Genomic DNA, 71,039 nt, shown 5'->3' with positions numbered 1-71,039 from the left:
ATCCCTGCACTCCAACATCCCTGCACTCCAGCATCCCTGTACTTCAGCATCCCTGCACTCCATCATCCCTGCACTCCATCATCCCTGTACTCCAGCATCCCTGCACTCCATAATCCCTGCACTCCATCATCCCTGTACTCCAGCATCCCTGCACTTCAGCATTTCTGTACTCCATCATCCCTGCACTCCATCATCCCTGCACTCCAGCATCCCTGTACTTCAGCATCCCTGCACTCCAGCATCCCTGCACTCCAACATCCCTGAACTCCAGTATCCTTGTACTTAAGCATCCCTGCACTCCAGCATCTCTGTACTTCAGCATTCCTGCACTTCAGCATTCCTGTACTCCAGCATCCCTGCACTCCATCATCCCTGCACTCCAGCATCCCTGTACTTCAGCATCCCTGCACTCCAGCATCCCTGCACTCCAACATCCCTGAACTCCAGTATCCTTGTACTTCAGCATCCCTGCACTCCATAATCCCTGCACTCTAGCATCCCTGCACTCCAGCATCCCTGTACTCCAGCATCCCTGTACTCAGCATCCCTGCACTCCAGCATCCCTGTACTCCAGTATCCCTGCACTCCAGCATCCCTGCACTACAGCATCTCACCTGCTACTGCCTATATAGTTCCATGAAGGAAGTACCCTAGCTGAGCCCTGTCATGTCCTGTGCTGTTCCTGATACCAACACAGAAGTTTAGCAGCTTTTCAATCTTGTATTCATCAATTGTCCTGGCTGTGTCCAGAGGCCCACAGCAAATGAAAAAAAATGTCACTATGAAGAACAAGAAGGGAATATGCAGAAGGACTTCTGAGGACCAGGCTGCTCCCACTGGTTAAATGATCAAATCTTCATGAAGACAGAGGACAGGGGGCTCAGAGCCTGGAATTAGGAGGATGTACTGGGCAGGGTGTAATATAGCCACAGAAAGCCCTGGTCCCTTCACTTAAGGGAGTTGAACCTGGTCAGCCATTCTAAAGCAGATACCTAGGGGACAAGACAGCCACTCAGGCCCAAGCTTGGATGGTTCAAGTTAATAGTAAGGTGGGTGTTGGACTGGTTTTGGATAAATAGGGTTTTCTGTAATAACGAAATCAAAAGGTGTGAACCAACAAGGATTTTTACTGTTCAGAGCTGCTGACAATGAAGCTGGAGCAAGCCACCATGGGGGCTATAATGGCACACATCACTGTGCTGGTTCTGACTTACTTTAGATCTTTAAAACCATTAATTTTTATGATTTCTGTGTACATGGTGTGTGCATGTGTGTGTGTATGTATGTATCTGTGTATGTATGTATGTATGTATGTATGTATGTATGTATGGTGTGTGTGTTCACATTAATACAGTGCTCACAGAGAAGAGGGTGCCATATCCTCTGAGGCTGGAGTTACAGGTGATGATGTTACAGCCTGATGTGGCTTCTGGGATGAGAATCCAGGTCCCTTGCAAGAGCAGCAATTGCTCTTGACCATAGAGCAGTCTCTCTGGCCCACTTTAGCTTTTTATTTTGAATTTCATGTTAACTGAAAAGTTACAAAACCAGGAGTGCCATCATCCAGTGCTCCAGATTCATGTCTGTTGCTGCGTGCGTGCTCGGGGTGGTGGTGGTGGTGGTGGTGGGTGGCACACACACACACACACACACACACACACACACACACACACACACATACACACACAGACACACACACTCACAAAGGCACACACACAGACACACACAGACACACACACACAGACACACACACTCACAAAGGCACACACACAGACACACACATACAGATATATATATACACAGACATGTACACACAGACACACACACAGGCACACACACAGACACACACACAGGCACACACACACAGACACACACACACTCACAAAGGCACACACACACACACAGACACACACTCACAAAGGCACACACACACACAGACACACACACAGGCACACACACACAGACACAGACACACACACACTCACAAAGGCACACACACACACAGACACACACTCACAAAGGCACACACACACACAGACACACACATACAGATATATATACACAGACATGTACACACAGACACACACACAGGCACACACACACACACATATATATATATATACATATATATATATATATACAGACATGTACACACACAAACACACACACACAGACACACAGACACAGACACAGACACACACACACACACACACACACACACACACACACACACTCTAGGAGACAAATGGCTTATTTCAGACCACAGTTCCACAGCAGCAGGAGTGTGAAGCAGCTGGTCATATGGCATCCATAGTTAAGAACAGAGAGAAACATATATACACAGCATCACCTTGATTTCTTATCATACAGTTCAGGACCCCCTGCCAAGGGAATGGCACCACCCATAGTGGAATGTGTTTTTGCATATCAGTTACTTAAGATAACCCCCTCTCCCCAACACACAACAAGACATACCTACAGGCCAACCTAATATAGACTATGCCTCATGGAGACCCTCTTCCCTGGTTGTTCTAAATTGAGCTGATAGTTAAAGCCAATCATCAGATCCCACATTTTGTCAGCTTGACATACATACAACACAACACTTTTAAACCATAATCTTTTTTTAATTTTTATTTTTTTGCTTTAAGATACAGCTTTAATCTCACAATGAGCATTCTCTTTTAAAAATATCTGTTAATCACCAGAAGCTACTTTGAAAACAGGTGACAACACGACTGTTGTATTTTATGTATTTTATTGTAGCTTCTGCAAAACTGTTGAATTGATGACAGGTGCTTAGATTCTGCACTCCCCTTCTGAAGGTCACAGGTTGGAGGCCTTCTTAAGGAAAAACAAAGTTAGGCAGTAGAATTAAAAATTAAAATAGCTAAAATTGAGTTAAGAACTACCACTACTCTTTAAGGATACCAATTCTCTTGAAGAAAAATAAGGCCGGAGGGGTTGTGTCTGAAGAGGAACTGTTAGGCACTTTCTGGTAGTGGCTATGCAAATACTGGAAGAGCAGGCTAAGGAGCCACTGCTAGGTAAACACACTGTGAGGAAAACCAATAGCCACTGGCCCCTCAGCACACGGCACAAGCACAGACTCATCAAATCAACGAAAACCACCAAGAACAACTCTAACAGAATCTTGCAAGTATCTTATCTGTGACTGAATGCCCAAAGAGTATCCTAGCCTACCGGTTTTGAAGTTCAAGTCAAGTCACTTAAGAAAGTCTGTGTGTCTTCAGTGGTGGTGAATAAAATGGATAGGGTTAAAGATGACAAGGTACAGCCGGGCAGTGGTAGCACACGCCTTTAATCCCGGCACTTGGGAGGCAGAGGCAGGTGGATTTCTGAGTTCGAAGCCAGCCTGGTCTTCAGAGTGAGTTCCAGGACAGCCAGGGCTACACAGAGAAACCCTGTCTCGAAAAAAAACAAAACAAAACAAAAATGACAAGGTGTCATGGACATTCTTTGGGAAAAGAACCTTGATCAGGCATGACAGTGATGCCTATTACCCCAGCAACTCAGGAGGCTGAGGCAGGAGGATGCGTTGAGCCCAGGAATTTGGGCCAGCCTGGGCAACAAAGCAAGACTTCATTCATGTCTTAAAACAACAAAACAAAACAAAACAAAACAACAACAACAAAAAACAAACAAAAAAGCCAAAACCCCACTTCAATTAGCTTATTAGCTTATTTTGATCAAATGATAAATTCACATTTCTTGAAATATATTAAATAATCAGAGGTCAAGCTAGTTATTCATAACATGTCACATTCTCAGTGGTCACCTACTTTTGACAGTGGGTGGAACCAAAGCTGTTGCTTTGAACTCTACTTCAGTTCTTCTTTCTGTTACATGCCACCAGTTTGTTATCAACCAACCCAAGCCAGCTTTGCTTTACTGCCAGGGTCCTAAGCTTTCAGTATGGTGTGTACAGTGCTGGCTGCTCCCTTGAACTCAAGCAGCATTCTCCACCTTTGCTAGGAAACGGCCATGATACATACAGTTTTTCGAAGGAAGGATGCAGACTCCAAGGCATTGCTGGCTTAGGTGACGGTGTGTGTGTGTGTAAAACTTCTTAAGTTGCCACAAAAGAAGAAAAGCCAAGGATCTTGTCTTGGCTGAGAATGATGGGTGCCCACAAGGGTCTTTAATTTCTGGAGCTTCAATTAGAGGAAAGGGCTGTGGTGGTTTTCGCACTCTCAGGCCTCCTATGTTGCTTCCATTTGAGGAATGAAGAAACCATGACACTGTCCATTCCTTTTGAGGAGTCTATAAGATGCAGGGGATGACATCACAGTGAAAGGGTGTATGCTATAGAGTAGCTGAAATCCATAAAAAAGAGACTTCCACTATGCAGGACATCTGCCCAGTGCCCAGGGTGAAGGCTTCAAAGGGGATCATTTCCTTCCCTGCTGCTCTATAGACCCCAGCAACTGTTGCACTTGTCAAGATTCCAGAAGTAATTGGTCCCACGATGCCCATCAACAGGATGCTTACAGACATGAGCCTACTGTATTTGTGATGTCTGAGGGTGTGTGGATGTTTGCCTGAAAGCATGTCTGTGTATGACATGAATGCCTCCAGTGCCTGCCGAAGCCACGAGAGGGAATTGTATTATCTGGAACAGGAGTTACAGACATTTGTGTGTTATCACAGGAGCAGCAGCCACCATGGTACCAGAATGGCTCATTTCCCCTTCCATTTTAGATCTGTTTTGTCAACCAATAGACCTGACAGAAACACACAGAGGTTAAATGCAGAAAGACACATAGTAAGGACAACCAGAGGTAGCCACCACCCAGATTTAAATGATGTCTCTTGTGAATCCTAGATGCTGGAACTAGGGCTGGGTCCAGACTTTCATAAGTGCCCTATGCCGCAGGTGTCAGAAACAGACTCACCTCCAGAGAGGACAGATCCAGGTGACTTTCTGTAGCTTCCTGTTTAGGGTGGAGGCATCTGGAGCAGAAGTGGGAGAGGTTCCTGGGGTTCTGGAATGTCTCGGGGTGCATACTCCCTAGGAAATGCCAGTTCTTTGTGCAATCAGCCCAGGGGAACTGAGGCCCTAGTGTCCCTGGGAATCTTGCTGGGGTCTCCAGAATGTCATGAGGCAACTCCTTTAAAGAGCACAGACCCCTAAAGCCAACAGGAAGTCCTCATTTGCCAGCTGGAAGATTACAAAGGGAACTTGCTCAAAATAGGTAGCCCCAAGTCTCCCTATTAATTTCTGTTTATGCACAAAACCCACATCCTGGTTGACACACTTTGGTTAGGAAGAAGCAAAATTACAGGAGCCAAAAAGCAAGGTTGATACATTTAGGGGCTTTCCCAGATCCTGGCTAGGTCTTTGTTCCCATTTTGTCAGGTGTTGGAGCCTACATGCTAGATTCTAAGGTCAGACTGGTGTCTCTAATATGGCATCAGTTGTATGAAGGTCTTGGGATCTACAAAAGTCTTGGGTCCTGTTAAACAATTAGATACAAATAAACTCAAAACCCAGCAGGGCACATTCCAGATCTTGTGGGTCCAAAGTCTGGTATCTGAAGCTCCTAATGGAGTTTTGCTCCAAAGGACTTAGGAGGCCCCATCCATCCAGCTCTGGCCCCACCCATTCATCTCTGACACCTGCAACACATGCAGCTTCTCTTTGTAGGGTAGCTCAGCTCTATACCAGCAGGTTTACATGACCTTAGCATCTTCTGAGCTCCTCTCCATGATGCCCTAAATCTTGTTATCTTTTATGCTTTCATAACTGGTACCATGTGGATGACCCTTATATCTCCAAGATCTGCTGCCAGCTTGAGATGTGGCCTGTCCCTCTTAGATCACACACACACACACACACACACACACACACACACACACACACACACCGGGATCTGTGTGCTGACCCTAAGGAAATACTTTTCTTTGCTCCATTGAAGCTAAGAACTTCATTCCAGTGGTGTTGATTTCTATGATCGTCATAGCTGCCTTTTCAGTCCCAATTTGACCAGCACATACACAGTCTTAGCCACACAGAATGACTGCATCCCGTTCCTGATAGAGTCTTAGATATTCTCTAAAACCCATGATCTGGATCTCAACTTTGTATGTTTCTTACAGAATTTTTATCTTCCAAGTTGTCACTAAAATGTCCTGTTGCTCTGCTTCCAGTATCCAGTGGCTTTTCTAGCCCAATGTGCCAAATGCCCTCATTTTTTTTCTATAACAGTCCAAAGCATAAAAGCTATATAGTCAAATCTACTACAGCAACAAAGTCACTTCCTCAGGATAGATTTTTGCTCAAGTTTAATTTCTGTTTCTGTGATAAAATACTCTGACAAAAGGAACAATTTAGGGAATAAAGGATTTGTTTTTAGATCACAGTTCCAAGTTATGGTCCATCACTGAAGGGCAGGAGCTTCAGACAGCTGGTCTACCACATCTACAATCGAGAGCAGAGAGAAATGTATGCATACACCTTACTTTATTGCTTGCTTGTACTCAGCTCAATTTCTCCACTCTCGGCTCAAGACTCCCTTCCTAGGATGGTGGGTTGGGTCTCCCCATCAGTTGACTCAATCAAGACAATCTCTCTTAGACATATCCACAGACCAACCCAATATAGATGACCTCTTATTGACACCCTCTTTCCATGTGAGTCTGGGTTGTGTTAAGTTGACAATTAAAGTTAGCCATCATGCTAGGTTCTCTTTAGGTCTGCATCTCACATCACCTCAATACAGCACTGAAGAGGAAATGAGCATTGGAACGGTATCATTGGCCAATGTTGGGGGTTCAGGAATCACCACACAAACACCATAGGAACACCAATCTCAGTTAAGCAAGGATAGTTTATTGAACACACATATACCATGACTGATTAATCAGGACCACAAAAAAGGACAAGGGAACCTAATTGTGGTACTAGTCTGTTCTTAGGGCAGGCTTTTTATAGGAAAACCCAAGTTCAGAAGTTCAGAAGGCAAGGGTGGAGGCTAACATTTTGGCTAACTAGACAAAGTATTATCAGCTGACTTTTAAGCTGATTGGCCCTAAGTGAGGTAAGAGGGGTGGTAGATGAGTGATGAACAAGGGAGTTTCAGAGCACTGAGATAACAGAGCCTAAGTAATACAACCATAGTGTTGTTATGACCTTTTAGGAGACTGTTTCAGTGTCAGCTATGGATAATTACTTCTGGGAAGAGGAGTCTGAGAACCTGAACTTAATTTCATCTTATGAACCAAACAGAGACTAAATATAAAATGGATATAGTTATGCTAAAAGGAGCAGGCCTCACCAGCCAGCCCATTTCATTTGTAATTTTATCAGGTTTCTCTAATGTTTGCTTTCAGGTCTTCTTTCTAGTTCTCTACAATGAATCTTGTGTTTCTCTTCCATTCAATGATAGTTTTGGGATCTTTCAAGACCTTGATAATTAAGAATGTTACCTGTCAACTGTTTTCTAAAAGGTCTCTCAGTTTGAGCCTGTCTCTGAACTTTCTTATAGAAGTCATGCTTTTTTTTTTTTTTTTTTTTTTTTTTGGCAATGCTGTGGGTTTAAGGAGGCATTTGATACCAGTGGGTTGTGTTTGCTTATCCTTGGCCAGTCAGTGAAGGTGCTACCTACCAGATGGTCTTGGTTGGGTAGTTTTTCTGACCAGTTAGTTCTTCTCTGAGAGTAAAGAGGCCAAGATCTTTCTATACCACCATCCCCTGTGACTTTTAAAATACTCAATAAATATTATGCATGTCGTTCTCTGGTGTGTGTGTGTGTGAGAGAGAGAGAGAGAGAGAGAAAGAGAGAGAGAGAGAGAGAGAGAGAGAGAGAGAGAGAGAGAGAGAGAGAGAAGAGGGGGAGGGGGAGAGGGAGAGGGAAAGGGAAAGGGAAAGGGGGAGAGAGAGAGGGAGGGGGAGGGGGAGGGGGAGGGAGAAAGAATCTAAGGGTCAGTGCAGCATGCCTGATCCTGAGGAGACAGAGTTGGCAGTAACATCCACAATTTGTGTTTATTTCTCACTGGCCAGATCCCAGACACACAGCCTGTGGGGGTTTACCCAGGTGCATCTCTTCCAGCTATATACATCAGAAGCATTCTTGCTCAGTGGTCAGGGACTGGACCTTTAAAATCTGAAAGTATGGTTCTCAATTTCAACCTTGGTTCTTACCTCTCATGTCTTAGCTTTGCAACCTGTGCCACGGGAACAATGGAACACACAATGCCTGCTCTATGGGGTCAGGAGAGGTATAGATGGTTCTTGAGATGTGTTGTGTACATCGTGTTAGTGGTAGGTAGAGGACTGCAGTTTGGAAGCTGGTCCTCTCAGGGGTTTTCTTAGCATTGATGATTATCAAATCCAAATATCAGTTCTGAAAAATGTTGAAGATGATCTGTGCCCCTCAATACCAAATACTCTGCCAAAATTTTACTCTTTTTGTGAAGCTTCTCAGGCAAATCCACCTTAGCATGCAGATCTGCCTTCCTTATTAAGAAGCAGCACACAGTGCTTGGTGTTTGACAGCACAGGGGGATCTTTGCTGTTATTAAGAGGGAGCTCTGTGTGTGTCTATCTGACAGCATGGGTGATGTGTCATCTGTTCCGGATCTTTATGCTCGAGTTAAATCTGCCAGATTTTTACTTCAGTTTTGGGGATTTCTAAGTATCATCTGCAGGTCTTTATGGGAGAAAGATGTCTCATTTTTTTATGCTAATCTTGAATTAAACATGAAAATCTGCTGTAAGCTTTGCAGTTTGTATGATTTGCTGTCTCACCGCTGAAATCTCTCTCAAATTCTCATGTAATTATTTTGATCCTTTGTTACCTAAACACAGGCATTCGGTGCCTCTTTAGACTAGGCAGATGGAGACTTTCAATCCTGTATAAGCAACATCTGTATTCCTCTCAAGCCTGAAGGAGCCTCAGGGGGCTGGAGAGATGGCTCAGCAGTTAGGAACACTTGCAGCTCTGGTAGATGCCTGGTGGAGGATTCTGGCACACACGTACAGGGGTTCACAAGTGCCTATGACCCCAGGGCCAGGAGATCTGGTTCCTTCTTCTGGACTCTGTGAGTACAAACATAAATGGCACACACACACACACATCTCAAAAAAAAAAATAAAAACAAACAAAAATCAAACAGAAACCTCAGGACAAGGAGTTTCAACTATCATCAGCCCTTAAGATGAAGAGAAGGAGAAACTGAGACAGGATAGAAAACCAGGGAAAACAAAAGAGGCTTTCATGAACAACGTGTAGGCCATGCGCATGAAAGCACTCACCACTGCCTTGTGACCTACCTACAGGAACAATGCTGTTGTTGAGTTGTGTTTTTATATCACCAGCCTATAAATATGTAGAAGGCAGCCCATAAACCTTAGAGCTCACTTACTAAGAACAGGGTTCCAACAGGCTTTAACAGTCTAAGTCCTATAAACGGTGTATAAGGAAGTAATGCTATCCTATGTGTATAACTATTGTTAAGGTGAGTCACCATGGCTCTCTTAGATGCCCACATGTATTGTGAAGCACCAGCCACTGTCCTTATATGTCTCTGTCTGTGTATTGATGACCTCAAATCCATATCAAAACACTTTCTCAAACTCTTTGCTTCAAAAAGCAAAGTAAGTGAGAGGGGGTGGTGAGACCGATTCTTGGTCTGTTGGAGGTGCCAAGGATGAGCAGCTCCTTTCTCCCTTCTTCTCCCCTTCTTCCCTCTTCCCTTTCTTCCTCCCCTCCCTTTTCCTCCTCCCTGCTTTCCCTCCTCTTTCTCTTTCCCTTCTTCTCTTCTTTCTTCCTCTGCCTCATGCCTTCTTTCTGGATTAAATGGTTTTCAACACACACACACACACACACACACACACACACACACACACACACACACACACACACACACACACCCCTAGTACTTCTTTAGCCTTTCTTAGACATCGAATCCTTCTGTCTGATTACACTGACAGAGACATCTAATAGGAGTCCATCAGATATACCCGGACTCTGACCACTTTTCAATTTAGGGCTGACTTGGTCTTGCTTGGCAGTGGCTTCGACTCAATCTCAGTCTCCTTTGCAATCCCCTCCTCCCCCAAGCTTTGCCTGTCGCAAAGCAGCCTGTCAGGGTGGAGTGGGGCAGGGACAAGGCAATAGGAGAATTTTTTTTTTCTTGAGATGTGATGGTTTTCTATCTCAGTTTACAGTTCTCTGAAGCCCTGGCTCCATCTGCCTGTAAGTTAAGCTGCTGTCACCACCCTGTAGATGCAGTTTGTCCCTGTACTTATATTTGTGTGGAAGAATCCTTGGGAGTCACGCCGCTAGGGGGAGCTGTTGAACTGTGTGCAGCGGTTCAGTTTGTTTCCCTTTTGCTATGACCTTCAGGCGGTTTCAGAAAGACCACACCAGGCCAAACAGTTTCACGTGAGGTTTATTGGGGGGGGGGGGGCAAGGTGACTGTGGAAAGAGAAGCGGGGATGAGAGAGAGATATGGGGGGGGGGCTTTCTTTATATATGGATGGTGATATAGTCGCAGGTAAAGGTGGGAGGTGAGCCAAGTGGATTCTGGGAATATGGTGGCTGTTGCCTTGGCAACAGGTGTGCGGGTCACCTATGTGATGTCACAGGTTTCGGAGGTCCTGATACCAACACCTTTCCTCCTATTTTTTGCCTTCAGGTGAATCTGAGGGAGGTATTTTTTTCAATTGAGGTTCTTATTTCTCAGGTGATTCCAGCTTGTGGATATTACTTCCTTCAGAATAAAGTGCCAATGTGCTCATATAAAATAGAATATGCAGATCATGACAGGAGTCATGACAACATGGTGCTTTCTAAGAGCTCACACATATACCCCAAGATGTACTTCTTGGAAAACACCGGGAGGAGCCACTGGGGATGTGTTACCTGAAGAGATTTGAACAAGTGTCTGTTCACCTAGAAAGTGTGCTGGTGCAGACCAAAGAAACAGTCCCACCCAAGTCTACCTGAGTGAAGCCATGAGTGTGTTGCTCCTCAATTTAGGACCAAGGGTGGCTCCTAGGCATTGTTAAAGAGTTCACTGTAGAGGTAGTCACGGAACAAGAACAAAGCAGAGGGTCCTCACTGAACACGCCTGCTGTGGCTTCAGACGGTGACAGAGATGCCTACAAGCATTTGTGTGAGAGCCTTTAATCCAGTGTGTGTGTGAGAGAGAGAGCGGGGGGAGGGAGGGAGGGAAGGAGGGAGGGAGGGAGGGAAGGAGGGAGAGAGAGAGAGAGAGAGAGAGAGAGAGAGAGAGAGAGAGAGAGAGAGAGAGAGAGGAGAATGCGGGCACACGTGTGCCACACATGTCCAGCCTTATGTGGTTCAAAGGCTTCAGATCTCCATCCTTGTGCAGCAAGTGCTTTTACCCCAAGACGTCTCCTCAACCCCAGATCCACTCATCTTAACCATAGGCAAAATGCCTCCCGTTCAATATAGATTTTAATCTGTTCAACAAAGGCTTAATCACTTTGCTGCAAGCTAATGATTAAAAGTATCATTGATTTTGCCCGACATATACTCACACCAAACACTCACAGTCACTATCCTGCTCACAGAAAGAGTAAGAAGTATCTCACGTCACAATATGAAAATGAGATTCTGTTTGAATTCATTTTTTTCCCCTTACTGCAGATCCTATTGCTAAATTCTGATGAAAGCCTTTAGCATGGATTGTCTCTTCAACAGATTTTCAGGGGTACCTGTGGGGTTATCAGTAATAGGCGCTGTGCTGTATATTAGATGTGTTTATCTTGCAAAAGAATTAAAATCAGGCTCTCAGAGAGAAGTCTTCATTCCTGGGTTCAGCCAGGGCTGTTCGCAACAGTCAAGTGTTGTCTGGCTTTTCCTGGGGAAACATGAGCAATTCATGTCTAGGGAGTCCACTCACCCTAGAGAGAAACCAACAGCGCGAGAAGAAGTGATTCTGCACAAATCAGCTTTGGTGAAACAGTGAGTTTCCTGGGGTTGCTTTCAGCACCTGAGTGAGGATTCCTTACACCAGTGGTTCCCACCCTTCCCAGTACTGTGACCCTTTCATACAGTTCCTCATGCTGCGCTAACCCCCATCCATAAAGTTATTTAGTTGCTACCTTATAGAATTTTGCTACTGTTATGAGTCATAATGTAACTATCTGATAGGTAGCTTCCAAAGGGGTTGAGAGGCCCACTAGCTTATACCAATATGGCTGAGCTGAAGGCAGCTACATGGCTGAAAAGTCCATCCTTGTATAGGAGGGCAGAACTGATACCCCGAAGAGCTCTAGATTACTGAATACAATCTATAGACTCAATGGAATCCCCATCAAAATCTCAACAACACTTTTCTCAGAACTTAAAACTTATACCCAACATTGGTATAGAGGCATAAAGGACCCCGAACAGCCACAGCATCCGGAGCAAAAGAGCAGTATTGGATAACAGGATATCCAGTCGCCATAATAACAAAATCAACATGGTATTTTCACAGAACACATGTTGACCAATGGGATGGATGGAATAGAGGTCCCCAGAGTAAATTCAAACAGTTGAAACCACATACTTTTTTTTTTCAATGCAGTTGTCAAAAGCGGACTAAGCAAGCAGTTGAAGACAAGACTCTTTAACAAACGCTTGTAGACACTGTTAACACTTAAAGAGACTGTTTAAAGACAGACTCTTTGACAAACGCTTCTAGGGAACATGGGTATCCATGCTGTCCTAGTCAATTCAGAGATTTAGTCCATTATCATCATGGAAAAAAACATGGAGGCACACAGGCAGACATGGTGCTTAGAGGTCTACATCTGGATCTACAGGCAGCAGAAAAAAAAAAAAAAAAAAAAAAAGAGAGAGAGAAAGCTCCTGGGCCTGGCTTGGGCTTCTGAAACCGCAAACTCCTCTCCCAGTGACACACTTCCTTTAGTAAGGCCACACCCATTTCACTAAAGCTATATCTAATAGTGCCACTCCCTGGGGACCAAGCATTCAAATCTGTGAGCCTATGGGGGGCGGGGCATTTTCATTTAAACTACCACATACATTAGATGAATGAAACTAGATCCATATCTCTCACTTCTGACTTTACACCTCCCCCCCCCAAACAAACAAACAAGCAAACAAATAAAACAAAATAAAACAAAAATTCAAAATGTGTAAAAAACCTTAAGGTAAAAACCATGAAACTTTGAAACTTCTAGAGAAAAACAGAAAAACTTTCAAGATAGCGACATAGGCAGAGTTTCTGGACCCCCCCCCCATAAACAAACAAACAAAAAGCCCTAACAACACAGAAAAGGACTCCAAGACTTAGAAATTGGGGTGACATAACACAGCATAGCACTCAGTCATCATAGTGAAGGGGCAGCTGCAGGATTGGATGAGCTTTGCCAGCTGTGTGTCAGATAGCGGTCATCAATGGGAGGAGGGGCCCTTGGTCCTGTGAAGGTTCTATGCCCCAGTATAGGGGAATGCCAGGGCCAGGAAGGGGAGTGGGTGGGTTGGGGAGCTGGGGAGGGGGGAGGCGATAGGGGATTTTCGGAGGGGAAACTAGGAAAGGGGATAACATTTGAAATGTAAATAAAGAAAATATCTAATAAAAATAATTATGTAAAAAAAATAAAAAATAAAGTGTTTAAAGTTAAAAAAAGAAAATGTAAAAATCCCACAAAAACCAGACACCCATCCAATCAAAAGCTGAGCTAGCAATACAATAGTTCTAGAATAAGAAATGGCCAATAAATACTTGTAAAAGGCCGCAACATCCTTAGCCATCAGGAAAATGAAAAATCAAGCTACTTTGAGGTGCCGTCCCTTACCCCAGTCAGAAGGGCCATCCCAGAGACAACAGATGCTGGTGAGGATGCAACCACACTCACTCTCTGTTGATTGACAGGATGCACAGAAAGAACCACACCCACTCTCTGTTGATAGGAATGGAAACTAACCTAGACGTTAGGGAAATCAACACGGATGTCCTCCGAGAACTGAAAATGGTGTCGTGATGTGAGCCAGCTCTACCAAGCCTGGATACCGACCGTAAGGACACCAAGCCCATTTACTGCAGAGACACCTGTATGCCTGTGTTTATCCACGTCCTAGTCACAACAGCCATGAGATGGAAACTGCTCATATAACCCTAAACAGGTGAGCAGCGAATGGGAAGGAGGCACCTACGCTCAGTGGAATTTTTATTCAGCCATTAGGCAAGACCATTTGCAGGAACATAGTTACAGCTGGAAGATTTTTTTTCTGTGTCAAACACGAATTTAACATCGTGCCCGTATGCATGAGCATGTTTTTATATATGTGTGAGTGTGTTGGTCATTAGAAGAGGGACCGAGAGAGGGAAGAAAGAGATTGTAGAAAGTGGTACCTAGACATGGCAATGAGATACGTCGTGTCATAGGAAATCAGATGAGGAGACTAACTGGGAAGAAAGTAACTGAGGGAGGGGGGCAGAGTGAAAGGTCACCGAGGGGGCACTGGGAGAGGGAAATGAAGGAGAGCAGAGTATAATGGTGTATAAGGGTAAAGGTGACACGATGGAGCCCATCACCTAGTACGCTGACCTAAAAACAAGTTTTAAAAAGTCTGTACAAATAAAAGAATATGCCTTCAATTCAGTTAAATTTATTTATGTAATAATGTAGGAGACAGTTTGCTACCTATAGTGGCGGCTTTAGGCCAAGTGTAAATGAATATAACACCTGCTTGTTTGCCTGTGCCTTGCAATGGAATTACTCTGTGCTCTCAGGAGAAGTGTGGGGTGAGATGCCCTCAGTGTGTAGTGGTGCCCGGAGAACACAGTGAGGAACCAGGATGTGAAAGTTGACTTCGAATGACCCGGAAACAACCAGAAAAGAGAGTTTAAGTTTCAGTAAAGGGTCAAGGATAATCACCTGATTAGATCATTTATAATAGTTATCTTCTTTGTCAACTTTTCTAAACTTGCTTTTACGTCTTAAAAGAAACTTTCAGCTCCACTCTGAAGGTGGTGTGGTTGGTCCATCTCTGCCCTCATTACACATGCCATTTTCTCTTTTCAGAATCTGCTGATCGAAGTCTTGTTTTTATGGGCCTGGGCTCACATCCAATCACTGGCAATGAGCCTTCTGGACAGATACGAACCTGGACTGTCAGGAGTAATTTGAAAGTGCACTGAGCTGGTGAATGGGTGTCCTTACTGTTCAGTCTAAGGATTGCTAGTGTCCTTTCCAGGCAGAAGCTAGAACAAAGTAGCTATCCTATTTCAGTGTAGGCATGGGCATGGATGCCCCCTCCACTGGATTAAAGGCTCCAACACAAACGCTTGTGGGCATCTCTGTCATCCTCTGAGCCCACAGCGGGCGTTTTTGGAGGACATGCTCTGCTCTCTTGTGTTGGTTTAGCTCTTCCTGTAACATTTTGATGTTATGTTTTAAAATATTCTATTGATGTGTGTGTGTGTGTGTGTGTGTGTGTGTGTGTGTGTGTGTGTGTGTGTGTTTTGAGATGTGAATCCTCCATGTAGCCCTGGCTGGCTTCTTAAAACTCACTGTGTGTCCCAGGATGGCCTCACAGTGCATGGTTGTGATGAATCATTCAGAGATTCACTATGACCATAAGGAGGATTCTTATTGAGGTCCTCATACCGGGGACCAGGCACCAAGTCTGCACCTGAGAGTGCGCCCAAGATACAGCACCTAGCCATAGTAGCCCCAGGGCTTATAAAGGCAAACTGCATAAAGTTATAATTTTGGATCTTGCAATTATCTTTTTGAGCAGAGTGAGCAAGTCTGATTACAAAAGCAGAAGTATCAGCTAGTCTTATGATCTAATATTATCTTTCAAGAACAGCAAATTTTATAAGATCAGCCAATTTAAGAATAATCTTCAATTTCTGGGAAAAAAGGAATGTGGGCTGCCAAGGTATAGCCTGTACAAGTTAGGGAATTACATGTTAAAGGCATATATATATATATATATATATATATATATATATATATATACACACACACACACACACACACTCAAACACACACAAACACACACACACCCCACTTAAGCATAGTAATTAAAACCTAATGTAATGTTAACCTATCACATTCCTCCTCTTGAGTTGTTTTCTGAGTCAAACCTTTGACTCTTGGTGGATGGCTTGTTCATATTTCTAAAGCCATATAATAACATTCTGGTAGAGGGGAACTAGTTTCCTTTGGACCTAACATTCCAGCCTTTTGTTGAGGATAAGAGATGAGGCAGTCTCTTCTGTAACTGTTTCTCAGCTTCTCAGGTGTTGTTTTCAAGCGTCAGGAAAGATGGAATATTGGTCAAAAGCCAGGAGGGGATTTAAGTAACGGGTGGTCGGGGCTAGGTGGGGCTTCATCAGAAACATCTGCTTTGTTGACCCACATGGAGAGACAGGAATCAATCACATAGATAGGACTGGCTTTTATCAGCTTTCAGAAAGTTTAGGGCTTTCTGATTTTGGAGCAGTTTGTAGTCTGCAGCTGATTCCCGACGGTCTCTGTCCGTTGAGTGGAAATCTGCTGGGACAGATAAAGACTAGGGACAGAAGTTAAAGTGTAGGAGCTGGAGGGAGAATTTTACATTTGGAACTTCCCACTCCGGTATAAGCAGTATGTGGGGACGCTTAGGCTGTTGATTGACAGGAGTATTTATCTTGAGTCCATTGGACCTGTGACAGGTGGATCCAAGTTGTGATTTCCTAAAGCTTACATGAATTTTTAGAAAGTTTACAAAAAGAGATAAAAGTTTTATACACACACACACACACACACACACACACAATATTATCTATGTTTGTGGTTTGTACTAAAACCTATATTGTAGAAAAATCAGTAGACTCCTGCCTTTGAGACACAGTCAAAGCTTGAGGATCCAAAAGGTGATTCTGAGTTTAAAAGGACTGGATGTGTGTGTGTGTGTGTGTGTGTGTGTAGACTGAACAGAGATTTTTATTTTAGCATAAAAGAAGCATCTTTAAGTTTGTATTTAGAAGACATTCAAAGAAAATTCAAAATTCTATGTTTGTGACTATGAAGATGGTCATCAATTTTTTTTATCAAGTCTAGATTAATTACTTATTAGAAAGTTTTGATTAATATGTTAAAACTTTGAACTTTTGAAAGTTTAGCATTGTGTATCCATTTTAAGCTTTAGTTTCTATAACCTCTAATAAATTTATTCTTCAATCAAATTAACATAAGTGAGGTTTTATTTACTATGATTAATCACTATTTTCTCCTTTGGAAAAAGGACTAAATAAACAGGTCTTCTGAATGTCAACTTTATCTCAAATGTCATGAGATATAATCTGGCCAGTGTTTTGGAGAGACTAAAATGGCTGAGATCTTTGTTATGTTGGGTAATGGATAATAAAGGCTTGAAGATCACACATGCATATATACCCGAAGGGTTAGGGCCACAGCTATAAGAACCAGAAACCTGAGATATTTTTTTTTCTGGTGAAGCACATAGGCCCAACTGAAGACTCACTATGCCTAGGCAAGCATCTGCCTCCATACCATGGATTGCTTTCTATTTGTTATTTTTTCTTGAAAAAAAAGAAGGAAAAGAGAAGTGGGTTGCTAATGTTCAGCCTGTATAAATTAGGGGTTTATATGTCAGAGGCATTTAAAAAATATTTGTACATTTTATCATCTTATACATTGTAATTAGTAAATGTAATGTTGACCACCACTGTACTCTTCTTGCTTCAGTGTACTGAGAGCTTGTATAATAGGCACATATTTTCAAGTCTGAGCATCACTGTTGTCATCGTTGTTGTTGTCATCATCGTCATCACCTCCTCCTCCTCCCCTCCTCCTCCGCCTCCCTCTTCTTCTCCTTCTTCTTCGTTTTTGAGATAGGGTTTCTCTGTATAGCTCTGGCTTTCCTGGAACTCACTCCGTAGACCAGGCAGGCCTCGAACTCAGAAATCCACCTGCTTCTGCCTCCCAAGTGCTGGGATTAAAGGCATGCGCCACCACTGCCCAGCTAAACCATAGCTTCTTAAGCTGCCAATCACGACCCCAATGTGAGGGTTGTAAAACCAACCAACCAACCAACCAACCAACCAACCAACCAACCAACCAAATAACCAACCAAATAACCAACTAACACATTGGCAACAGTAAAGACTCCACATTATACAATGGAAAAAACTAATTCAAAATCTAAAATGCCCTGAGCCTAGCTGTGTGTAGGAGCACTTATCCATGTGGTTTCCCACATCTTCACTGTCACCTTGGTTCTGAACACATATGTGCTCTGCTCCTGCTGCCATGTCACATGATGCTAACAAACTCTGCCTGAAACACATCAGCTCGAATTGAGACTACTGTATGCTATGAATGTGGTGTTTTTCTTTCTTTCTTTTTTTAAAGATTTATTTATTATACATAAGTACACTGTAGCTGTCTCCAGAAGAGGGCGTCAGATCTCATTATGGGTGGTTGTGAGCCACCATGTGGTTGCTGGGATTTGAATTCAGGACCTTCAGAAGAGCAGTCAGTGCTTTTAGCGGCTGAGCCATCTCACCAGTCCTTTGTCTTTTGTGTGTGTTTTCATTATAGTCATCAAGTTTCCCACTCCTTTAGAAATGTAAGTAATTACACCAATGAGACTTTAAATATTTCCTGGCATCATTCATAAGAGTGGAATGATCAAGCTGGTCAATTGTTGACTAAACTCTATTGGAATGCTTGAATTAAAAAAGTCACTGTTTGAGTTGGTGACCTGTTTCATAGAAAAAAAATCCAATCTGTGTTCATGTGAGCGTGTGTGCCATGATGCTTGTATAGAGTTCTATGATGGTTTCAGTAAGAATGGCTTCCATAGGCTCATATATTTGAATGCTTAGTCACCAGAGAGTGGCACTATTTGAGAAGGATTAGGAGATGTGGCCTTCTTGCAGGATATGTGTCACTGGAGCTGGGCTTTGAGGTTTCAAAAGCCCAAGCCAGGTCTAGTGTCTCTTTCCTCCTGCTGCTTGTGGATTTAAATACAGAATTCTAAACGACTTCTCCAACATCCTGTCTGCCTGCCTACAACCATCTTTCTAGCCATAGTCATTATGGACTGAAAACTGTAAGCAAGCCCCAATTAAATGCTTTCTTTACAAAATTTGTCTTGGTTGTGGTGTCTGTTTATAAGGTGAGGTCAGAGGGAAATTTTGAAGGTTGGTTCTCCCTTTCTACCGTGTTGAGTCAGGCTCTTCCTTGTTTTTGATGCAATGCAGATATGCTGAGTACTTCTTTAGCTGGCTATGAGTTTCTGGGCAACTCTCCTGTCTCCCATCTTGCCATTGAATGAAATTGTTAATGTACATCACCATATCTGGCTTTTTCATATGGGTTCTGGGGATCAAACTCAAGTTGTCAGTCTTGGGTGACAGGCACTTTTATCTCATGAATCATCTTTCCAGACCTATTTTTTTTTTAATATAAAAAGAAGCAACTTTATTGTTAGAACCCAGACTCTCCAGCTGCCGCCTCTATTTCTTCTCAGAGGGCCAATATGCTCCCTAGTCCCATTTGCCCTTCCAGATGGCAAAACCTTAAGTGGAGAAATGTTCCAAGAAACACAAGTGACCACTGTCACCTTTCATACTAACTCTACCCTTTATTCTTCGAGATGCCTCTGTCCAGGAATGTCTTTGGGACTTTTTGAACATTGACATTAATCAGAACTACAAGAAAACATAACATCTCCTTATCTAGTGGATGATGTCATCTGACTTTGGACCTATTTCCTTATGACAGACACCATCTTTCTCCTGGCTCTCTTTACACAGTCACGAAGTTCCTTGTGCCTGTTGATTCCAGCAATTTAAACGATGGGACTTTGCCTTTTCTTCACATTCAGAAACTCACTTAAGTCTTTCCATATAGAGACCTGCCAACTCAGTCAGAGGTCTCCACTAGATGTGCATAAAATTGCTTTAGTACATAACAGAAGATGATACTGGTCCCACCAAAGCTAAGTGCCCTCCATAAAACAGGTTCAGTGAGGCAATATGCAAAGAATCTCAAAAGCCTCAAAATTAATCTTCAGTTCCTACAGGGTAATCAAGAACGTGTCCGGAAACCCCTGAGGCTGTTGTAGTCATGTGTTATGTGACAAGTGACAATGTGCTTGCTAACTTTTGGCTCCTCAGGAGAATCAGCTGACTGGAATTTTTTTTGCTCTGCACAATCTTACGAACCCTCTGCAGTTGCATGTGTAATTCCAATGATGTCTATGGTGGACAAAAAAAGAAATAGAGAAATGGAGGCAGGACCCGAATGTGCAAGAGTATTGGTGACAACTTCCAGGTGTTAGCTCCCAGAAAATGACTTCAGGTGGAGCTATAGGTATCAGAAATTCATGTTCTCCAGGCCTTCAGATGTCTTGGGATAAAGGTTCATCTCTCTAATACATGTAGTTCAGAACCAAAGCCCCGAATTCACTTTGACAGTCAAACTCCCAGGCTCAAGGTTACTATCATAGCTTTAGATCTAAATGCTTACTTAGGGTGACCTGCTATGCGTTTATATGAAATGCTCTAGATGTTTTCTCTCTGCCTCTTTAAGGGATTATGGGGAAGCTGGATCTCTATTCTGGACATCTGTAGAGTGACAGGGATAGCTAGCATCTCAGTTTAACTTCATTTATTGCAGTGAGCCTGTCTACCTTCTCAACCTTCTCCACGGTTTCCTTATCCTACATCTAACCTAGCAGTCAGCACCCAACATCTTGCCCACATCCACCTGTCCATCACCTCAAGACCTGGACCAGAGTCACCACTTCATCCATCTGGGAGCTCACAGTCCATTAACCAATGTTCAGTAGCATCAAACCAACCGGCAAACTGACCAATCAGCCCAACTGGTCAAGTTGAAAACAAACGAAGGAGCAATTCTTTCAAATGGCATCTGGATTTAAAATCTCCAGCATTTCCTCTTTAACCAGATTATTATAGAGTGCAGCCTGCTGTGGACACAGCTACTGGTCCTCAAATAGCATTGAGGTGAAGCTCTGTGCTATTGATGCTGCAGAATAAGTCACCACTAGGACTCTAAATCCTAGTTTCCAGCATCATGAGGATGTAAGCTCTGCTCTTCCTGCCCTCCCTCTGCCATGGTGTCCACTTACATGTCACATTTTAATTCTAACAACAGATTTGAATAACTGGATCTCTCTCTCTCTCTCTCTCTCTCTCTCTCTCTCTCTCTCTCTCTTAATGGGTTACATAAGGCCATTTCCATGCAAGGGTATACTGTACTTTCAGCCTGCCCTCCATACCACACTACCCCTTTCTCTCTAGTCCCTTGTTCCCCTACAGACTTCCTCTCCTGCTTTCATGTCAGCTGCAGATATATGTGCACACACACACACACACACACACACACACACACACACACACCCTTATATTTTAATATGCTTTAAACAGCTCAGTGGCTGGGTCACTCCCCGCCGATATTCCTGAGTTATTACTTACTAAAACCTATATTCCATCTTGGCTGCCCTAGACCCAACCTGCAGCCCTCTTGGGCTGAGTTCCTCAGCACCTACATCATGGCTATGTTCTCTGTCTGGCACCTCTCAGGCATGGCCTCTATTCCTTTCCTGTCATGGCAGCTATCTCTCTTCCTGCTCCTTCCTCAGTCCCTTGCCTAGGAATTCTAAAGTCCTGCCTCTGTCTCCTTGCCCCGTCATTGGCCGCTGACACTTTCATTCACCAGTCAAAACCAACTGGGGCCAGGGTCCCTCAGCATCTTATGTGAGGATGTGCAGATTCTTGTGCAATTTTAGGGAACAAAATCAAAGTAATATAAGCAGCATTAGACCAAATCCATGACATATATGGTTTTATGTGTCTATTAAACCTATGACCCACAATGGAAGAAGGCATTTAATACTTGTCTCTATGAAGCTGAAATTTCACAGAGTGATCATCTCCAGTAATATCTACTTTCTTGTTGACGACTTCGCTCTTCTAGAAGGCTGAGAAATCCAACCAAGTTTTCTTTATTTTTTATTTTTTTCTGTTTTGGGAAATCTATGTTGTTTATGTGACTTAGTCATTCGGAGCAGTGCTGCAATGAACACTGATGTGGAGATACCTCTGTGACACCTTAACTCAGAGTCCCAAAGGAGTGCCATAGCCGGGCCATATGATAGGTATATTTTTAGTTTTTTTTTTGATGACTATCTGCATTGATTTCCATAGTAGCTGTGCTAGTTTATAATCCACCCAGGACTCTGGGATTCCTTTTGACCCATATACTAACCGTCATTTGATATTATTTGTTTTCTTGATTCTTTGACTAGGATGTGGTGGCATCAAGTTTCCTTGAAGGATCTGCCAAGTCAGCCATGTTTCTCCTAGGTCCCACTGAAATCACGCTGAAGCAGTGTAGCTCTGAGCGCTGATGCTGCTCCTTGAGAGCCGTTTGTCTTTTCTTTCAGCCAGGCAACCTCACGCTCCTAGCTCACTTTCCTAAACCTTGCAAGTGTTTCTAGAAAACATGTGAAATTTTATGGCTCAAAATGCCCTCACCATTTCCAGAGCTCTCTGTGCTTGCTTATGGGGGGGGGGCAGAGTAGTTTTCAGAGCTACTGGAAGCTCTGAAAGTTGATAAACTTTCAGAATCTGGAAGTTGATAAACTTCCCAGAGTTCTGCTGTTTAGATGGTGAGATCTTGTGACACAGACTTGCAGACTCACACCCACCATTGGGATGAGAATGGGATTCTCAGACCTGAAAGAATCCAGTTTGTCCGAAAAGGCCTTTACTGCCAGCTTCTCTAAGGCTATTATGTTTAAGCATTGCTGTTCGTGACAGAGAATAGTTTATCAGGACCTTGTGGGCTAGCCTGCGGTTCTTGATCCCACATTATAATTTACCCAGAATTCCCTTTAAAGAAGACAATGTTTCTTTAAAGCTCTTCTGTTCATCTCCTAGTCTACCTAAGCATGAGCTTGAAAGCGCTGCCGTGATAGCAAACCACAGTGGGACGACACACACCACACCATCTGTTCCCACGATCCTGGAGGCTGGAAGTGTGACATCCAGGATCAGCAGTTCTGGTTTTTCTGAGGCTCTGTCTTTGGACAGTGGTGAGCATCTTCCCCTGTATCTACATGGCCTGTACTCAGCATATGTTGAATCCTGACCTCTTGTTGGATAAAGAAAGATCCTGCCTTTACCCATGTCTGGGAAGACAGTACTTTTAAATAAAGTTTTATTCTGGGGTGCAGGGATTCTGCCTTCTGTATGTCTTTTAGTGTCTGTCTTCTAATTTTGGAGACTCTTTTGTTGCTAACAACAAGTAGATCTCAGTCTCCCTCTTATATTAGTCCATTCCACATGTTTGAACATTTGGCCCACGGGCTGGTGAACATGCTCTGTCCTCAGATAAGGGAGGGTCAGAAAGGTTGAAAGTTCAAGACTGGGGACACCACCCTTGTGTAATTGAGGAAGGGCTGGAGAGCTCTTGCCTGTTTCTTGACACAAAGGTGATGGCACTAAGTAGAGGAACGCTCATAAAACACTCAGATATTTCTGTTAAAAATGTGCCAGCACTTGTGGAGATGAAGAGCGTGGGCTAATTCTGTACTCTTTGCTCATTTTCTCAGTGGATTTAGCTAAAACCAGAACTTGAATTGGCTGTAGAGCATTTCCTCATTAATGTTTGGGACCTGGTAGCTGTATAGATAGTGGGCTGAATTCTGTGAAGTTCTCGAGGTTGCACAAAGAGTGTGTATGTGTTGAGATAGAAAGCCCAGGGAACACAAGTAGAAATAATTATTCCTTTATGGAAGTTTGCATTCTCTCTCCCTTTCTCTCCCTCTCCCTCTCTTCCTTCTCCTTCTTCAGGCCCTCTTTCTCTCCCCTCCCCCCCTTTATTATGAATCCTTGAATGGCCTAGAAGTCTTTTTGTAAACCAGGCTTGTCTGGAACTCACACGGATCTGCCGATCTCTTCCTTCTGAGTGCTGGGATTAAAGGCATGTGTCATACCATTAAGTCATACTCATTTTTTCCCCATAACGTTCTGCTGAAGAATGTTTTGCTGGCTAATGCTCAGAAAGCCTGAGCTTCCAGATGGGTGACGTGATGCTTATACAACCCAGCCACATGCAGACAAACAGTTTAGATGAGAAAATGCTGGTATTGCTGATGCCTCCTTGATGGTTGAGTTGGATGTAGGAAGAGGAGTCTGTTGACTAGGTTAGGGAGGTAGACAGGCTCCTTGGGGTGGTACCAGTCAACCCAAAGCTGGCTACAGGGAAGTGCATAGACAGGCAGCTTGCCTCTGTGCTTTCTCACAGAAGTTCCCCTCCCCCCTGCTCCATCCCGCAGCAGCAAGCACCAAGCACGAGGCTTCCTCCCCCTCCCTGTCCACTCAGAGAGGACCCTGTCTGGTGCTGAAATATCGCTATCCCCATTTTCATAGAGGCCCCCCCTAACGAGCCCCCCTGCCCTCCGGAGAACAACAGATGATGGTTTGAGAATAGACAATCTCGCTCACCTCCATGTCACTGAGGCTGGCACTCTCACTGATAGAACGGCTAAACACTTCCCAGGCGCAGCTGGCACTTGTCCTTGGGAAGGAAGCAAAGACCAAACATCCTTGGGAGAGATTAGGGCCCTGAGTTTGGATCATGAAAGGAGGATAATCAGGGGTCACGGGCAGCTAAAAACACTCTAGTTCCTGACAGCACCATAAAGCCACTCCGCAGGGCAGAAGAGTCCCTTCCCCCCAGTCGAGTGATTCTGCCTTGTGGCCTGAACAAATAATATTGTGTTTGAAAGATGTTTTTCCTTGTTGCCTCCCCCATCACCCTAAAATCCTAAGAATCCCTGACTATGCTGTATAAAAACGCCAAGACTTCTAGGCGCCTGGTCACACTCCTTTTCTGCATAGTGAGGTTTGCGATCTGAGTTGAGTCTGACTTAATTAATTAATTAATTAATTAATGACTCTTTTGTTTCACTGCATCAGGCCTAGCGGTTCTTAGAACTCTCCTGGGGTGTCCTGTGGAATCCTAGACACAACAGTTGTGTGCAACAGAGGTCAAATCTCCCCACAGCTGGAGGGAGAGTATCTATGTGTGATCATGTAAGATCATGCCAGCCAGCCAGCCAGGGCTTTTAGAGTTCAGGTTATTTGGGTAATTTTAATCTGGGAAGGGTAAGGATTGCGAGACTGCCTGAGCAAATGCCTAGTTGTAGTGCTTAAGGATATTTTGGATAGTGTTTTAGTCAGGGTTTCTATTCCTGGACAAAACATTATGACCAAGAACCAAGTTGGGGAGGAAAGGGTTTATTCAGCTTACACTTTCACATTGTTGTTTATCACTAAAGGAAGTCGGGACAGGAACTAAAGCAGGTCAGGAAGCAGGAGCTGATGCAGAGGCCGTGAAGGGATGTTCTTTACTGGCCTGCTTCCCCTGGCTTGCTCAGCTCGCTTTCTTATAGAACCCAAGACTATCAGCCCAGGGATGGCACCACCCACAATGGGCCCTACCCTCTTGATCACTAATTGAGAAAATGCCCCACAGCTGGATCTCCTGGAGGCATTTCCTCAACTGAAGCTCCTTTCTCTGTGATAACTCCAGCCTGTGTCAAGTTGACACACAAAACCAGCCAGTACAGACAGGTAGGTTGTCATCCCAGGCATCTGAAAGCCTGGAGAACCTCTGTTCACCCTGGTGCTTGGTGGAGACACTTGTTAGGTCTGGGTACTGACGGACGCTTTGCCAGTGTCCCCATTGCTCTAGCAGACTTGTGTTATGCCTCCATCTCTGTTTATTTCTTGGACATGGTGGACAACCATCTTGACCATCAAGGACGAAACTCAACTTTCTTCTTCCCTGGGGTTCCATGTCAAGGCTTGGTTGATCTTTGTATCTGTCAAAATGTCCCCTTTCATATTTCCACACTCCAGCCTCCCCTGTCAAAATATCTCCTGTCATACCTCCACACTCCAGCCTCAGGGATCTGGGTAGTTGTTCTGTCCCTCTCCTGCAGCCCCAGCATTCATCAACGTGGGTTCCTAGGTGGATTCTCTTTCATCTCCATGCCTGCCGCACAGTCCTAGATTTTGAGGAAAGGTAATTAAGATCTGGACAACTGCAGAAGGGCAGAGGAATTGTGACTCTCTCTTGTTTATCTCTTCATTATAGACATAGGCTGGTATAGAGTTAGCAGGAGTTTTGGCATAAAAGCAGGAAGAATGACAAAGAATATATTGTAGGGACACATACCAAGTTCCTTCCCAGCCGGGAGTCACGTGGGTCCTGGGGTCTGGTTCTGGGTGGGAAGAATGGAGTCCATGAGAGGAAATGCTGGGAATTTACACAGAGGAAACGTGTGTTGGGGGGGTGGTGGTAGCCACATGCCACAGGTCATGATTCTATACTCTGCAACTTGTGATTGCCTAAAGTATCTCCTATAGCTCAATGGAGGTCCTGGACCATCCTAACCTCTTCCCCATCCTCAGCAGCCAGAGGTCATGAAGCACTGTTCTGATAGTATCAATCTCTCTCTAGAAGACCAGGAAGTGTAGGACACTTTTGGCTTTATGCCAAGATACTCCTTACAGTGCTTTAATTGCCAGGCAATGGTCCTCTGGGCTATAAAAGTAACAGCAAGGCAGAGAAAGTCTTCCTTTCGCCTTTTCTCTAGGTGAGACTGCTTCCTCTCCAGCTCAAGGCAGTCCTTTCAGAAGAGCAGGAATCCTTTTTGGTGAGAATTTCCTGTGTGTGCCATGACACCTGGAGATGAAGGCCAGCTATTGATTGTGGGGGGGGCGGGGGGCGGGGGGAGTGACTTAGGAAGTAAGTGGTGAACTCATGTCCCTAGCTAAGGGTCTGATTGTTCTTCAACATAATTGCCTAGAATTTTCTAGTTCATAGAGAGTCTCTCTACCTGCCTCCCCTGCCTCCAGAGGAGTAATTTCTTGGCTGATTCAGCCAGTTCATTTGTGGAAGGAGCTCTACCATCTTTCAGACCCACCCAAGTGAGGAAGACGTTTCCTTTGATGCTTCTATAACTGATGTGGCAACTTTTATTGTGGTTTCTTTTTTGCCCCCTCAAAGAGCCATATGTAGCATAAAGCAAGGGATTTAAAATTCTGGTTTACAGGATAATTAATTAAATGAGCCACTGAATGAATGAACTAATGGACCACACAGCCCAGTGTGTGGGTCACTGAGTTCCATGGCTGAGCCCTGCAGCTCTTACCCTTTCATCTTCTTCTGGGCCTCCTGCAGTGTTCTTGGGAGTCGTCATGTTCTGGTCCTCAGTCTCGAAGAGCCTCCTTGCTGTCTGTGTTGTCACGGAGTTTGCTGTGATCTTTGTGGGTAAGAGTCAAAAAGAGGGGCCGGAGAGATGGCTCATAGCTTAGGAGCACTTGCTGACGTTGCAGAGGACCTGGGTTTAGTTCCCAGCATCCATAGGACTCACAACTATTTATAACTCTAGTTCTGGTAGATCCAATACACTCTCCTGGTCTTACGCATATGTGATGCGCTTAAACGCATGCATGCAAACTACTAATACACATACAGTGAAAACAGATAAGTCAAATCTTAAGAAAAGAGAAAGAAAGCAAGAGATCTCTTTCTCCCAAAGATGGGAAGAGGAGGTGGGTAGATCGTGGGCTGCATGGGCTGCTTGAGTGGAGAGCTTCATGGCTCCTCCATTCCCAGGACTCTTGGCATGTTGGAACCAGCGGCTGCAGTGCCCTTTGACGGTGTTTTGCTCATGTTTATTTCTTCCTTCAGAGAGTTTCTCGTGTGAAAACTCTATGTGCACAAAGGGACTCTGTCAGCCCACGGGTACATGCAATACCTCTAAAAGCTGCTTCAGCCAAACACAGGAATTTAAAATGCCAGGTGAGTCGCCCCTCATTCCATTATGCCTCTTTCAACTTATTCTCCCTTGCTCTCAGGTTGGGGTTAGGAGTGTAGCTTCCTCAGGGTGGTGGGAATGAAGCACAGGGGTCAAAGTGAAGGTGTCAGAGACACTGGTTCCTGCACCACTCTCATTCACCCAGTTTGGAGTGGTCACTCCCACCCTCCCCTACTTTTCCTTGCAGTGCTGTGGATCAAACTCACAGTATCTTGCATACTAAGCTCTACCTCAGAACACCCCGTTTGTAACAAATCACCCCCCTGTAGCTTTGTTCTCTGAAACAGAGGGTCCCTTCGGAGAGGTAAGAGTATCAAGTGATGGAACAGAATTTATTCCCACACTGGAGGCTTCATTCTCTCTGGGGCTCAGAAGGAACATTTTTATGAGGGATTTTGGTTGTCTACAGAGCTGCCCACAAGCCTAAGTGTCCAGCAGAAAGGCTGTTCTCTAGATGAATGTACTGGACTGGCATTCTCGGCGACACTGGGGGACCAACGGACATTTAGATATGACCAGCGATGCTGTACTACTGATAAGTGCAACCAACTGGACACGAAACGTGAGTGAAGTTCATCTCTGCCCCCTTGATATCTGCTCATGCCCCCTCGGTACCTGTGCCATGGCTCCTCTGGCTTCCTCCCTGCACTGGGATGCGGAAATGCTGCTTGCTTGTCTTTCTTTTGTCCAAGGCCACTGTCCTTTGGAAATGCAAGGGTAGACACAAGCCTTGTGCCTGGGTGGGAAAATGAATGACCGTTAAAAGCCATGGATTGGAACTCATTCTTTTGAGTCTATTGATTTAAATGTGCTTTCCCCCTCCCTCCAGCTGAGAGATTTTTTCACCTATTTAATTCCTCATTTTTGTTTTTGTTGTGGACATGGAATCTTGCTGTGTTTCCCAGGCTTGTCTTGAATTCCTAAATTTAAGTAATCCTCCTGCCTCAGCCTCCTAAGTAGGAGTGTGTGTGTGCATGCACATGCCTGTATGTGTCTGTCTCTCTGTCTGTCTGTCTGTCTCTGTGTTTGTCTCTCTGTGTGTCTCTGTCTGTCTTTCTCTCTGTGTGTGTTTCTCTCTCTCTCTCTCTCTCTCTCTCTCTGTTTCTCTCTCTCTGTGTTTCTCTCTCTGTGTGTGTTTCTCTCTCTCTGTGTTTCTCTCTCTCTCTCTGTTTCTCTCTCTCTCTCTCTGTGTTTCTCTCTCTCTCTCTCTCTGTTTCTCTCTCTCTGTGTTTCTCTCTCTCTCTGTGTTTCTCTCTCTGTGTTTCTCTCTCTGTGTTTCTCTCTCTCTCTCTCTCTCTCTCTCTCTCTCTCTCTCTCTCTCTCTCTTTGTTGTACCTGGCTAATTACTCACCCTTTGATCAGCATTTTTTTATATTGAAGATTATCTTCTTTTCTGATATCTAGGAATTTTTCTCCTGCCACAGTAGAGAGGCAAGTGACTGAAGAAATGTGAAGATATTTGGGTGTGCATCCATAACCAAAGGATCTTGGGAACTTGCCTCTACCTGCTCTTCTTATGTCGTATTAGTTGTATGTTTGTTTTGTTTGGAACAATTATGAAAGAACAATGATATTGGATCTGGTGAGGGAGTGGTGCTCTCAGCTATTGTTTCCTGCCTATTCCTCAAGATTAATACTTTTTTTTTAATCTCCCCACTCAGCATCTCAGGTGCCTGCAAAAGCCAATGGTGTTCAGTGTCTTGCCTGCTATATGGAGGCAGGCAGGGTGTGTATTCCAACTCCCCTGAAGTGCACGGGGAGCGAGACAAAGTGTGTTGCAGTTATAGGCACAGGTATGATTATCTCTTCAAGCATCATGCTGTTCACACTGTTAAGGGTTCAGTGTTTCAGCCATTTATCACCATACAGCCAATTATGCTACAATCTAACGGGAGAAATGGAAAATATTTATCACCACTCGGCATCCGCAAGTCTATAGGCAGGAAACAGCATTGCCGTGTGGCTGTCTCATCAAGCTGAGTTCTGTTGTCAGTGTAAGCTGTGGTCTGTCAGATGCCCACAGAGTGTCTCACAGTCAGGTGGAGGATCTGTTGCCCAGCTCCTTCTGGGCTTTGGAGGTTCTCTCTTTCTCTTCCTGTGGCCTCTCCACAGGCTGCAGCTGTTCTCCTAGCCTATCCTCTTGCTTCCCTCTCAGAGCAACCTGCAAGAAACCAGAAGTAGGACCCAGCAGTGGAGCTGAGATTTTTTTAAGTCCTCTTCTCAGAAGTGACTTATCATTTCAGCTTCTGCCCTGTTGGGCACATAGATTGACCTTGATGTGACATACATGGATTTGACAGATTCAACACTTGAGCACCTCTGTCAGGAGAGAGGCCAGTTGTGGGCAGGGTACCCTAGAGGCTGTTTTCCCCACAGAGTGAGGGCAACAAGGGGTTAAGTGTTTGGTTGTCTCTCTAAACCTCAGGAGGAGACATTTGTCCCAAGAAAAGTGTTGACAGAAAAAGAGTTGAGGTAGGAGCTGGGGATTGAGAGGAGCAGAGAAAAATTAAGTTCTTGCTATAAAGAAGTCAGGTTTGGGCACGTGTGTTGCTGGGGTATTCTGGAACGGAACCTTGATCAGAAGTGCACAGTGACAACACTTGAGTTCCAGGCGCCATCTTCACTGATGTGATGGCTCAAGACCCCATCCATAAGAGCTCAAGTTTTGCTTAAAGCCACTGGTTTTAAAATACTTACAGTTTCCTATGTAGGAGACATGTATGTATTCGTTGTGAGAGACTCAGACATGTTTCAGGGATTAACCGCAACAATAACCATAGAGTTTTTCTTCTGGATATGTTGTTGGGATGAGCTAGCAACTCCTGATGAAAACATGTGAGGTTGTGTTGAATGGTGGTGTTTTAGGAGCTGACTGAGCAGCCGACTGAGAGCTTCCTGTGACTGGAGGCAAGCTACGCTTTTATTTGGAACACATTTTGACAGAGGTTATGGGATGTGCAAGGGAAAGGCTCTTTGTCCAGATGAGTTGAATGAATGACAGAAATAGGGTGTCACAGAATGCAGAGGAGGGTTGAAGCCATCCTCAGTTTACCTTGGGAAACAGAGACGTCCAGTGGGTCCCATATTCTCATAGGGAACTCAAAGCCCTCAGAAGAAAGGATGTCAGTTTGTGGGGAATCCACAATATTTTCCTTAGTGGAGCCTGGGTAGACAGGTACCTTAGAAGGGTTTTAGCCAACATCGAAGTCCTACATCTAGCCTTCTTCCCCGTGTGCCTCAAGATCATCTTTCCTAGTGAGTGGGCATCCAGAGGACCCAGTGTTAAGATTGTGTCCGAGATTCGAGAAAGGTGAGTTTCTTCTAAACTGGGGGAAACAATAGGATCAGAGGATACCAAAGCTGAGTCTCTGCATGCGTGGGATGGTGCTGGACACACACATCTCAGGCAAGAGGCAGAAGTTGTGGATTCTGGACCATCCTAAAAGCAGGTTCCTTTCCTAATGGATGTGGGTGAGAAGGGCAGAAGAAAGGGAAAACTAACTCCTGGGTCTTTTTCTCAGCTGCTGGAAGCAGTAGTCCCCTTTCGGTAGTGATGGTTGGATCCGGCTGTGCGACAGAAAGCGCCTGCAACCTGAATATGACCGTTTTGGACTTTGTAAATATCCGCACCTTCTGCTCCAGTGGGTTCCCTGTACTTCCAACCCCGTCAGTTCCGGACAGCATGGGCCTTCGACCTGCACCCATCTCAACAGTGCCAGTTCTGATTAGTCTCCTCTTGCTGAAAGTCTTGGTTTGATCTTCCAGGCTCAGGCCATCCCACAGTCCTACACACACACTTGGAGGGCTCCCTTCAGTGAGAATCAAAAGTCAGTGTGACTTCTTGATGGTTTTGTATTTCAGCATTAAAAACTCCAATCCATTTTCAGTTTTACTTAATTTTAAAAATTGTGTGCGCACGTGTTCGTGTGTGTGCGTGTGTGTGTGTTCGTGTGTGTATGTGTGTGCGTGTGCTGCTGGTGGAATCCAGGTGAGTTCAGAAGGGAGTATCAGATCTCTTTTGGCTGGAGTTACAGGTTATGTGAAATGCTTGATGTGCGTGTAAGAACATGATTTTAATTGCTGAGCCATCCCTGCAGGTCCCTATGAACCATTCTGTAACAACCTCTTCTTCTTTATTTGTAGCATGTCCAAGACATCTGAGACGATCTTCATGAGATTCCTTTTACCCTTATTGTTTCCACCTATCCCTTGAACCATATATCCTGGAACATACCTTTTCTGATTGTTAATCTCTACTCATAATCTCTAAATGGTTCTTATTAAGAAAAATGAGTTTGAATGGATAATTTAGGCCCCAGGAGGATCATTTCTCACAGTTTATAATAGCATAGCTCTAGTATAGCTAGATATGGTGGGACACAAGTTCAACTCTCTGGATGCTGGGCAGGAGGATTACTGCATGTCTGAAGTCATCATGTGTTTCACAGTGAGTTTCGGGATAGCCAGGAAATGCATAACAAGACCTTGTTCCAAAAAAATAGAATAAGATAAAACCAGGTACAAATAAAAGAGGAAGTGTCAGACACTCCTGAAGTTCTCTCACCTCAGAACCACGAGCAGGGAATCACTGCTATCCACTCTGCCCTTCTGTAGCTCAGGATGGATGGGCACCAGGCAGAGGCTGTCTGTCAACGAAGTTGTAAATACTCATTGGAATTTATGAAGATAGTACTTCCAAAGATCCCTAAAAGCTGCCTCCTCAGGGCATACCTTGCGGTGGCAGCTCCTGCCCATGATAAAACCCCAATAAAAACACAAAACCAGATTTAAAAAAAAAGCTGCCTCCTCTCATAGTAGGGTTTGGACCATTGTTAGCTCCTATCCTTCCTCCTGTGATGCCAGTGAGGCAAGGGGACTCTAGGAGAGAAACAGCTCTGCACTAGGGAACTCACTGAGAGCTGTGGCTGTCTTTGGGAGAGGATGCAGCTGACACAAAGCATGTTAGATTACCAGGAGAGCAGTCCTTTGACAGAGTTATTGCAGGAGTTTTTCTCCAAGGAGTTCTGGAAATAACACACAGTGTTCGATATGCTGTTTGGCAAAAATAAGGAAACCCTTTCCATTGCCTCCCCGTAAAACAGAGCAACAGGGTGTGGCATGTCATAGACCAAAATGTCAGGAAGATGGCGAGACACAGTCGGCTTTGTGAGCTTAAGGACCAGGGAAGGAGTTTCTCTGCCTGTAGTTGTTTGTGGTAGTTGTTATTCCTTCCTGTCCGCACAGAGGGACACAGTGGTGGCAACTTTCCTGTTACTCCTCCTGGCTCCTCCTTGGATGTGTTTCTACAAAGAGGCCTTGGCACTCTCTAAGCCCAGTCCTGCCCTTCTTGTCTGTCAAACAATACATGAAGATTGCAGTCAGACCCTCCCTCTGTGCCTATATTGCCCCACTTGAGCAAACCCACACCCGACACCAGAAACCTTTACCCATTCTCTGTGGTACCTCTTCGGAACCCCCTCTGACCTACTAGTCTTTGGGTCTGTGAGTGGCAACATGTCACCTGCTTTTCTATCTGCCCTCTCTCTGCTGACTGCATGCTCACATGTGTTGCTGTGGTCCCTTTTGTGGCACTTCAGCTCCTTAGCCTTCCTCTCCTTTCCTGATCCCAGGACTCCTCAGGTCTGGCTGTGTGTGCATCACACAGCCTGCCTAGTACACATCATCTGCCTGGTACCTGGAAAGCAATCTCTTATTTGCATTGGGCTGGCTCCCAGTGCTCTGTCTAGCTGTCTGTAGGTTTTCATTCTACAGGAGGCTTAAAGTACTTAAATCAATTCAGGAGTCCTATAAAATCATTATCAGGAATTATGAAGTCATCAATTTGTCCAAACAGCACTATTACATGAAAGTAATCTTTGTATTGATCTGTAGAAAAGTTGTCCAGTAGGGTGGGCTGATGCTTAGGAATCATTAGGCTCTGTATTGGTGGCAGGAAAGGCATATCAGTAGTGAGAAGTAGTCCTGGGTGGAGTCTCTGGGGTCCATGCCTCTCAGAGTGCACCCACCACAGCCATGCAAACTGGTGGACCATTTCCAGAGAACTCGTTTGCTTGCCATAGGCTTTTCTGCATAGATACTGTCACTCATCCAACATTATAGCAGAAGTCAAGGTCTGGAACTAGCCTGATGATTCGTTGAAATGAACATTTGCAAATAGAGCTGTTTGGGCAAAGGGATATACTATGTGACTGCAACTTCCAGTACCGCTACAACCAAGGAGTATGTAATGGAGATGGGAAAAGATGGAGGAGCTGAGTGGTACAGAAACCCTGAGGTTGATGGAGAATTATTTCTTTTCTATTTTTTTTTTAAAATTTATTTACTTTTGGGAGGAGGCTGCAAGGGTAGAGAACAGGTATGGAAGGACTGGGAAATGTGGGGTTTGGGGGTGCATAATGTGAAATTCCCAAAGAGTTAATAAAAATTATGTTAAAATATTTTCTATGTCTTCAGAATAACATTTTTTTCCCTTTTCTACCTATGGCTTTTAGATTTGGTCTTTTCATAGTGTTCTGTCTATTTTGAAAATACCTATAATAGCTCATCTGGAATGGTGGCTGGCAGACTCCACCCAAGGAAGAAGGTATCTTCCCTCCAACTGTGGCAACAGTAGCAGAACTTATGGGGAAAACCCCACTTTATTGAACGTTTCCCTCTTTTCCAGGTGAATTATACAGTGTGTGGATTAAATTAATAAAAAATGTTTCAAAAACTGTTTATTGCACTGTGCATGTAGAAATATACAATGATAGTAAAGAAATATAGATCTTGCCTAGATCATGTTTCAAAGGCCTTTCATGTTCCTGAAGTGTGGGCTCATTTCTTTGCACACCAAACAGAGAGCATAGTTGAAGTCTGCTTTCTAACGAATGGAAAAAAACTAGTTCATTTATGGGAGCTCAGGTTTGCTTGCAGTAATTTTCTTTTTAAAGTTCTGCTGAAATGTTCTGAATGCTGCTATATTGGTTTGTGGTCAGAAGGCTGCATATTTCCAGAAGGATGAGCTAGTAGCCATGGACTGGACTGTGAGCTAATGAGCAGATTGATGTAAGAGGAATCCTGGATGCTGATCTGCCTCTGATTGGTTGAGTTTGATGTTAGGTGAAAGGTCCATGGACCAGGCTGTGAAGGAACACGGGATCTCTAATAATGTGCGCGGGGTTAAACTGAGGTGCCATTCTGAATGTAACTGCCCATGCATGTGCAGAAAAGAGATCAAACTTCCCTGTAGCTCCTTATACTGGTGGAGAGGGAGAGAGAGAGATGAAGAAAGAAGGAGAGGGAAAAAGAAGGGGAGGGAGAGGGGGAGGAAGAAAGAGAGAATTTGTGGGAAAGTGTGAGAGTGTTTCTGTCAGCAAGGTATTTTGGTTGAAGTTTCTGTAACAGGTTTGAGCATGGAAGTTTGCTGAGAAGAGCTAGCAGTCCAAGGCGCAGTGCTGAATCGGATGACCCAGTGATCCCAGACATGTGAATGCCTGGAGAACATGACCTCCTGTTACCTGTGTCTTCTGCTGATGCCATTGGGAGCTACCTTATGGTTGTCTCCATTGTTCATGTACGTTTGGGTCCTGCGTCTGTATCTGTATTTTTTTTTCTCTTCTCTGTGCTGGATGACACTATGGAACTGCATATCCAGCTGGAGAGGGTTCGTGTGATTGTGTAGGCCAGAAATTCCAGAATGATCCGACACGGGACTCTTTCCCAGGAACACACCAGATGTTCTCCCAAGGAGCAAAGGGCAGGCAGGGATTCTCTCCTCTCCCACACATGTTCCTTATTACAACAACCTTGGGGGCCTCGGGATATATTCTGTATAACCTGAAATACTTGGCTTTTCAAACTGCTCAGATATTGTTTGATTATTTTAACACCAAGCCTTGGTGAAAACATCTCTCATTCAAAGTAAAAAACCTCCTTTCCACTCTGCCTTTCTTAAGACTTTGTTCTATGCAATCCAACATGGTCTAAAACGTGCTGTGTATCTGAGGATGACTTTAGCCTTGTGCTCTCCCTGAGTGCTGGGATTATGGGTGTTTGTCACCATGCTCAGGTTTATGAAGTGCTGAGAATCAAGCAAAGTGCACTCTACACAGGCGCTCTGCCAACTTACCTCCACCACAGCACACTCCCCTTTCTTTGGTCATTTTGTTGATGGGGTGACTGCTAAAGATCAAAAGTTCATCTGGACGCAGTGTGCAACCTTGGATGCCTTTGTCATCCCCTCTGCCCTCATACCCTTCATTACTGTTTTCCCTATACATATATATACATCACACACACAAATGTACACTGTGTATGTTTTGACAAAGAAAAATTACTTATATTTGTGAAGTAAGATGTCGATTTTTCAACACAGGTATACATTGTTTTACACTTACATCTTGATATAATATCTATCTCCTCAAATACTGGTCAACTCTTTGTGGTAAGAGTATTAGATGTCTCCCAATGTTTTTAGCATCTCACTTCCCATTCACGATTTCATCACTTCAAGAACAATCTCATCAGTTTTCTTCCATTCCAAAAAGTCTGCTGCCCACATCCTTCTTTCTTTTTCATGTTCTGGCTCTGGGCATTAGTGAGTGACGGTTTGCATGCTGCAGCTGTCTCTGCTCTCATACCCTTTGTTACTGTTTCAGACCTATTTATGTTTGCCCGTTTGCAATCCAGACGAGACCCGACTTTGTTATTATGCGAAGTGGTGTGTGTCTCTCTCTCTCTCTCTCTGTGTTGTGTGATCTTCCTGTTCAGAGGAGAAGGCTGTGGGAGAGAACTATGCTATTTGCTCTTGTGTGAATCTATCACTGGCTCTAGTTTACCTGCTTGTCCTGCCTTGTCAGAAGCCCCACCTTTCTGTTGTGTTGCTCACGCCTCCCTCAGCCCTTCCCCTGGGCCACAGGGGAACCAAAGAGGGGGTTTTACATCTTTGCTGCTTCTTCTGACTGTATCTCCACCACCCTGCTCTTTCTCCTGTTGTCTCCCCTCATCCTCTGGGGATCTATTGTCCATTAGGAACAGATTATGTCTTGGTTGAGTGAGGCACCAACCTACACACACACACACACACCAGGGTAACTGGCCTGCTGGGCAGGAAGGTGGACATTCTAGGGAGATACTTGGGTTCCCCACTTCCACCAAGGAAGTGAAAGTCTCTGAGGAATCTGATGCTGACAGAAGAAAAAGACCTTAGCCAGAGGTAGATCTGCCTCCGAGAAATATTTCACAGTTTTAATAATTTGCTAAATTGCCTTACAGGAGAGACTGGAGCCTAGAGAGTAATGGGGGGAGGGGTAGGGGGAGTTCCTGCTTAGGCCAGGACTACTTATATAGGCACATAACTGGTTCTATACTTAAGAACCAACTTCATGATGCTCCTAAAGATAGACTTGGGAGGTAGGTCACCAACCTCTTTGTCCCTCTTCCCAGTGTGGCCACATTGAGAACATCTCTTTTTTTAATGTTCTTTATTTTTACTTGTTTAGTTGGCTTTATTAACAGGCATCAGACCTGGCTGATTAAAGCTGTCAGGCCTAAGCTCTGATTTTCAATAACTCTAATTACATCTTGAAGTCTGCAATTCATACATTGCCTCTCAGCAGGCTTGGCTCTGGTGTCCTGGAAGTCAGATATCTCCCAAGATGAAGCCCAGCCCTCTTCTCTTACAGACACTAGGGCCAGGTATCAGATTCCTCTAATGAGAGGAGACCCATGGAGAGGAGAGGGACTTCTTAAGACACCCGTTGGATAAAGGCTCACCTGCAACTCAGGGTTGTCAGATCACAGGATGATACCACGGCCTGAGAAAGAATGTCTGTCATCTCTGGGTATCTGGGTCTCTGCAGATGCCCTGTTGCCTGCCACAGTCTGAAGTATGACATTTCTGGTCCCAAGAATGAGCATAGGATGGAAAGTCCTTGAGGGGGTCTGTGGGACTATCCTGAAGCCAAATGTGCATGGGATAGGAAACAAAGATGGTGAATCCTCCAGGTCTTCAGAAAGCACTCACGCTCATGCAACTGCATCTGCCACCTTCCCCACAGTGATCACAGGTTAGCACATACCTGATTGGTTATCACCCTGGAGATTTCGCTATGCCTTGGCCTGGGAGTAGGAAGTTGTCACACAACTGGGTAGTTCCTGGCCAGTGGGGGGTGGTGTGCTTTGTTCTTCACTAATAAATGACAGTGGCTTTAGGTTGCTGTTCAGAGTGACAAGCAAGTGTATTCCTGACTGGCCTGCTGTGTAGACTTGAGGCCACTGGCAGTAGGTGACAGCCCAGCTGAGGTTAATCGAAGTCTCATCCAAGGGGCTCTGCTGGAAGTCTGACCTCTTAGCCTCACATCTTTGCAGAAACCTTCCCTATCTCAGCTTCCTCAGCTGGTCAGGGAGATATGATCCAGAGCTAGAAGCCTTCATAATCTGAGCAGGTAAGAGAGGAATGAAATGTACAGCCTTGGGCATTGACTAAGTGTCCTGCAGAAGATGCCAAGGTAAGTGGCTTGGAGCTGGGTTATCAGGAAACTCATGATTTTCTACAAGGCAGGGAGCTGAGATTCTTTTCTAGGCTGGCAAAATTCAAGGGGGCCCTGGTGATATAATCCTAGAAGGACCATCAGGATTAGCCCAGCTAACCTTGATCATCATCATCTTAGAGGCCTTGAAAGTAGGTTGCTCTCTAACTGGTACTCCTTGTAATGGACAATGGATTCCTGATCAGGCCTTGTGGTCATCTTCACCTGCCACACCCAGGGTGTGGCAAACCTCCAAGAACATGCTTCTGTGTCTGTCGAAGTTCTTGTCAACTTGGTGTGGGCAACAGGACCCTTTCCCTTGCCCAGAATCCCAGTTTCCCTCCTCCTATACCTCTACACACCGACTTCTGAGGCATCTGGAAGTCCCTGACATGCTTTTCCTGCAGCCCCCGCCTTCTTCCACACTCAGCACATCAGCTTCCCAGGAAGGTCCTCTCTGCCCTCACACACAACACACAGGCCTGGACTTGGAGAGGATGTGATCAAAGTCTGGATGATGGCAGGAAGGTGGAGGATGCGTGAGTTCCCCTGATTGTTTCTCCCCATGGCAAAAAAAATGTAGTGCATCTGTCCTAACAAGAGTTTGGCATAAAAATAGGCAGAAAGAGGAAGAAAGTGTAGAGAAACACAGTCCCTCACCCGCAGAAATGGGTATGTGTCCAGGATAAAGGAAGGGATGGGACTTTACTGAAGTGATGCTGGGGTTTCTCCTGAGAAAATGCTAGCCACATACACGATGGCCAAGCTCCGTTTCATAACTTTTGAACACAGAAGACTCCTGCATAGCTCACAAGAGGCTCTGAGGCCTTGATATGCCCTCCCTTCCTTCCTTTGCTAACCAGAGGCACAGGAAGAACTGTCCTCATGGTCTCTGTCTCTGAGAGTTCAGTTGCACTTTAGTACACTCGGCTGCATGCAAAGATTCTCTTAATTTACAATATTTTAACCTTCAAGAGAATGGCCACTAGGTATAGAAGTCAGCAGCAGCGAGGACAGAGAGAGCCTGTCCTTGACACTCATCCTACATGGTCCCTTCCTTCTGTCTCTAGCTGAGAACACTAAATTTTTCTCTGTTTCTCAGGAAGTCAGGAATAATTCTTGGTGAACATTTCTAGTGTGTGGTTGTGACAAATGGTGGTGGGGGCCAGCTCTTTATGAAATGGTGGCTCTGGAAGTGGTGAATGTGTGTCCTTAGCTAAAGGGCTGATGAGCACAATGACCCAGAACTTTCTAGCCATAGAGAGCCTCTACCTGCTCCCCAGAGGGGTAATTTCTTGACCAACTCAGCCTCTTCAGCAGTGGAAGGAGATCTAATACCTTCCAGAGCCATGCAAGAAGAATGCTTCCTGAGCAAAATTTCTTCCCAGGGAAGGATGGTACTTGCTTTGCTACCTTGGTGATGGATGTAGCATCTTTTCCAGTTTTGCATCTTTCTAAATGGCCACATCTGGCATAAAGTCAGTGTTTGATAACATTTAGCTTGTAGAATGAATGGTAAATGAGTGAATGAATGAATGAATGAACAAATGAAACACTAACAGACAATATTGCCTGACATTTGGGTTGCTGGGTTGCAAAAGCTGAGCCCCTTAGCCCTGATTACGTTGTCCTTTCTTGTCCCTTGTGCAGTGTTCATGGAGGTCACCATGTCCTGGTTCTTGGTCCTGAAGAGCCTCCTTGCCGTCTGCATCATCTCTCACTTATCTGTCAGCTCTGTGGGTAAGAGGAACAAGGGAATTTTTGTTTCAAGGGTGGGAAAAGTGGGAGTTGGGCAATAAGATGCTTTAGGGGAACTTCATGGACCACTCAAGCCTCCAGGAGTCCCTTTGACATTCATGGTTCCTTGACCCCTGGGAAAGGTTGTTGGTAACTGCAGAGATCTGGGATGGCTTTCTGAACATGTTTATTTTCACTTTGCAGAGAGTTATGCTTGTATACAAGAAGAACCACCCTTTAATAAAGAATGCTATCCTAATTCAAGCACGTGTGAATCCTCTAAAGGTTGTTTCTCCCAATGGCTGGAATTGGGAGGTAAGCCAGTTCTCAGTCTTATAGTCTTCTAGTTTACCTTTGGCTCCTTCAAGGATGGAGCTGGGAATGTGGGCTTCTGGGAGATAGTGGGGATGATGATACTGGATGTAGTCTCTAGGGTTAGAGCTGAGGTGAGACCCTGGTTCTGTTTCTTAAATCAACCTCACAGGGCTACTGGAGAACGAGGAGTGAGACCACCCTTTTTTTCCATGCTAGGGATCAAATTCATGGCGCCATGCATGCTAAGTGAACAACCTACCACTGGGCCCCATACCCATTGCACCAAACTGTCCCTCTGTTGATTTGTTCTCTTAAACAATCACAGACGGACTCTTGGAGTAAAGACACGTAAAGACAGAGAGAATGAAGGGACAGACTCATTACCTCTGGATGCTTGCTTCATCCTCTGTGTCTCAGAAGAGAACACTTCTTGGTGATGGTGGTGGGGTTTGCTTCACAGCATATCAAACATACATGCAGAAAGGCTGTTCTGAAGACAGTTGTACTGGACTAGCATTCTCGGTAACAGTGAAGAGGCATTTGACATTGAGCTATGACCATCGCTGCTGCTACACTGAACACTGTAACAAAGAGCCCATTAAGGGTGAGTATAGCTGTCTCTGAACATCTACTCTCTGCCCCGTGTCTCCTTTGCTTTTCCGAGGGCTCATCTCACTGTGCTGGGGCACAGCACTGATTCTTGTCTTTCCTTTGTATACAGCATTCCGCTCCTTGGAAATGGATTGAGTTACACACAGGCCCTTCTCCTGTGAGGTAGACTGAGTGGGGGTTAGATGGCAGGAATTGGTCTTGGGGATTTTCTCTAATGTGCACCTCATGGCTTAACTGCTTTGCTCTGCCCCTCTGGCCATCACCTACTTAATACCCCAGGTTTACGATTTGTTTTATTGAGAAGTAATCTTGCTGTGTTTTGAAAGCTTGTCCTCAACTTCTAAGTTCAAGCAGTTCTCCTGCCTCAGCCTCCAAAGTTGGAGTAGCTGGGAGCACAGGTGTGTGTGGCTCACACCTGGGCCATCCCTGGGTTATCTTTTTCTTTGAACAGCAGGTGTGTCAGGTTGTCTGCGTGACCTCTGTCTGTCTGTACTGCTGGTTTGTCTGTGCTGCGGATCTTGCTGTTGAGAGAGTCAACACCGCTGTGAAGGGAACTGCCTTAGGACTGCATTAGCGCAAAAGTAGTTTGCGGGTGGAATGAACACATGGGACTGCACAGAAATACTTTAATATTTTTTTTTTTTTTTTTTTTTGGTTTTTCGAGACAGGGTTTCTCTGTGTAGCCCTGGCTGTCCTGGAACTCACTCTGTAGACCAGGCTGGCCTTGAACTCAGAAATCCACCTGCCTCTGCCTCCCAAGTGCTGGGATTAAAGGTGTGCACCATTTTAAATTGAATGTTTTGTATATAATATTCATCAGTGAATATTTTCAGGATCATTTTCACCAAGACACCTTTTTTTTTTCCCAAAATAGGTGTGGTGTACATACATACATACATACATACACATACACACATATATTTTTAGTATAACGTTGCCTGGGTTTGATTATAAAGTATTGTGGCCTGCTTTCTTTATCGGCATATAACAGGGACTGGCAGTCCTAAAGTCAATATGTGCATCTTGATGCATTACAATAAGGAGAGTTTTTTGTCTCTGAGCACTAAACGTGTTTCTATCATACAATGTTTTTGTAATTCTGTAACCCTCAGTCCAGATTAGGGAGGAGGATAGGAAAAAGGTGTGCTTTGGCATTTTAAGTCACCATCAGAGTTACACTTACCATTACAAAAATACTGCTCTGTTGGCTTTTTAAGTACATTGTATCATGCTGAAAATACCTGAATATTTATATTTCTCTGGGTTATTTTTTTTCTTTACATACATTTTCATATGTTGAACCACTGAGACTGTAGCATTCATTTGTGGTAGGAGTCAGAGTGTTGTCCTTGTCTCCTTTGTCTTCGCATTGTCTATTATGGGAATAATAAAATTCTGCTAGTTGCTTTGAAAAAAAGAAAGAAAAAAAAAGAAGGAGAGAAAGAAAGAAAGAAAACAGATTCTCTCCTCTCCCATTATCTAGGACTTTCCCTCCAAGATAGAGAACAGAATAACTGATGAAAGCGAGGACGGCTCTGAACTCCCATGAGGTTCTACCTGGCACTCACACCCCAGTGCCTTCTCCTGAGCCTCCTCCCAGCTCATCCTCACTGCAATGATTTTTGGTAGAATTGTGGAAAACAACCTGTATTAGATGAGCAGAGAGGATAGACATGTTCTCAGCTGTTTCTTCTTTCTATTTCCCAAGATGAAAACTTTTCTCTCTCCATTCAGTGCCTGCATTATCTTCAGAACCCAATGGCGTTGAATGTCCTGCCTGCTACAGTGAATGTGGCACATGTAGACCTGTTTTACTAAAGTGCACGGGGGAGGAGACGATGTGCGTTAAGGCTACTAGCAGAGGTATGATTAGTCCCTCGGATGTTTTGTTAAAGGCACTGAAGGTCACTCATTATTATGTATTGAATTATGCCAAATGTAGCAACTGAAAACAGTGGACCATTTGTTACATCTCAGTATGTGTGGGTCTATAACTGGAGAATGGCCAGGTGCAATGGGCCTGGCCCAGGGTGTTTAGAGGTTGCTGTGTTCATTTGTCAGTTTCTGTTTCCCAGGTCACTTGTGGTTTCTGGTGAGTTTCAATTCTTTTACTTATGATCTTTTTCTAGTCTACTGCAATGTTCTCATGGTTAACTGATGGCTTTCCTCAGAGCAGATGTAAAGTAGACACACACACACACACACACACACACACACACACACACACACAGAGAGAGAGAGAGAGAGAGAGAGAGAGAGAGAGAGAGAGAGAGAGAGAGAGAGAGAGAGAGACGGGGAGCTCTATCTCAGAAGTGACACATCATTTCCTCTTGTAGACTGTTGGTAGTTTAGAGCAACCCTGATTGGACACGGATGGGAGCTGCCAAGAGACTGTGTGGGGCATCTTTGAAACCTGTCTCCACACAGAGAAAGTGCTCATATGGGGCCACGTGCTTCTAAGGTTTGGAAGGAGTCATTTGTTGGAAGGCAAGCGTTAAGGGTGGCAGGGAAGAGATGGGGGTGAAGGAATGTAACTGCTCCCAACAGAAGAGTTAGATTTGCGCACCTGTGTTGCTGTGATGTCCTGGAGGTGTAGGGTGATGGCACTTCAGAACCAGATGTCTTTACCACTGCGGCCAATGTGGCAACCAAAGCCTATGCACAAGAGCTCAAGTTTTACCTGGTGTCACTCTAAATTTAGAAAAGCAATGTTTTTTTTTTTTTTTAATATTTTTTATTGCATATTTTCCTCAATTACATTTCCAATGCTATCCCAAAAGTCCCCCATACCACCCCCCACTTCCCTACCCACCCATTCCCATTCTTTTGGCCCTGGCATGGGGCATATAAAGTATGCAAGTCCAATGGGCCTCTCTTTCCAGTGATGGCCGACTAGGCCATCTTTCGATACATATGCAGCTAGAGACAAGAGCTCCGGGGTATTGGTTAGTTCATCATGTTGTTCCAACTATAGGGTTGCAGATCCCTTTAGCTCCTTGGGTACTTTCTCTAGCTTCTCCATTGGGAGCCCTGTGATACATCCAATAGCTGATTGTGAGCATCCACTCTTGTGTTTGCTAGGCCCCGGCATCGTCTCACAAGAGACAGCTATATTTGGGTCCTTTCAGCAAAATCTTGCTAGTGTATGCAATGGTGTCAGCGTTTGGAAACTGATTATGGGATGGATCCCTGGATATGGCAGTCTCTAGATGGTCCATCCTTTCATCACAGCTCCAAACTTTGTCTCTGTAACTCCTTCCCTGGGTGTTTTGTTCCCAATTCTAAGAAGGGGCATATTGTCCACACTTTGGTCTTCATTCTTCTTGAGTTTCATGCGTTTAGCAAATTGTATCTTATATCTTGGGTATCCTAAGTTTTGGGCTAATATCCACTTATCAGTGAATACATATTGTGTGAGTTCCTTTGTGATTGTGTTACCTCACTCAAGATGATGCCCTCCAGGTCCATCCATTTGGCTAGGAATTTCATAAATTCATTCTTTTTAATAGCTGAGTAGTACTCCATTGTGTAAATGTACCATAATTTCTGTATCCATTCCTCTGTTGAGGGGCATCTGGGTTCTTTCCAGCTTCTGGCTATTATAAATAGGGCTGCTATGAACATAGTGGAGCATGTGTCCTTCTTACCGGTTGGGACATCTTCTGGATATATGCCCAGGAGAGGTATTGCTGGATCCTCCGGTAGTACTATGTCCAATTTTCTGAGGAACCGCCAGACTGATTTCCAGAGTGGTTGTACAAGCTTGCAATCCCACCAACAATGGAGGAATGTTCCTCTTTCTCCACATCCTCGCCAGCATCTGCTGTCACCTGAATTTTTGATCTTAGCCATTCTGACTGGTGTGAGGTGGAATCTCAGGGTTGTTTTGATTTGCATTTCCCTGATGATTAAGGATGTTGAACATTTTTTCAGGTGCTTCTCTGCCATTCGGTATTCCTCAGGTGAGAATTCTTTGTTCAGTTCTGAGCCCCATTTTTTAATGGGGTTATTTGACTTTCTGGAGTCCACCTTCTTGAGTTCTTTATATATATTGGATATTAGTCCCTTATCTGATTTAGGATAGGTAAAGATCCTTTCCCAATCTGTTGGTGGTTTTTTTGTCTTATTGATGGTGTCTTTTGCCTTGCAGAATCTTTGCAGTTTCATGAGGTCCCACTTGTCAATTCGATCTTACAGCACAAGCCATTGCTGTTCTATTCAAGAGTTTTTCCCCTGTGCCCATATCTTCAAGGCTTTTCCCCACATTCTCCTCTATAAGTTTCAGTGTCTCTGATTTTATGTGAAGTTCCTTGATCCACTTAGACTTGACCTTAGTACAAGGAGATAGGAATGGATCGATTCACATTCTTCTACATGTTAACAACCAGTTGTGCCAGCACCATTTGTTGAAAATGCTGTCTTTCTTCCACTGGATGTTTTTAGCCCCTTGTCGAAGATCAAGTGACCGTAGGTATGTAGGTTCATTTCTGGGTCTTCAATTCTATTCCATTTGTCTATTTGTCTGTCACTATACCAGTACCACACAGTTTTTATCACAATTGCTCTGTAGTAAAGCTTTAGGTCAGGCATGGTGATTCCACCAGAGGTTCTTTTATCCTTGAGAAGAGTTTTTGCTATCCTAGGTTTTTTGTTATTCCAGATGAATTTGCAGATTGCACTTTCTAATTCGTTGAAGAATTGAGTTGGAATTTTGATGGGGATTGCATTGAATCTGTAGATTGCTTTTGGCAAGATAGCCATTTTTACAATGTTGATCCTGCCAATCCATGAGCATGGGAGATCTTTCCATCTTCTGAGATCTTCTATAATTTCTTTTTTCAGAGACTTGAAGTTTTTATTATACAGATCTTTCACTTCCTTAGTTAGAGTCACGCCAAGATATTTTATATTATTTGTGACTATTGAGAAGGGTGTTGTTTCCCTAATTTCATTCTCAGCCTGTTTATTCTTTGTGTAGAGAAAGGCCATTGACTTGTTTGAGTTAATTTTATATCTAGCTACTTCACCGAAGCTGTTTATCAGGTTTAGGAGTTCTCTGGTGGAATTTTTAGGGTCACTTATATATACTATCATATCATCTGCAAAAAGTGATATTTTGACTTCATCTTCTCCAATTTGTATCCCCTTGATCTCCTTTTGTTGTCGAATTGTGACCTGTCCAGCAGGTCCAGTTATTCGAGGGTCTCGAGGGGACCTTCTCTTAAGAACCAAATGGGGGGTAGAGAGGGAAGAGGGCCTTGTGCGAATAAAGACACGGAAACTGTTCTGGAATGCATCAAGGCTCCAATATTTTGAGAAAGGCCCAAGGCTTAAATGCACAAGCAAAAGGGGAAGTACCGATACTTATCAGTGGGAGGATTAGGGCAATACAAGCAGAAGAAGAAGTACTTATGGGAGGGGGGCAATAGAAATTCTTTCTTTTGGCAGCTACATGGGGAAGCAGGAACTTGGTGGTATCCAGGTGTGGTCAGAACATCAGAGATGACTTAGGGCTGGAACATCCCGTGGTTGTTCTTGGAATCCATGTGTCGGTGGCCCGCTTGATCCCTTTTTCTTCTCGGGGAGAGAGGCCCAATTTATAGATCAAGAGTTGTCTTAATAGCTCCCAACAGAATTGCTCTGGCTAGGACTTCAAGTACTATGTTGAAGAGGTAGGGAGAAAGTGGGCAGCCTTGTCTATTCCCTCATTTTAGTGGGATTGCTTCCAGCTTCTCACCATTTACTTTGATGTTGGCTACCGGTTTGCTGTAGATTGCTTTTTATCTTGTTTAGGTATGGGCCTTGAATTCGTGATCTTTCCAAGACTTTTATCATGAATGGGTGTTGGATCTTGTAAAATGCTTTTTCCGCATCTAACGAGATGATCATGTGGTTTTTGTCTTTGAGTTTGTTTATATAATGGATTACATTGATGGATTTCTGTATATTAAACCATCCCTGCATCCCTGGAATAAAACCTACTTGGTCAGGATGGATGATTGCTTTAATGTGTTCTTGGATTCGGTTAGCAAGAATTTTATTGAGGAATTTTGCATCGATATTCATAAGGGAAATTGGTCTGAAGTTGTCTATCTTTGTTGGATCTTTCTGTGGTTTAGGTATCAGAGTAATTGTGGCTTCATAGAGTGAGTTGGGTAGAGTTCCTTCTACTTCTATTTTGTGGAATAGTTTGTGCAGAACTGGAATTAGGTCTTCTTTGAAGGTCTGGTAGAACTCTGCACTAAACCCATCTGGTCCTGGGCTGTTTTTGGCTGGGAGACTATTAATGACTGCTTCTATTTCTTTAGGGGATATGGGACTGTTTAGATCATTAATTTGATCCTGATTTAACTTAGGTACCTGGTATCTGTCTAGAAATTTGTCCATTTTGTCCAGGTTTTCCAGTTTTGCTGAGTATAGCCTTTTGTAGAAGGATCTGATGGTGTTTTGGATGTCTTCAGGATCTGTTGTTATGTCTCCCTTTTCATTTCTGATTTTGTTAATTAGGATGCTGTCCCTGTGCCCTGTAGTGAGTCTAGCTAAGGGTTTATCTATCTTGTTGATTTTCTCAAAGAACCAACTCCGAGTTTGGTTAATTCTTTGAATAGTTCTTCTTGTTTCCACTTGGTTGATTTCACCCCTGAGTTTGATTATTTCCTGCTACTCCTCTTGGGTGAGTTTTTTTCCTTTTTTTCTAGAGCATTTAGATGTGTTGTCAAGCTGCTACTGTGTGCTCTCTCTAGTTTCTTTTTGGAGGCACTCAGAGCTATGAGTTTCCCTCTTAGAAATGCTTTCATTGTGTCCCATAGGTTCGGGTATGTTGTGGCTTCATTTTCATTAAACTCTAAAAAGTCTTTAATTTCTTTCTTTATTCCTTCCTTGACCAAGGTATCATTGAGAAGAGTGTTGTTCAGTTTGCACGTGAATGTTGGCTTTCCATTATTTATGTTGTTATTGAAGATCAGCCTTAGTCCATGGTGGTCTGATAGGATGCATGGGACAATTTCAATATTTTTGTATCTGTTGAGGCCTGTTTTGTGACCAATTATATGGTCAGTTTTGGAGAAGGTCCCATGAGGTGCTGAGAAGAAGGTATATCCTTTTGTTTTAGGATAAAATGTTCTGTAGATATTTTGGCAAGATAGCCATTTTTACAATGTTGATCCTGCCAATCCATGAGCATGGGAGATCTTTCCATCTTCTGAGATCTTCTATAATTTCTTTTTTCAGAGACTTGAAGTTTTTATTATACAGATCTTTCACTTCCTTAGTTAGAGTCACGCCAAGATATTTTATATTATTTGTGACTATTGAGAAGGGTGTTGTTTCCCTAATTTCATTCTCAGCCTGTTTATTCTTTGTGTAGAGAAAGGCCATTGACTTATTTGAGTTAATTTTATATCTAGCTACTTCACCGAAGCTGTTTATCAGGTTTAGGAGTTCTCTGGTGGAATTGTACATTTGTTTCATAAGTACATTTGTTTCATAACTTCTGTTAGTTTCACTGTGTCCCTGTTTAGTTTCTGTTTCCACGATCTGTCCATTGATGAAAGTGGTGTGTTGAAGTCTCCTACTATTATTGTGTGAGGTGCAATGTGTGCTTTGAGCTTTACTAAAGTGTCTTTAATGAATGTGGCTGCCATTGCATTTGGAGCATAGATATTCAGAATTGAGAGTTCCTCTTGGAGGATTTTACCTTTGATGAGTATCAAGTGTCCCTCCTTGTCTTTTTTGATAACTTTGGTTTGGAAGTCGATTTTATTCGATATTAGAATGGCTACTCCAGCTTGTTTCTTCAGACCATTTGCTTGGAAAATTGTTTTCCAGCCTTTCACTCTGAGGTAGTGTCTGTCTTTTTCCCTGAGATGGGTTTCCTGTAAGCAGCAGAATGTTGGGTCCTGTTTGTGTAGCCAGTCTGTTAGTCTATGTCTTTTTATTGGGGAATTGAGTCCATTGATATTAAGAGATATTATGGAAAAGTAATTGTTGCTTCCTTTTATTTTTGTTGTTAGAGTTGGCATTCTGTTCTTTTCTGTTCTTGTGGCTGTCTTCTTTTTGGTTTGTTGAGGGATTACTTTCTTGCTTTTTCTAGGGCGTGATTTCTGTCTTTGCATTGTTTTTTTTTTTCTGTTATTATCCATTGAAGGGCTGGATTCGTGGAAAGATAATGTGTGAATTTGGTTTTGTCGTGGAATACTTTGTTTTCTCCATCTATGGTAATTGAGAGTTTGGCCGGTTATAGTAGCCTGGTCTGGCATTTGTGTTCTCTTAGTGTCTGTATAACATCTGTCCTGGCTTTTCTGGCTTTCATAGTCTCTGGTGAAAAGGCTGGTGTAATTCTGATAGGTCTGCCTTTATATGTTACTTGACCTTTTTCCCTTACTGCTTTTAATATTCTCTCTTTATTTAGAGCATTTGTTGTTCTGATTATTATGTGTCGGGAGGAATTTCTTTTCTGATATAGTCTATTTGGAGTTCTGTAGGCTTCTTGTATGTTCATGGGCATGTCATTCTTTAGGTTTGGGAAGTTTTCTTCTATAATTTTGTTGAAGATATTTGCTGGCCCTTTAAGTTGAAAATCTTCATTCTCATCAACTCCTATTTTCCGTAGGTTTGGTCTTTTCATTGTGTCCTGGATTTCCTGGATGTTTTGAGTTAGGATCTTTTTGCGTTTTGTATTTCCTTTGATTGTTGTGCCGATGTTCTCTATGGAATCTTCTGCACCTGAGATTCTCTCTTCCATCTCTTGTATTCTATTGCTGATACTCGCATCTATGGTTCCAGATTTCTTTCCTCGGGTTTCTATCTCCAGTGTTGCCTCACTTTGGGTTTTCTTTATTGTGTCTACTTCCCTTTTTATGTCTTGGATGGTTTTATTCAATTCCATCACCTGTTTGTTCGTGTTTTCCTGCAATTCTTTAAGGGATTTTTGTGTTTCCTCTTTAAGATCTTCTACCTGTTTAGCTGTGTTCTCCTTATTTCTTTAAATGAGTTATTAAAGCCCTTCTTGATGTCCTCTACCATCATCATGAGATATGCTTTTAAATCTGGGTCTAGATTTTCTGCTGTGTTGGGGTGCCCAGGACTAGGTGGGGTGGGAGTGCTGCGTTCTGATGATGGTGAGTGGTCTTGATTTCTGTTAGTAGGATTTTTACGTTTGCCTTTTGCCATCTGGTAATCTCTGAAGCTAGTTGTTATAGTTGTCTCTGGTTAGAGCTTGTTCCTCAGGTGACTCTGTTAGCCTCTCTCAGCAGACCTGGGAGACTAGCTTTCTCCTTAGTTTCAGTGGTCAGAGTATTCTCTGCAGGCAAGCTCTCTTCTTGCAGGGAAGGTGCCCAGATATCTGGTGTTCGAACCTGCCTCCTGGTAGAAGTTGTGTTCCACTCACCAGAGGTCTTAAGATCCCGTGGAGAGTCCTGTGAGGACCTTGGGGGTGTCTGAAAACTCCGAGTGCAAGGCACCCTGATGCTGGAGTGGACTGGAAGGGACTTGTGCCCTGATCAGGCCGGGTTATCTGCTTCCCTAGTTAATGCAGTCTCAGGTCCGGCATGATTGGATTGGAGCAGACGCTGTGTTCCACTCACCAGAGGTCTTAGGATCCCGTGGGGGATCCTGTGGGGGTCCTTGTGGGTGTCCGGAGACTCTGCGGGCAAGGCACCCTGGTGCTGGAGTGGACTGGAAGGGACTTGTACGCCACCTTCTTTATTGCTTTCAGCTTTTAATAGTTCTTAGACAAAAGTTCTCTACTTAAGAAAGAATTACCTCTTAGATAAAATGTTACAAAAGAGAAGAGTTATCGAAAGGTTTCAATAACAAGTTGAAAGCAGTGTTCCATACTGTAAGCTCATTGGCAGCGCAAAGCACCAGTTTTTACATGGCCTAGCCGCATCACAGTGCACACAGTGGCTTCATCCTTGGACCTGAATGTTTTTACTTGAACACAAATTTGTCCCAAGCTCTATATGTCTTTTTTTTTTTTTGTGGAATTATGAAAGCTCATTGTATTTCTTATTATGCAGCCTTTACTTACTATTCTGAGGAGTGGGCACATTCTATTCTTGATTCTAACCTTATTACAGTTTTCTAGTAAAACAACTAAAAACATTTCTTAAAACATTCTTTTTAAAAAAATATCATTTGAATCAAACCAGGCATTCTATAAAATCATTCATTTATCTAATCAGCATTAATTCATAAAAGTTCATCCTCATGTTGATCTGCAGGAAATTTGCCCAATAGGGTAGGTGGATGCCCAGGGATTGTTAGACTATGTAGTAGTGATAGAAGAGGCATAGCAACAGGAAGAAGCAATTTAGGGATGAAGTCTCTTGGTCCTTGTCTCTCAGAGCTCACCTATCACAGACCATACAAAACAAACAAAACCAAAACCAAAACAAAGCAAAACAAAATGGTGGGCCAAGTTCATAAAAGTCATCTGCTAGCCTTACCTTTCCTAGGTGGCTCCTGACAGGGCCCATCTGCCATTGAGACAGGAACTTGGGAAAGAGCTGTAGGATTTTTCTTTCTGGAATGCACAGTTAGAGGGAGGGGCTGACAAGTCTTTCCTGAACAATATATGGAAAACTGCATGGAACCATAGACTCAGTGGCTTTTTGGGAGCTGATTAAGTGGTGGACTGGGATTTTGTTGGGACTGGAGGCAAGCTGCACTTTTATTAAGAAAGAGTTCTGACAGACAAGAAGTCCTGGGGCAAGCAAGGGAAGGGCCCTTTGTCCAGAGGAGTTGATGTGAATGAGGAAAATAGGGCATCACAGAATTCAAAAGATGATTCAAACCATGTACAGTGGGACAGGCTTCTATCTCAGCTTACCTTGGAAAGAGATGTCCTGTGCATTCTATAGTTATCCTCAGAGGGAACTCAAAGCCCTCAGAAGGATGTCAGTTTGTGAGAGATCCACAATATTTCCCTCCAGGTGGGGAAGGAGAGAAAGGGTAGAGTGGGGAAGGCAAGTTATACCTGAAGGGTTTTAGCCAAAAGTTGAGACCCTGCATCTAGCCTTCATCCTCTCCTGCATCAAACTCATCTGTCCTGCTGAATGGGTACCCAGAGGCCTCATTGTTAGTCTTGTGTCTGAGACACAAGGGTCATTTTAAGGTTCCTTCTATACAGAAGAGACAGTAGGGCCAGAGGACAAGAAGGCCCAGCTTCTACATGGATGGAGCAGTGCTCATGATCTCACACAGAGGTGGGAGTGGTGGATTCTGGACCATTTTGGCAGTTTCCTTTCAAAGGATGTGGGTGAGGAGGGGAGATGAAACGAGAGCGAAAGAGTGATTCTTGGGTCTTTTCACTAACAGGAACGGAAGAGAACCAAGACATCATTAAGATAAAGTCATGGGCTGTGCGACCAAGACTGCCTGCAACCTGAAGAACTTGACCATCACAGATAATCTTAAATTTGATACCTCCTGTGTCAATGGGAGCCCTCTGCTCAGGCCTATCCTATCTGTTTTGACGAGTCTTTTTCTAATGAAAGCCTTGCTTTGATCCTTTGGGGACTGCCACTCCCATGATCTTTCACATTTAAACACACCCACAACCTTTGGTGACTCCTTTACCCAACAGAGGATATATAAAAACCAGTGGTTGATTGAGACTCCTTCTTTTTTCTTTCTGGACACAGAACATTTCATGAGACTGATCTCTTTCTTGTCCCTATTCACACCCTCAGCCACACACCCCAGGGAACAGCCTTTTACAGTATTAACAATTTACACTCTTAATTTGCAACTGTCCATTGCTAATGAAAAGATTTATTTTTATTTTTTTATCTTTTTTTGAAAGGCTCTCACTATGTACCTCTGGCTAGCTGTAGTTCCCTGTGTGGATAAAGCTGGCCTGGAACTGAGAGTTCGACCTATCTTGAGGCAGCTGGTTATGTCACACCTACAGTCAGGAAGCAGAGGCAGGAGAGCATGGATGCTCAGCTTGATCTCTCCCCTTTGTTCACTCCCAGACCCCAGCTCATGAACTGCTGCCACTCGTGTCCATAGTCCCAACTCAAAGACCCAACATAGAAACTTTCACAGATAAGCTCGGAGATTTGTCTTCAGGGTGATTTAAGTTGACAATCACTATAAACCATCATGGCAGGAAACAGACCAGGGGATAAAACAGTCCCATTTCCTATAGTAGGGAAGATCCCAGAATTCCAGACAGGCCACCAGAATGGTCAAGTTAAAAGGTTACTTTGCATTTTACTTGTCACTTTGCCTTCTGTGGAATTTAAATAAGAATAGCTCTCATAGGCTCACATGTTTGAATACCTGGATCCCAGTTGGAGGGACTATTTGGGAGGGATTAGGAGGTGTAGTGGTGGGGTTTGAGAGACATTCATTATTAGCTCTCTGCTTCATGGTTGTTGTTTCAAGATATGAGCTCTCGGCTACTGCTTCAACACCATGCCTGCCTGCTGCTATGCTCCCCACCATGACGGTTATGGAGTTATCCTCTGGAACTGTGAACCCCCAATAAACTCTTTCTTTTAGAAATTTCTTTGGGGTCATGGGGACTTCACAGTAATAGAAAAGTAACTAAGACATCATCCTTGGAAACGTAGTAGCATCAAAATCCCCCTTTTAATAAGAATAGCAAGGATCAGGACCTGCTAAAGTGGTCTTATTTTAATTTGATCATTTCTGTAAAGATCTTGCCTTGGACTGGAGAGATGGTTTAGAGGTTAAGAGCACTGACTGCTTTCCCAGAGATCATGAGTTCAATTCCCAGCAACCACATGGTGGCTCACAACCATCTGTACTGGGATCAGATGCTCTCTTCTGGCGTGTCTGAAGACAGCCACAGTGTACTCACATACATACAATTAAAGAAAAAACAAACATACAAACAAACAAACAAACAATCTTGTCTTGTCAACTTGACACAAACCAGGGTCACCTGGGAAGAGAGAACCTCAACAGAGAAAAATGCCTCCATCAGACTGGCTTGTAGAGAAATTTGTGGAGCATTTTCTTGATTGATGTTTGATGTGGGGCCCAGCCCACTGTGGGCAGTACCATCCCCAGCCAAGTGTTTCTGGGAGGTGTAAGAAGGAGGATAAACATAAGCCTGAGGCGCCAGCCTGTAAGCAGTGCGCCTCCATGATACTACATTTCCTGTCTCCTGGTTCCTACCTTGAGTTCCTGCCCTGGCTTTCCTCCATGATGTAACCCTAAGATGAAATAAAGACTTTCCTCTCCAAGTTGCTTTGGGGGATGGCGTTTATTACAGCAGTAGAAAGTAATCTAGAACACTCTCTTGCCACAGCACTCGCAGAGCAGAATCATTATCAAATGTGGGGGTTTCACTGAGCCCACAATGAGTGATCATAGTGAATACACACTTACAGAAGGTACATCCCAGCTGTCGCTCCAGTGTGGAACAGTTGGCACAACTCAGATTGCCAGAAGACAGTCGATTGTGTAAGCCATTTTCCTTTTCTTTTTTTCCCTCTTGATCCACTGTCTGCTCATCTCTTTTTCTCCATCCTGCTTCCTTTCAGACTCTCCACTGTAGGCTCCACTCTCATGGAGCTTCCCCCATACCTTATTCTCTTATGTGATAAACAGCATGGGGGCCTTTGAAGTGGACCGATGACAGACACCTCAAGAGTCAGAGGGAAAACACCACAGCAGGATGGAGTCACGCAGCCACTGCCCCACCATGAAAGCAGGAATGGGGTGGTGGGGGTGGTGGTGGTGGTGGTGGTGGCGGGTGTTGGATAATAAAAGGTTGTGAGGATCTGAGAGCAATTGGTTTCTAGTGGTGCTGGAGAGGGAAGAGGACTGCCACCTTCCTTCCTTCCTTCCTTCCTTCCTTCCTTCCTTCCTTCCTTCCATCTGAAGGTCCACTTCACTCCCAGCCACTGGGATTACAGGCATGGGTGGCCATATTTAATCCCATGTAGGTGCTGGGTATTTGAACTCAGGTCCCCAGGCTTGCACAGCAAGTGCTCTTACCCACTGAGCCATCTTCCTGGGCTTGAATGTCACACAGTATCAAGCCAGCCAAAATCCCTGCCTGGACGAGAGAGGGGATCATAATGTAACACCCATAGTTGAGGAGTCCATAGGCAACTGAAGGCTTCTTGGGAGGGAGAGTGAGTTTCCTTCAGGGATATGGCCTCTGAGAGGCTACCCATGCTCCAGGAGATAGCCCTACATCCATGTGTGTACAGGCATCACTAAGAGAACTCAGTTGGTTTAAAAATGGACCATATGGAGGGAGGGACAGACAGGGGATGGGAACAGAAGAGGAACTGGAGGGGAGGGAATTGGGGGAGGGTTAATTAAAACGTAATATGTACATGTATGAAAATCTCAATAAAATGTATTCAAATCCATAAGAAACACACACACACACACACACACACACACACACACACACACACACAGAGGATCAGAGGAAATCCACTTTAGAGAGACCCAAGGTGTAGGGAGAGGCATATCAAGATAAAGGGGATGCAGTCACAGTGGCCCACAGAGGCAGAGAGACAGGCAGATCTCTATGAGTTTGAGGCTAGCCTCGTCTACATAGTGAGTTCCAAGCCAGCAAAGGCTGCATAGGGAGTTCTTACCTCAACAAAACAAAACCGACTAATCAAAAGGCACAAAATTTTGGGGAACATCTTCACCTAGTGGCCACTCATGACATAACTGATAATTTAGCCAATTTAGGTTTCCCCTTTTCCTCTACTTCTTCTGGTGGAATCCACCCGGGGAACTTAGTGTTTCCTTACAGGCCTATAGTGACAGTGATGGTATGCTGCATCTGGCTGCCTCTCACGAGTGGAGGCATTGGGAGGATAAGGGGTGGAGGTATGGGGGGTGGGGACAACTCATTTAACCTGATCTAACTAGGGATATAGTCTGTAGGTATACTCTATTTTTCTCCACTGAATTATTGCAGATTCTGTAGTGGGTCTTTGGGGTCATTCTGATTTGTGACTAACTATGGTTGTGCTGTCATGGGTAGATGACAGCATGGGTAGTCAGAAGTGTATCACTTTCAAAGCTGATTGATCCAGTTACCACCACCGACTCCTGTGTTCACTAGGTATTGCTTGTAAGCAGCAGTGTTAGGCGTAGTATTATACTGGAGAGGTAGGTTGGTTTTAAAAGCACTTGCTGCTCTTGCTGAGGACTGGAATTTGGCCCATAATCACCTCCATCTGTATGGATCCAACTCCATCTGCATGGATCCAACTCCATCTGCAGGGATCCAACTCCAGCTGCAGGGATCCAACTCCAGCTGCAGGGATCCAACTCCATCTGCAGGGATCCAACTCCAGCTGCAGGGATCCAACTCCAGCTGCAGGGATCCAACTCCAGCTGCAGGGATCCAACTCCATCTGCATGGATCCAACTCCATCTGCATGGATCCAACTCCAGCTGCAGGGATCCAACTCCATCTGCAGGGATCCAACTCCATCTGCAGGGATCCAACTCCAGCTGCAGGGATCCAACTCCATCTGCAGGGATCCAACTCCAGCTGCAGGGATCCAACTCCAGCTGCAGGGATCCAACTCCAGCTGCAGGGATCCAACTCCAGCTGCAGGGATCCAACTCCATCTGCATGGATCCAACTCCAGCTGCAGGGATCCAACTCCATCTGCATGGATCCAACTCCATCTGCATGGATCCAACTCCAGCTGCAGGGATCCAACTCCATCTGCAGGGATCCAACTCCAGCTGCAGGGATCCAACTCCAGCTGCATGGATCCAACTCCATCTGCAGGGATCCAACTCCATCTGCAGGGATCCAACTCCAGCTGCAGGGATCCAACTCCAGCTGCAGGGATCCAATGCTCTCTTGTTGTCTTCTAGGACACTGCAGTCACACCACACATAAGTTTTTAGAAAAATGTGTAAAGTCATTATTATTGATTTGACTTCTGGAAAGCTTCACCTTCGATATAAATTCTGTTATTTAGCAAGATCATGTGAAGATTGAAAAAAAAAAAAGACCAAAGCAGCTGACAAGAAGACTCACATAGGCTGGGGCCGTGTGTACTTAAAACAAGAAGACTTCAAAAAGAGAGATGATGGTGTGGCAAAGCTTGCTTCAGAGCAATCTGTCCTGAATTTCTCGTACTCAGCCTGGGATGAGTTGTCTAGCATCAGTCAGGTTCCCTTGTTGCAGGATTTCCCTGTCCAATTACATTAGTGCAGAGGAGGCCTGTGATTGGACAGGGAAGAGGGAGGTGGAGCTGAGAGTGGCAGAGACGGAGAGAGAGAGGAAGGAGAATGGAGGCAGATGTGATGATTTCATAAGGTTAGAGTAACTGGGATAAAGCTTCTATCATTATCAATTGGCTCTGAAATTATTGTATTGGCATCTTGTAAATTGTAATTTTATTGATACATAAACCTGGTTGGTTAACCATAATCATAAGCTTTAAGCGTTTTTATTCTGCCAAGTAATTAGGTGTTGAGATGGATGACCATGGGGTGCATGGGGTGTTGTGTGGGAGAAACTTGGGGCCCTCGCTGGAGAGTTGACTGGCAGAGAGACCGACGAGTTGAGTTCACCTCGCAGGAGCCCTGTGGTTCAGAGAGGCTAGAGAGTTGGCGGGTAGGGAGAAGCAGGAGTGTGGAGAGTTGGTGGGTTCACTTTTTTAATGATAAGAAGAGGAGATCTGAAGAGACCCCATTATCCAGAGACACTTCTGTCAGGTTCTCTCTCCAGTGAACTGAAGAGCAGCTGACCGCTCTCCACTGCCCATCAGCACCACGCTCAGCTCAGGGAGTCCACTGTCCGAGTGCTGGGCTGCACCTCCCTAGTGTGTTAAACACCAAGTGTGTGTTTGCTCGCCTTCTCTTTGCCCAGCCCTGCTAGGAACCTCACACACCATGTTGCAGTCTCTTCCCATCTTCATCTTTGTGTCCCAACCGTTCTCAGGTGACATAGCATGAACCTCACTTTTATCCACTAGCTTAGCTCAGCCTTTCCCTAGTCATAGCCACAATTTCTCACCTCTACCGCGTGTCTAAGCTGGATCCAGGGCTAGTGGGCAGAGCCCTGTCCATTCATATTTCTTACACAGATTAAAATCATCTTTGTGATTACATCTAATCTGTCCTGAATGCTCAGAAACCATAAAGACCCAGCTTTGCATCCCCCAACCCCCGTCGCTGTTTCCTCTTTAGTAGCGGTTCTCGACCTGTGACCATCAGAAAACACATATTTCTCAATGTCTTAGGAACCCCCAACCATAAATTTATTTTCGTTGCTACTTCATAACTATAATTTTGCTACTGAGCGATGTGTCAGTACCTAAGGCCATTGGAAGTATGAGTTTTCTGATGGTCACTCCCCACCGATACTCTAAAAACATTTTCCTAGGAAGGGAGGAAGGAGGCTCATCAGACTCAGGAAACTCACAAAGTTATGAGATTCCAGAGAGCTTTTGGGATGCAGCTTTTCTGAGCTGTTACCCAGGCTGGAGGTAGTAACGCCACTGCTGCTACCCCCATACTCCATAAACAACACCCAAAACTCACTGATTTACTAAACTGGGTGTGGGCAGAATCATTCCTTTGGTTTGCCATCAGTGACCCATTTTCAGCGAACGAACAGGTGCTTGCTCATTCGTCACTCCCCAGGAAGTCACATAAAGGCACTGTTCCATTCCCTGTGTGGCTGGGTACATACTAAAGTCTGTGGAACCCGTAAGTAGATAACTGGATATACTTGTATTGAAATTGACAATCAATGAGATAAACAAACAAAACCTGCACCTTTAATGCTTCAGTGATGGTGCCTGAGCCTCTGCAGCTGCTCAGTGAAGCAGTTTCTTCAGGAAGAGAACAAAGAAGATGGGGGTTGGGGGTCTGACTCTGGCCCCGTTTCTGATGGCTGACTTACAGATTTCACTTTTGTTACTGATTGTAAAACCCATATAAGCCGTCGCTGTGTCTTTGCACTGTTCTATGGTTATGCATTTCATCAGCTGGATGGGGATGTTGTTGACACCTGCGGGGCGGGGGGGATGGGAAACACATGTGACACTTCCCTCCCTGGCCCTGGGTCAGGTCGGGTACCTGTGCCCTTCTCATATCTAAACTACCCAGAAGCCTCAGCTGTCCCATGCTCGTTATAGTATCACCTCCACCCCGCAGCTACACTATCCTTGGAGTTCTTCGATTGGCTTAGCTCCTGCCTCTGGTCTTTGCACCTTTCTTCCAGTCACGCTGAACGCCTGTCTCCATTTGTGCTTCCAATATCCCAGCTCCTTGGCCTCATCTTAATGGATCAGATCCCCCTTTGTCTCTTTTGTGCCTCTATTTAAGAGTGATGTCTTCAAGACTCGGTGAGGATGTGTACCTCTCTCTCTCTCTCTCTCTCTCTCTCTCTCTCTCTCTCTCTCTCACACACACACACACACAGAGTCCCACTTTGACTCACACAGACTGGTCCACAGACAGAGGCAGACCAGCTGCCTTCTCATGGGACTCAGACATACTGATCTCTAGGCCTAAGGCAGGCAGGGGGTTGGGATGTTTTTCTCCTAGCACAGGGTCTTCCAATCCCTAAATTTCCCCAAGCCATGTCAATCAAGTACTGGTATGTCTTCTATACATCAGAGGATGGAACCCTTGCTCTCCCTGCGGTAATCTGCTAGCTTTGATTGACACTGTGTGGTAGTGGTGTGCAGACACCTGCACTGTGCTGGGAGCATCCTGTGCTGCTGCTTGGAGCTATGCAGACTTGCGCTGCAGCCAGGCACATGTTTTAGGATCGCGAAGACATTACCTCTCATTCTTGGCTTGAGCTGCCTATTACAACAGCAACAGCCACCTGAGTTTATCATTTGTGAGTATGCTCTACGCCTTTCAACGTGCTTTTGGGTCCATTCTCTCAAGCACCTGTGTTTATGATGCCGGAGAGCTCCACACACTTTATCTTGTCCGTGGAACACCACTTGAGCTCTGGACTGCACTCTCTCCCCTTCACGGTGAAGCATGTGGGACACTTGAGACCGCTGGAGTTGAATTCATCCACTTCCTTCTCCTCTATCTCATTCAGCGTAATTTCCCAGGGGTCTGTTGGGGGGAGGGATGGGGGGAACAAGACAAGACAGAAAACTGGCTGGCCACTGGTCACAGGTGAGATAAATGCATATGCAAAGTGCCACAGCTTCTTGGAGTGGTCCTTCCCACCTGGCCTACCGTCTACTCCACCTTTGCCATCCTCAGTCATGAGGCAGCAAATATGTGTGTCCATCATGTGTCTCCATGGTGGTCATGGCTTATGACAGGGCTTGGCCACTCTGGAGAGAGAGGTCCTTGGCAGAGCAGAGAGTGATAGGAGTTAGGGATGGAGAAGCTGAGATGGTGAAGGAAGGGTAAGGAAGAGAGGGAAAGCCAGGGCTGTCTGCAGAAGTGCTCTTAGCCACCTTCCTTGGGAGCTCTACCTCTCCATGGCTCTGTGGCCCCACGAGCTGAGGCAAGAAAACCATGAGAGTATGCCCACTGGAGCCTTCATACCATCTCTTGACTGAGCTTGGGTATCAAGAGTTCTGGGATTTCATGTTTAGGGAGAATGAGGATTGACTGTACAGCTTGTGGAGGAATCAGCAGGGTGGCCTTGAGGACTGGGCCAGGACGATGCTCTCCACAGTGAAGAAGAAGGTCACACAGGGAGAAGACATGGGCTGGGTGGCAGATGGGAATATCTCACAGCTTTGTTCCCTGGCAAGGAACTATGGCAAGTGTGAAAACCCCAGGGCCGGGGCAAGAAATTCTGAAGCCAGTCCCACAACACCCAGAGGAAGATCCACTCCCAGAATCATAGGATCAGAGGTGAGGAAGACACAACATCTTCTCCAACACCAGAAGTAACTGGAATCAGCGGTACCTGGGCACCCAGGAACTCCACCTGACTAATGGCACACGTTCTTCCTATCTGGGCTGGTGCCCTGAGCAGACCTTGGGAGAAAACTTCTCAGCCAGTCCCACAACATTCAGAGGAAGATCTACTTCCAGGTGCTCTAACACACCAAGGTCATAGGATCAGAGGTGCCATGAGCAGACCTTGGGCACTAACTCCACAACCAGTCCCACAACACCCAGAAGAAGCTCCACTCCCAAGCTCTCTAACATGCCCAGGACCACAAGATCTCAGGATCCTAGGAACTTGGCCACACCAGGGTCTCAGGGTCCCAGTGGCAGCTTGAATTTCAGGAGCTCTGACACACCCAGGATCTCAGGATCACAGGATCCCAGAATCACAGGATCACAGAGACAGCTGAACTCTGAGGAGTTCTGACACAACCATGATCACAGGAAGGACAGCCTCCAGTCAGATATAGTGAGGGCAGGTAGTACTAGAGATAACCAGATGGCGGGAGGCCAGCATAAGAACGTAAGCAACAGAAACCAAGGTTACTTGGCATCATCAGAACCCAATTCTCCCACCATAGCAAGTCCTGGATACACCATCACACTGAAAAAGCAAGAATCAGATCTAAAAATCACTTCTCATGATGGTTATAGAGGACTTTAAGAAGGACATAAGTAACTTCCTTAAAGAAACACAGGAGAACACGGGTAAACAGCTAGAAGCCCTTAAAGAGGAAACACAAAAATCCCTTAAAGAATTACAGGAAAACACAATCTAACAGGGAAAGGAAATGACAAAACCATCCAAGATCTAAAAATGAAAATAGAAACAATAAAGAAATCACAAAGGGAGACAACCCTGGAGTTAGAAAACCGAGGAAAGAGATCAGGAGTTATAGATACAAGCATTACCAAAAGAAGAGATAGAAGAGAGAATCTCAGGGACAGAAGATATTACAGAAAACATTGACAAAACAGTCAAAGAAAATGCTAAAAGCAAAAAGCCTGTAACCCAACACATACAGGAAATACAGGACACAATGAGAAGACCAAACCTAAGGATAATAGGTATAGAGGAGAGTGAAGATTCTCAATTTAAAGGGCCAGTAATATCTTCAACAAAATTATAGAAGAAAACTTCCCCAATCTAAAGAAAGAGATGCCCATGAACATACAAGAAGCCTACAGAACTCCAAAAAGACTGGACCAGAAAAGAAACTCCTCCTGTCATATAATAATCAAAACACGAAATGCACTAAACTTAAAGAAAGAATATTAAAAGCAGTAGGGGAAAAAGGACAAGTAACATATAAAGGCAGACCTATCAGAATTATACCAGATTTCTCACCATAGACTACAAAAGCTAGAAGATCCTGGGCAGATGTTATACAGACACTAAGAGAACACAAATGCCAGCCCAGGCTACTATACCCAGCAGAACTCTCAAATACCATAGAGGGAGAAACAAAGATATTCCATGACAAAACCAAATTTACACGATATTTTTCCATAAATACAGCCATACAAAGGATACTAGATGGAAAACACCAACACAAGGATGGAAACTTCACTCTAGAAAAAGCAAGAAAGTAATCTTTCAATAACCCCAAAAGAAGATAGCTACACAAACATAATTCCACCTCTAACAACAAAAATAACAGTAAGTAACAATCACTTTTCCTTAATATCTCTTAACATCAATAGACTCAATTCCCCCCCAAAATACATAGACTAACAGACTGGGTATGTAAACAGGACCCAGCTTTTTGCTGCATACAGGAAACACACCTCAGTGACAAAGACAGACATTACCTCAGAGTAAAAGGCTGGAAAACAATTTTCCAAGCAAATGGTCCCAAGAAACAAGCTGGAGTAGCTATTCTAATATTGAATAAAATCAACTTTCAACCAAAAGTTATCAAAAAGGATAAGGAAGAACACTTCATACTGGTCAAAGATAAAAATCTACCAAGACGAACTCTCAATTCTGAACATCTATGCTCCAAATACAACTGTACCCAAATGCATAAAAGAAACTTTACTAAAGTTCAAGGCACACATTGCACCCCACACAATAATAGTGGGAGACTTCAACACCCCACTCTCATCAATAGAAAGATCATGGAAACAGAAACTAAACAGAGACACAGTGGAACTCACAGAAGTTATGAATCAAATGGATCTAACATATTTATAGAACATTTCATCCTAAAGCAAAAGATTATACCTTCTCAGCACCTCGTGGTACCTTCTCCAAAACTGACCATATAATTGGCCACAAAACATGCCTCAACAGATACAAGAAGATTGAAATAATCCCATGCACCTCATTAGATCACCATGGACTAAGGTTAGTCTTAATACCAACAAAAACAATGGAAAGCACACATACACATGGAAGCTGAACAATGCTCTACTCAATGATAACTTGGTCAAGTAAGAAATAAAGAAAGAAATGAAAGGCTTTTTAGAATTTAATGAAAATGAAGACACATCATACCAAAACTTATGGGACACAATGAAAGCAGTGGTAAGAGGAAAACTCACAGCTCTGAGTGCCTCCAAAAAGAAACTGGAGAGAGCATACACTTAGCAGCTTGACAGCACACCTGAAATCTCTAGAACAAAAAGAAGCAAATACACACAAGAGGAGTAGATGGCAGGAAATGATCAAACTCAGGGCTAAAATCAACCAAATAAAAACAAAAAGAACTATACAAAGAGTCAACAAAACCAGGAGCTGGTTCTTTGAGAAAATCAACAAGATAGATAAACCCTTAGTCAGACTAACCAGAAGTCACAGAGATAGTATCCAAATTAATAAAATCAGAAATGAAAAGGGAGACATAACAAAATATATCTTAAAATAATTAATAATTATTTAATTCTGTTTGTTGAATATTAACAGTTGAAAATATTAAAATCATGTTTTACAAAAAAAGAAAACCCCAGGGCCTTTGTTTTTCTGAAGAATATTACACACACACACACACACACACACACACACACACACACACACGGCAAAATATCTTAATGCTGCTTAATGTGTGCTTTTCAATTACTGTCCCACATTGTCCTGGCCCAGCTAATGGGAGGTTCAATACTTCTTCACTTTGAGCAGAAGCAGGAGCTGATGCAGTGGGGCCCTTAGATGCCTGGATGTCTCAGGCTCTGAAATCCTCAAGACACCCAGGGTGAGCCTACCATCGTCTCTCTCCAGAGTGTGGGTGGAGCCCAGTCTGAAGCAATTAAAATAAAAAAGAGATACAAAGAGAAAAAGAAAAATAGAGAGAAATAATTTATAAAAATACAAAAAACTTAATACACAAAGCAATAAAAATCTGAGAAAAACATCTCAAAAAGAATGCCAATCATTAACAGTAAAGAGCCTTCTCAGAACTCCAAAAATATGGGAATTTCTCTTCTTTCTTTCTCCTGTAAACTCTCATCCCCACTCTACTACATGTAATGTGACTATTTTGATTAAAATCAAAATCAAATATAACTAAAACGTGTGTCCTGGGAATTCTGGAGGCCCACATAGCTAAAACCTCTGTGTACAACAATCTCTGCAGAACGCACAAATGAACAGAAGTTAACAGTGAATGAGAGCCGGCAGCAGCATTTAACCCCAGTGGTTTCATTGGGACCACTTGTTAAGGGAGGAGAGTCATTTGAGGCGAGGACTTCAAGGGCAAGCTGGGTAACAAACATAGACTCTGTTTAAAAATAAACTGATGAGTGAACAGACAGACAGACAAACTCCAAACAACAAAAGCCAAGGAGACATTAGCATTACTTTTGGGGGGAGGATTTGATGATGTAGAATCAGTTTACTACAGGTACTGTGGTGGTTTGAATATGCTTGGCCCACACCTAGTGGTGCTTTTAGGAGGTGTGGCCTTGTTGGAAGAAGTGTGCCAGTGCTGGGGGCAGGCTTTGAAGGTCTTTTCCTATGCTTAGGCTCTGCACACTGTGGAAGAGAACTTCCTCCTCACTGCCTGAGGATGCTGGTCTTCTCCTGGATGACTTTTGGTTGGGATGTAGAACTTCTCCAGCATCACAATAGCCTGTGTACCACTATGCTTCCTGCTATGATGATGATGGACTGAACCTCTGAAACTGTAAGCCAGCCCAGTGAAATATTTTCATTTCAAAAGAGTTGTTTTGGTCATGGTGTCTCTTCACAGCACTGGAAACCCTAACTAAGACAGGTACCAACCGTTAAGTCCAGCAGTACGTATGCACTTTCTGCTCTATAACCGTGTTCATGTCAGCTCTTCTATTGCAGCTATCTGTGAGGGTAAATGATTGGAGATGACTATATCCCCACAGGGAGGTTGAGCTATGAGGCAGGAGGACACTGTGGACACGCTTTTGATGGGGATGGGCAGGACACTGCACACTTGGTGTATAATTCTTTCCTGGAAGCAGAAAAGAAACTAGTGTAGGTTTTTCAATGAGTGGCCATCCCTGGAAAAGATCGTAGAAAGGTATAGCAGTACTGTCACTGGAAGGTGACCTGGGGCGTAGAGAGGATTTTTAGCCATGTGCATCTATTATTTTAAAAGCTATAAGCACAAATAATTAAAATGGGAGAAAGGGGAATAAGAGTTATAGAATTTTGCTCTTGGTGGGAAAGGTGCCTATTTTGGCTGGAGAGAGGACTCAGTGGTTAAGAGCACCCACTATTCATCCAGAGGACCTTGGTTTGATGCCCTGCACCCACAGTGTGTCTCACAATCATTGGTAACTCCAGTTCCAGGGGGTCTTATGCCCTGTTCTGGTCTTGCATGATTGTAGATATACATGCAGGCAGAATACCCATACACGTTTTAAAAAAGGTCTAACATAGCAAATATTCAAGAAAACGTCTCTGTAAACCACACAAGATGGCTCCATTCTAATCTCACCTGTAGAGAAGGGGATAAAGGCGAGGCTACAGACCAAGAGAAGCCTGCTCGGGGTGGCAGGGTGCATGATCCAGACTGTTAGGTCCCGTCTCTGTGGAAAGAGCACGGTCAGGTGGGGTTCACGCAAAGCAATAAGGCCAGGTCACCCCAGTTCCCTGTGGCAATACACCCATGTGGGCAGTATTGCCTCCTAGTCTGTAGCTCCTCAGAACTGGAGCCAGGGCTCTAAGTGTCCTAAACTGGATATAGAGAGCAACCACATGTGCTCAGCGGCTGAGTGGGTCAGGCTGACAGCCGGGCTCTGGGGAATCTGGTGGGGACTAAGAAACCACCTAGACTTGTACGGCCTGAAGGTAACTCTGGCCCATTTTTCTCCTTCTTTCAAGGCTAAACTGCAATGGGTGGGTGAGGGCAATTTAAGAGGTTCATCTAGATGAACAGCATGTCCTCTGGATGAACTGGGAAGGTTGGGTGGCCAGGTTAAAACTAAGAACCAGTACCTGGTGCTGGGATCCGCGGCGGGGTTCTTCCTAAAGTAGGCCAAACTGCATTGCGCATGGTGCGCATGCGTGTGGTGCGGGGGTGGGGGGGTGGGGGGTGGGGCTCCAGGTTGTCATCTTGTTCTCATTGGTCTGCATCTTACACTCTTCCTGCCTTCTTGGAGTCTTGGCCAATGAGATTTCACTGCTTCTAGCTCCCAAGTGACTAGAAATACCTTGATTTCTGCATGTCTGAGAAACGAGAGGCCTTGAGAATTGAGGCTTCTGTTTTCCCCGCCCCATACTACCTGGTTAAAGCTGTCTTCTTGTGGCTTTCTGGAAGACCCTCTGACGAGAAGTAGCCATGTACTTTTAACTGATACTCATTCTTTAACCTCAACGCCCTCCAGTGAGCGAGGCATGGAGAGCAGCAACTCTTCATTTCAGGGCATTTTCTAATGTCACCCTGTTAGTCACTATCATTTTTTGAGAAGTGTGTGTGTGTGTGTGTGTGTGTGTGTTTTATGTAGGCACACGACTGCCAGACCCTAGCACTGTGTGTTGGCTGTGGGCATGTTGTTAGTGACAGATCCTAAAGGTACCAGAATTCCTCTGCTCACTCACCGACCCCCACTGTTGAATCCTTTCTTTTCCATCAACTGCAGAAACCCCATGTAGTTTCTTAAGCAACCATCAACGGATGAATGGATAAAGAAAAGGTGCCCTATATCCACAGTGGGGCATTCTTTAGCCAAAATAAAGGAGGAGGACTTGTGCTCTGCTATGGTATGTGGTAGTGATTAAACTATCAGAAACTTTAGGAAACCCAATGGTTGATCAATCACAGTGGGGAAAGCAACCTCCTCCACCTGTAGAGAGAGTTCTCTAAACAGGAAGCAGTGGAGAAGAGGGTGGGGAGGACCTTGGGAGAGAGTGGGGTATCAGATGACACCAAGTGGCCAGACTTCACAGGGCTTTGTAGAAGGGTGAATTTGAAATGCCTCTGAAATATTCTGTGGGTGTGTGGAGTTAGTGCTGAGAGAGGGGGGTTGGGAATTCTGGCTGACCTGTGTGTCTATATAGCTAACTGTGGGCCAGGTGATGATTGACTTTATGGCCTTAAATCGTGTGTGTGTGTGTGTGTGTGTGTGTGTGTGTGTGTGTGTGAAGAGAAAGGGCTAGCCATAGGCTTTAAAGACCTTTATCATTTAATAGGAAAGACTTCCCATCAATTTATAGGAATAGGAGAGAGGTAGGGACACGGAGTCATTGTCAAGGCAGGAACAAATTCTAAGAAGCTGGCAACCAGAACTGGCAGTACTGAGATCAGGTAAGGAAATGTTCTTTGCAGTGTTTATTTATCCTTAAATAAAGGATCGCGTGTTCCAGTTCCCTCCTAGAAGCTGACCCCGTGGCATTAAAGGAGCAAATCCTCTGGGTCTGTATACTCTAATGGGAAAAAAGAAACCTCAAATCCACAAATAGGAGGAGGGGAAGATGGTGGAGGGGAGGTCAGAGAGTCGTGGTAGATGGGATAAGCATTGCAGATTTCTCTGGTGCTTTAAGCCTTTTCTAAGCAAGAGAAGAGGGAGCTGTCCGAAGATGTCAGGTGCAGTTCCTGCCTTGGAGGACTCTGCTGAGGGCCTGTGCTGAGGATGTTCATGCAGTACAGTGTGCTTAAGGACACGGTGCTGATAGGGAAATTTGAGGAAATGGCCAGGGATGAAGAAGTTTGTGGGTCCTTGGCTTTTTGTAGGGCTGAAGGGGAAGCTCTCAGACTCTCAGTGATACAGAGGGGATCGGTTACTTTCTTGGTCCACAAAGAAGGCTGGGGTGTTCTGAGGTGGAGGGGAGCCAGTGTAGATAAAGCTCGAAGAAACAAAATAGTAACTGGGGGTGGAAGGCAGAGTGATGGCTTCTTCTTTCACTTCTCTGCACAAGAATTCAGGAGTTGACTTTCTGGGCTGCGGTGGAGTCCAGGAATAGGATCCTGAGATTACTGAAGTAGAGGCCCTTCTCCTTGCCTTAGCATTCAATGCGTATGATGCTGCTGAGAGCTGAGGTACCCATCTCTCATTCCTCTCTCAGGTCTCAGGCACTTCTATTGACGCCACACCTCCTCATTGCTTTCTTCATGGCTCCTGTCACTTCCTTGTTTCTGAGGCTGTAGATGACAGGGTTCAGCATGGGTGTGAGAACCGTGTAAAAGACAGATACTACATCATCTTGGCCCGGTGAGTGATAGGAAGCAGGTAACATGTAGGTGTAGACAAGGGGGCCATAGAAGAGATTGACGACTGTCAGGTGGGAGGAGCATGTGGCCAGGGCCTTCTGACGCCCCTCCACAGAGTGCATCCGGAGCACAGCAGCCAGGATGAGGGCATAGGAGGCTGTAATGAAGGTAATAGGCACCAGGAGGACCACCACACCTGTCACAAATAGTACCTGCTTGTAGGCTTCTGTGTCTGCACAGGCCAGCATCAGCAGCGAGGGCACCTCACAGAAGAAGTGGGAGATCTTCCGAGATCCACAGTAGGGGAACTGAAGGGTCAGAGAAGTCTGAATGGAGGCGTTGAGGGATCCTCCCAACCAGGAGGCCACGACCATGAGCAGGCATACCCGGCGGCTCATGAGCACTGGGTATCGCAGAGGGTTGCAGATAGCCACGTAACGGTCATAAGCCATGAGGGCCAGCAGGAGGCACTCTGCAGCCCCCAAGAACATGAAGAAAAACATCTGTGCCCCACAACCTCCGAAAGAGATGCTCGTCCAACCAAAGAGAAAGCCTACTATCATCTTGGGGACAGTGACAGATGTAAAGAAGATATCCAGGAAGGACAGCTGGCTGAGGAGGAAGTACATGGGGGTGTGGAGTCGGGTGTCCATCCAAATCAGAAGGACCATAGCCGTGTTGCCTGCCATAGCAAGGATGTAGACCAACATCACCATGCTGAACAGGAACAGGTGTGTCTGGCTGTTGTTAAAAAGGCTCGTCAGCACAAAGCCAGCGGTGGAGTAGTTCCAGTGCTCGCTGCCCATCTCCTGCTGAACTGCCCTGTGGGGAGAAAGAACCAGTTCAGCAGTGGCAGAGAGGGGGAGAAGGATTGAGGTAAGAAGAGAACATCTAGCCAGTATTTGTAGGGTCATTATTTCACAGGAAAACCATTATTGAGATCATAGCCTGTAGTGAAAGCAGTGCTCAGAGGGAGACACGCTTGCTGTGCAAGAAGGAAGACTAAAGGCTAACAGCTCAACTTCCCACTCCACAGGGAGAACGAGGATGCTAGGAAAAACCCCAGCACATCACAACATGCCCCGCCCACCCCATTACCGAAATACACATCGTTATTGATATTTTTACAAATGTATGCCTGACCAGCTAGTGATTTATATCACCTGTGTGGATTATATTGTTCCATGTTCTTGCTGATGTGAGGGTTTGTGTGATTCATTTTTCTTACAAGCGAGAGCTATGGGTGTACCTGAGAAGGAACATTTTGTCGTCTGCCAATGCTGCCTGCCCAGCCCCACCTTTCCCTTGTGGTCCTTGCCACCAGGAGTCTCACATTTGGGTTTTTGTGCGCTGGTACAGTTATTATTTTATATGGGTTTGACAACAGGTGTTCATCTTCATACCATTGCTTTCTCATCTTCAACAATTTCATAAACAAGTCTTTAAAAAATATACTTTATATATGAACACTGTTGCTGAATTCAGACACACCAGAAGAGGGCATCAGATCCCTTTATGAATGGATGTGAGCCACCATGTGGTTGTTGGGAATTGAACTCAGGACCTCTGGAAGAGCAGTCAGTGCTCTTAACCACTGAACCATCTTTCCAGCCCCCGATATACAAGTCTTATCCCCGCAGTCAGAGCCCCTGTCACATTCCGATGCCTACCCAGTCCTGAAAATATAAATGTACCGGCCCCTTGTGAGGAAGAAAACTAGCTGTGGTAGCTTCTCCTGAGAGCACTGGAGACCCCAGCTCCTCTGTTCTCGGACTGCAATCATTCAGGTGAGCTCCAGTCTCAAAGAACAGCTCAGGGAAGCTATGATGGGAAACAAGCCACCCAAAGGCAGTTTTTGGACACTGGAGGGAGGCAAGGTCAAGTGAATCCCTGATACAGTGAGGATGAGGTTTACCACAGCACGTTGGAACACTGTGCCCGGCATCCAGTATCCCAGGGAATGCCTTAAATCCCACCCTGCTCGGGTCTGACAGCAAATGATTTAAGTGGAGAGACTGAAGAAGAAAAGGAGCCATGTAGAATTCCATGAAGGAGTTGTGGATACAAGAGAACCCTGCTGTTGGCAGATGGATCTCTGGGACATAGCAGGGAGGGAGGCAAATGTGATAGATGCTGGCCTACATCCCACACCCCTGTGAGAATCAGTAGCAGGGCTGAGCAGTCTGAGTTGTTGTTTCTTGTCCATGGATCTAGTCCCCAAGAATGCTTTTTTTGCTTGCTGGCTTTTAAATTTAAGTAAAACAAAATTTTTTTCTTTTTTCTTTTCTTTTCTTTTCTTTTCTTTCCTTCCTTCCTTCCTTCTTCCTTTCTTTCTTTCTTTCTTTCTTTCTTTCTTTCTTTCTTTCTTTCTTTCTTTCTTTCTTTCTTTCTTTCTTTTTTGGAGATGGATTGTCATACATTCAGACCCGCCTCAAATTCACTGTGGCCAAGGACAACTTTGAACTTTC

The 71,039-nt window shown here is 44.5% G+C and overlaps 4 protein-coding genes across 4 annotated transcripts; 2 read left to right on the top strand and 2 right to left on the bottom strand.

Moving 5' to 3' along the window:
* Window positions 1-27,267: 27,267 nt before the first annotated feature.
* Window positions 27,268-31,764, top strand: LOC110305453 (protein RoBo-1-like). Its single transcript, XM_021177443.2, has 5 exons — window positions 27,268-27,340; window positions 27,764-27,874; window positions 28,300-28,452; window positions 29,552-29,683; window positions 31,412-31,764. Exons 1-5 carry the CDS (start codon window positions 27,268-27,270, stop codon window positions 31,645-31,647), a joined length of 705 nt encoding a protein of 234 aa, XP_021033102.1. The 3' UTR covers window positions 31,648-31,764.
* Window positions 31,765-38,132: 6,368 nt separating this feature from the next.
* Window positions 38,133-54,306, top strand: LOC110304493 (protein RoBo-1-like). The gene is given in 9 exon segments (XM_085829998.1): window positions 38,133-38,338; window positions 40,073-40,162; window positions 40,364-40,474; window positions 40,935-41,078; window positions 42,821-42,958; window positions 44,017-44,025; window positions 52,441-52,543; window positions 53,487-53,515; window positions 53,518-54,306. Coding segments are annotated over 8 exon segments (684 nt in total). The 5' UTR covers window positions 38,133-38,338; window positions 40,073-40,077; the 3' UTR covers window positions 53,583-54,306.
* A 4,517-nt stretch (window positions 54,307-58,823) lies between these two features.
* LOC110305456 (uncharacterized) lies at window positions 58,824-66,415 on the bottom strand. Its single transcript, XM_021177445.2, has 4 exons — window positions 66,360-66,415; window positions 65,860-65,950; window positions 59,972-60,148; window positions 58,824-59,078 (listed from the first exon to the last, which is right to left on the bottom strand). Exons 2-4 carry the CDS (start codon window positions 65,924-65,926, stop codon window positions 58,885-58,887), a joined length of 438 nt encoding a protein of 145 aa, XP_021033104.1. The 5' UTR covers window positions 65,927-65,950; window positions 66,360-66,415; the 3' UTR covers window positions 58,824-58,884.
* A 2,014-nt stretch (window positions 66,416-68,429) lies between these two features.
* On the bottom strand, window positions 68,430-69,377 carry LOC110305444 (olfactory receptor 2T27-like). The gene has a single exon (XM_021177433.2). The coding sequence runs from the start codon at window positions 69,375-69,377 to the stop codon at window positions 68,430-68,432; it is 948 nt and encodes a 315-aa protein (XP_021033092.1).
* Window positions 69,378-71,039: the final 1,662 nt, after the last annotated feature.

Source organism: Mus caroli, unplaced genomic scaffold (genome assembly GCF_978045245.1).
Source record: "Mus caroli unplaced genomic scaffold, Mus_caroli_1 scaffold_13, whole genome shotgun sequence".
Classification (NCBI taxonomy): Eukaryota; Metazoa; Chordata; class Mammalia; order Rodentia; family Muridae; genus Mus; species Mus caroli.
Note: the sequence above shows the minus strand (reverse complement) of the source record. Positions and strands in the feature narration are given on the sequence as shown.

Bases quoted from the DNA above. Each gene is read 5' to 3' on its own strand.
- LOC110305444 (XM_021177433.2), bottom strand. From the start codon at position 69,377: ATGGGCAGCGAGCACTGGAACTACTCCACCGCTGGCTTTGTGCTGACG.
- LOC110305456 (XM_021177445.2), bottom strand. From the start codon at position 65,926: ATGCACCCTGCCACCCCGAGCAGGCTTCTCTTGGTCTGTAGCCTCGCC. The intron at 60,149-65,859 runs GTGAGATTAGAA...TCCCCCCAACAG, and splicing joins CTTTATCCCCTTCTCTACAG to ACCCCTGGGAAATTACGCTG. The intron at 59,079-59,971 runs GTGCTTGAGAGA...CCCGCCCCGCAG, and splicing joins CTCCGGCATCATAAACACAG to GTGTCAACAACATCCCCATC.
- LOC110305453 (XM_021177443.2), top strand. From the start codon at position 27,268: ATGTTCTGGTCCTCAGTCTCGAAGAGCCTCCTTGCTGTCTGTGTTGTC. The intron at 27,875-28,299 runs GTGAGTCGCCCC...GGTTGTCTACAG, and splicing joins ACAGGAATTTAAAATGCCAG to AGCTGCCCACAAGCCTAAGT. The intron at 29,684-31,411 runs GTATGATTATCT...TCTTTTTCTCAG, and splicing joins TGTTGCAGTTATAGGCACAG to CTGCTGGAAGCAGTAGTCCC.